Raw genomic sequence first — 72,089 nt, forward strand, 5'->3', positions numbered from 1 at the left:
CACCAAGAGACTTGAAAAATCGGCACTCGGCGCTAATTGCTAATCCAAACATGCTCCGATGAGGAACAAACTTTGCGAGCATGTGGGGGGGACCCACCCCCACATGCTTGCAAAGTTTGGTCACCATCGGGTATGATGGCATGGTGAAGAGTAGGATTTTGCATGGCCTCTCAAGCACCAAGAGACTTGAAAAATCATCACTAGGCGCTAATTGCTAACCCAAACATGCTCCGATGGGGACCAAACTTTGAGCATGCGGGGGCAGGTCCCCTTCACATGCTCGACTAATTTTGATCACCATCGGAGCATGTTTGGGTACGATGGTATGGGAAAGAGCGGGATTTTCCATGGGCTCTCAAGCACCAAGAGACTTGAAAAATGATCACTGGGGACTAATTTCTAACCCAAACATGCTCCGATGGGGACCGAGCCTTGCGAGCATGTGGGGGCGGGTCCCCCCCACATGCTCACAAATTTTGGTCACCCATCGGAGCATGTTTGGGTATGATGGTATGGAGAAGAGTGGGATTTTCCATGGCCTCTCAAGCACCAACAGACTTGAAAAATCCGCACTGGGAGGTAATTGCTAACCCAAACATGCTTCGATGTGGACCAAAACTTGCGAGCATGTGGGGGTGGGTCCCATCCACATGCTCGCAAATTTTGGTCACCATTGGAGCATGTTTTTGGGTACGATGGTATGGGCAAGGGCAGGTTTCCCATGGCCTCTCAAGCACTAAGAGACTTGAAAAATCCGCACTAGGGGCTAATTTCTAATCCAAACATGCTCTGATGTGGTGACCAAACTTTGTGAGCATGTGGGGGATCATCCCCCCCACATGCTTGCAAATTTTGATCACCCTTTCCCTCTCTCTATGTCTTGCTACTGTAAGACATCTCTGTTTATAAACCCAAAATCTGTAATCGACAATGGCCCATGCCTACCACTCTGCGTGTGTAAGATCCTCTGCTGCTGTAAGGACACACTGCTCATGTGAAGTAGCACTGCTGTCCCCAGCACCATCACCCGAGGTGCCACTAGGACCAACACCATCCACATGCTCGTGTGCTGTGAGCTGGCTCTCCTTAAGGACTCTCTCGTATGCATTAAACTCGTGTGCACTCCACTCAATCTATGGAGGCACCTCAGGCTCTTGATCCCTATCATCGGCGGTGTCGAGTCCTAAGTTAGTAGTTGAGGTAAAATCAAGTGGCCTGTCAATCCTAGCATCTACTCGAGTGAAGCCTGGGTGAAGATCGTTAATGCCCAAAAATTTATATGTCGCTAGGTCGATGTGTGCTCCGCAAAGAGGGACATGCCAAGAAGCATAGTAGCTCGTGGGTGATGCAAGACAAATGGAAAAAATGTCCACATCCCAGAGCATATCCACCCCAGTACTGTCAATGTCCTTGAGGGCATAGAGCGCAGCATGCGTTATGGAGGAATGGTGGTGTATCTTGAGGGAGAGGTCGTTGAAAAACCTCTATAATAAACAGGCCATAGATATAGAGGCAAGTAAGGCACTGTCATGTCTGAAGATCTACGGAACTCCTCAACATGCAGTATCAACTACTCTGCCCTATGCTGTGCAATCCGCTCCATAATCATGTGCTGCTCTACCTAGCTCTCTAGAACTTTGTACCTCAGTCCGAGCCTACTCAAGAAGTAAAGCATACAAATAATTTATTAGTCTTTCTAATTAGGTATTAATTTTTAAAGAAATTTATAACTTTAGGCCTTAATTATAACTCTTTTACGTACAAGAGATACTGCTGGATGTCAAACTCTCTCGCATGGCGTGCCTCTGCAGTGGTTACCTCTACTATCCACAATGCAGCTCTAAGGCGGTCAATCTCCACTCTCGCCTCTATCAACTCCTGAGTGAGTCTCTCACTGGTAGGTGTGGGACCCTACATGACACAATCAACCATGCTGATTTTAAAAATATAGAAAAGTACATATAAACATGTAAGCAAATGACTATGAAAAAACTTAAGAAGTAATAAATATGTGTAAATACCTCGACATTTGTCGGTATTGATCGTGAAAACAAGTGCACCATGTGCTGGATGCTCTCCGTGTGGTACTCCATATGTCGATACCCACTGGATGCCAAGTGCCTCGATCGTTGACAAAGGCACAAACGTAGGATCTGTAGCAGCTACACGAAGGGCTGGTGGTGCAGAGACTGCCTACCCCTTGGTCCTCAAGACGACCACGGCTAGCCATGCCACCAGGCCGATGGCTAGTGTAATCCAACTCCTCTCCTAACACAAACTCTGCATATAATTGCTTGCAAAGTATATGGGAATCTAGCGGTTGTTCGGCATCCTCCCATATGCGGCAACATATTGACTATAGATATGTGCCGCCATACGAGGATGTGAACACCACGAAATAGTAAGGGGCTTCTCTCCCAGGCCGCATCCCATGTCTATCAAGGAAAAGGTCTAAGTAGGCTCCATCCCTAATCGGACCAAGATCACAATCCTGACGATATGTCAGGCCATATGACACACAAGTAGTGAGATGGTGGGCTATCCACTCATCTATATAAACAATATCATGAAGGCTATGAAGGGATGATAGCATCGCCTCCAAGTAGGACATGATATGTAATGTAGACGATGTGTCTCTAGTAGTCCTATGGATAGCCGCTAGATCGTGGTCTATCTTCGGCGATGAGGTCCACAATAGATGAGTTGCCTAGTGGTCCTCTTCGCGTGACTCCATGCTAGAACCTAAGCCTAGTGGTCCTCCTCACGTGACTCCATGCTAGAACCTAAGCCTAACACAAACGGGTAGGTCAATGTGAAAGGTCCAATGCTTAGTGCTAAGTAGCACTAATGAAGCTATAAAATAATATTAAACAAGCCCACTAATTGCTAATCCAAATCAAGAGAGCAAGGAGAGTGAAAACAACATGTGAGAATGAGGTGAAAAAAAGAACTTTCCGGTTTTATAACCGCAATTGAGGTTCGGTGGCAAGCATTTTAGGGTTTGCAAGATCAACACTCCGGATGTACACACGATTTTAGGGTTAGTGAGACAAACGGCCAAGATATGCGTTTGATTTTAGGGTTGGTGGCGATCGACTGCGATTTGAATTGAGTATCTCGTTTGAGATAGATGGACGGCTTAGATATTGAGTGAGTACCACAATTGTTAATCCCATTTTGAATTAACAAGTATGCTCCTCCAATTGAGGACATTAATAAGTGTCATTCAAAGGCACTATAAAAGTTGTACATTATGAGGTATTGGCCACCCAAGGTCTTAGTTAAGTAAGTTTTGGGTGCCCAAGTGTGAATTAGGGTGTATATAAGGCATTTTCTTATATTGAATAGACACAATCTCCCTTTGTGCTATTAAGAGCTCTTCTTTGTGCCTTGAGAGAGATTGAGAGAGAGCATTCTAGCACTTGTGCCTCTTCTATGCTTATATGTTGCATGCTTGTGTTGGAGAGTGAGAGAGTGATTGCCTTATGTTATGGTGCGAGTGACTCTACGGTGACAACATGGAGGTGGAGCTTAGAGGATTGGAACTTCTCAAGTTAGCTTTGGAGGCCTCAAGGGTCTCAAGTTCATAGCATTGGTAAGTGCCCTACGATAGTTGTGTTCTATTGCTCTTCCCTTAGGTGAATGCATTGAGTTCCCTCTTGGAGGTGTGGTAGCCCATAACATTTTTGGCACTGCTGCTTGCGGGGAAACACCTTTATTTCTTCCATCCTCTTGGAGTTTAAGCTCCCATTACATAAGATTCATGATTGCCTTTACATTCTGGTAGTGTATTGTGTAGGAAATGAATGGATAAGATTTGTGTGGAAGTGAAAAATCATGAGAAATTGGTTGTAAAGATGCAGGGGAGAAGAGAGCTTGAGCTCTTGCAAGCACACACCTTCACAAAACCCTAATAGAGAACACACAAGGTGAGAGGCTGAAAATCTTCTTCTTCTTCACTCAACACTCAACACACCATATACAAAGATAAGAGTACACACATATGAAAGGTACTAAACCAAATACATAATAGGGTTCTCTATAGTGTGAACCCAAATAAATGAGCTGGCGCTATAACTATGCCAATCTCTAGAATGGCTGTCACACAGCCTGTCATCCCACTGGCCGCATATCACCCATGATCTCACCAACCATGCCAGTGGTGTAAGTGTGGGGCCTATCCCCCAGGGGTCATCAGTGTCCACCGCCTCACTAGATGAGCTTGATATCTCAACAGAAAGAAGCGCCCCTTTGCTTAGAATAGTATCACCTTCATCACCCATGGTGCATGCTTATGTATACTTACCTTATGCATAAGGTAAGGGCACTTACCTTATACATAGAGATTCTTTTTGAGCTCTATACATAAGGTAGATCCCCTATAGAGGGCATGAGTATCACCTTCATCACCTATGGTGCATACTTACCTTATGCATAGGGTAAGGGTACTTACCTTATGCATAGGGTAAGGGTACTTACTTTTTGTATAAGATAAGGGCACTTACCTTATGCATAGAGATCTTTTTTGAGCTCTATACATAAGGTAAAGCCCTTACATAAATTCATAGAAGGCTACTAAATGCATAAGAGCCCTTATGCTCTTACCTTATTCATATAACTCTCACTACAAGAGATCTACCCATTACCAACATTTTAAAGAGAGTTATTTTTAGGCAAGGGATCTTACGGGCCTCGACATATACATCGGTATAACCATCACTATATATATATATCAGTACCTCCTTTGGTATTATGTTGATATTTATGTCAATAATTAAGTGGATATTTACATCAAAATTACATCAGTATTTGCCAAATGGAAAGACAAAAGTTCGGTGCTTGCCTTAAAAATTAAATAACCTAATCAGTTCCAATATCATCAGACATGAAAGAGATTAGTTCTAAGTAGGATTTAGAGAGAGGCATAGAATGTGTCTCTTCCAAGATTTTAAATCATTTAAAAGCACTCTTGGCCACATGCAAACAGAACCCAAGAAGAGAATAATGTGTTTAGGGATGAAATGCATGCTCACACAATTTTGGAAGATAGACATCCACTTTAATAAAATGTGCTCATTATTTGTTGACATGTACAGCTGGGAACTACCTCTTTATCTTAATTAGGCCTATGCACTTAGAGTAACCTTCTATGGGATATAAACCTCTACTGGATTCAATTTTCACATAATGTGATTGAATAAAGATTATAAAAAATAGAGTGAATTCATGAATATTCATCTTGTACAAGATCCATAAGTCCAAAAATATTAATTTCTAATGCTATCCCCATATCTCCTATATCTTCCAACATAGGATTAAAAGGTGACTCATGATTAGCATCTATAGAGAAGAACTTAAGGATGTACTAGATGTAGATTCAATAGATAATGATGAGGTAGTATCTTCTTCCATAACAATAGTGGCATCATGAGCATCTCTTTGATTTTTCTCCAAGTTATTGAGGACAATATTTTCTTTTTCTTCCATTTTTCCTGAATTATATTCGAATATTTGTTTGCTTTGAGGTTCAACTTGTATTATGTACCACTAATTTGATTTTGATAAACTGGTTGGAAGATCACCTATTATGTATACATCTTATCATAGAAGTAGTATTGATATTTCTAGTCAGCTATAAGAATAAAAACACTTTTGGTGTATTTCTTTAGAAAAACTATTACCTACACACATTGTTCTAGTAGCACAAATGTATCACAAATGTATTAACAATGTATCACAAAAAAATTACCCGCACACATTATTGTGGTAGCACAAATGTATCATGAATGTATTACCAATGTATCACAAAAACTATTACCCACACACATTATTGTGGTAGTGTGACATGAAAAATTGATATCTTTCATTTTCAATTTTGTACATATTTTAATGGTTTCTCAATGGTAATAAGGTGGAAGCTTGTCCAAGAAGATTGCAGCGCGCCCACAATGGATTAAAGGTGTGGTGATGTGGCGGCTACCTTGATAACAGCATTCTATCTTCAAATATAATGGTTTTACTTGTTTTAGGATGCACACATTGTAAATGCCACAAGTATGCTTAATAAATATCAATGAATGAAGCCTCCTCAATTGAGCATTTTTGTAAGATTCCTCCCCCAGCCTTAGAGGTATACAGGAGTAAGAATCTCCCTTTCTGATCTTATAATTATTCTCTCTCTAAAATAAAAGAAAGATTCTGTTTAAAAAAGGAAGAACCTTTTTCCTGAATACTTCTCAAGAGTCCCACCTGTTTTAAGGATTCAGAACAACGAGTTCAGAAGTGAGAATCGATGTTTTGGATATCAAGGTTTTGGTCTCGAGTACGGCCCAAAAGAAGTTCTTTATCTCTTGGGAAGTATAAGAAGTTATCTCCCAGATATTGTGGACCAAAGAAAGTAGGTGATTTAACTTACGAACTTCTTTTATCTCCTCATCTCAAAGTTCTTAATGCCTTCTATAGAAAATTGTGCCAAACCCAAATCATGGAAAGACGGTAAAACTTCAGTGGCAAGCTACCGTTGGCTTCTAAGTTACGCTAGCTCCTTCCTTTATATAAGTCGTAACTTTTACTTGTCGCCTCACAGTAATCTTACTCCCATCGATCTCCTTTCTTCCTAATCTCCTTCATGGCTTGGCAACAAGAATTAGTTTTATCCATAATGATTCCTCACCTTCAAGACGCAAGTGAGTCTGTGAAGAAGGATTTTTTAGAACAGTATGAGCGCTCACTTTTCCCTCACTTGGGAACTTCTGTAGCGCAGACCAAATGGCGGACCTATCAAGACATAACTAGGGTAACACCCTGGGGTCAGCAGCACTTTCGCAACAATGTCCGCTTGGCCATGGTTATTGAAGCCTTGGGTTTGGGTCCCCGATACTACTGCGTCATGAGATCAAGACATCCTGGGTTTTCTGAGCGGGTCTTCTTACTGGCGTGTTTTCTTCCTCATGAGAAGATATGCCTTTACCCCGTTTTTGGCTTGCCTCTCAGAGGTCCTTTTGTTAGAACACCTCATACCACTGAGATAGGCGCAGCAATAACCCACAGAATCATTCCCATAGATGAGTTACCTTATACTTGTGCATCTATGGGAATGATTCGAGTTACCTTTTCCTTGGTACCCGGGACAAAATCTAACCAAAATCTAAAGCATGCTATGCCAACTCCCTACTATTATCCCCAATGTAATGGTTTAGTAGAAAAAACTAATGGACTGCTTTGTGGATATTTGTCTAAGCTAGTGGATACTATGAAGAGAGTGGTTTGTGCATTTGCCAGAGGTCCTATGGGCCTATAGGACAACTCACAAACTCTCTCTTGGTTTCACACCTTTTCAGTTAGTTTATGGAATGGAGGATATTTTGCCAATAGAATTGGAAATCACAAGCCTTCGCGCACATCTTTTGCACGCTTGAATAATGAAGAAGAAACACATGCCCAATGCGTAGTACAACTGGAGACCTTGGATGAGAGGCGACTTTAGGCACTTCAAAATTTGGAGGTTGCACAACAACGGTGCAAGGCAAGGCATGACACTCTCACGAAGAAGAAACCAGAACTCAAGCAAGGAAACTTAGTCATGCGGTATGATGGCCGTGTGGAGAAACGGCTAGATAAGAAGCTTCTTCGACGCTAGGAAGGCCCCTTCAGGGGATAAAGAAAATTTTCAAAAATAACACCTATCTTCTAGAGGATGCAAGTGGCCAAGAGGTTCCCGGACATGCCAATGAGTACTGGCTAAAGATATTTTACCCTCGCGCACCATGGCCAGCAGACCCCCAAGACAAGAATGGAGGATCTACTAGGGGGGGAAAGATGTGACATGAAAAATTGATGGTTTCTCAATGGTAATAAGGTGGAAGCTTGTCCAAGAAGATTGCGGCGCCCACAATGGAATAATGACGTGGTGATGTGGCGGCTTGGCGGCTACCGTGATAACAGCATTCTATCTTCAAATATAATGGTTTTACTTGTTTTAGGATGCACACATTGTAAATGCCACAAGTATGCTTGATAAATACTTTGGTATGGTAGATAGGCTAGTGATGTGGAAAATAAAAGTGGGCCTTCATGCTACTCACATGGATTTTAATTGTATTATTAATATAGTATTCACCATAAGGCTACAAGTTGGGCAGTGTGGAAGGCATGAGGAGGAGTGTGTGTAGGTGCATAATTGTTTGGGAAAGATTCTTCTAGAATGCCTACATGGAAGAGGGGAATTCCACCATGTGTAAGTGGGATCTCCACCTACGTGCGACTTAGACTTGGCTATTATCTCATCACACTTTCAAAGTAAAAAAGTCTTCAATTTAATAATCAATAGAAGACTTAGCCTAAGAGGACAATTGATGGTGACATCTACCCTTATATCACGAAGGGTTGAAGATTTTTATGTTGTAATTTGTAACAATGAAAGAGAGGGTGATTCTCCACCTATAAAAGGATCCCTCCTCTCCCTTTCAAATCAATGAATGAAGCCTCCTCAATTGAGCATTTTGTGTCACTGCCATTCTCTTATCTTCAAACCCTTATTCAAACACTCTCTTTACATGTGAATGTCTCATTTAGCATTAGCTCCTCATGCTTAACCCAATTTTGGACCTCTTTGATGATTCATGATAAGTGGGATAAGGAGTTATTATCTTGGTGGGCTTGTGACTTCTCAAGGTAGCCCTTGCCTTATTGCCGCCCTCCTCCTTTGGAGGTACCAATGGTTTTAGTAGTAATGAGCATGTGGAAAGACTTTAGGGACCATAGGTAAATCTTTACGATTGTCCACTGAGCAATGTTAACCCTTACCCTCCAGCTTGAATCATGAAGGAGATGAAAGGCAAGAGGCTATGTGAAAATTGAGGTTTCATGCAAAGAGAGGGAAGTGCAGCTTTTGTGGTCTAACACCCAAATTTCAATCAGCAATTACTCATCACTCGGGTATTGGTTTCTAAAATCGATCACATGGCTAGGAAGCTCTTTATATGATCTTTCTACTCATGTAACTAATTTCTTAATGCTTTACTTCATTGATGATTAGAATTTCTCCCAAAGTTGCTAACTTTTAGGCGAATTTTGGCAGTTTTATAGTCTTGTAGTAAAATGCTCATAACTTTTCGCTCGGTTACCCGTTTTTGAAAGTTTTTATATAGATGTAAATCTCTCTTCAAGATCTACGTACTTATGTAATCCTCTTTTGTACAGTCTATATGGATGTAAAACTACAATTCTCTGTGTATCTCTACTTTTGGCCATTATTTCTTCTTAATAATGATTAATTCCTCTTTATCTCTTATCAAAAAGCAAATCCATGTATCTTATCCTCTTGTAAGTGATTACTGTATTCTTTTACTTTAAGATGTTCCGTCCAAATCGTCCAATTTGAACAGATGAACCTTACCAACATTCCCTGTATGTTTCCGTTCACATAATCCGGAGTCGGAAGATTTTCTTCCACATAACAAAGAATTGCCCTCTTGTTTAGAGCTGCAAGACAGGCAGAAATTCTTGCTTCTCCTGAGCCTTTCATCTTTCCTTCCATGAATTATGTTCTCACCTTTGATTTGTTTATCTTTATCTTAACCTAAGGAGGGAAAGGGAGGTGAGGAGGCTGTGAGGTTTCATACAAGTGTGTTTTAATTCTAAGAAGTGGCCGAAGTCAAAACCCCAACTTTGTGTCATAGTAGCACAAATGCATCAAGAGGATTTGTCTATAATTTTGTTGAATCTATAGCAAAGAACCCGCTTTTATTCTCACTATTGCATTTGGACCATTGTATATTACTTTGATCCAGTTGACATTAAAAATGAACATATCAAAACATCTGAATCTGAATTTTATGGTCATGTAAGATTTCACAATAATCAAGATTGGATACAATAATATTTGTATCGCCTAGTACTTGCTTGACTCTCTTTAAGAAAGCCATTACTCTAGAATCAAAAGCTGTTTTTCTCTTATCTATGTGCTCCACACAAAAGAGATGACCAATGTGACTATAAAGCTTACAATTTATGATACTACAATAAAATTTTTAGCAAAAGAACAATCAACTATAATACAACAAAAGTGAATCAAATGGATCATCTATATACTTTAAGTTACTTAGATGCTAGTCACATCCTTTTACAAGATCTCTCTCTCTAATTCTTTCACCGTTATTTCTTGCTTGCCTAAGAATATCATCTAACCATTTGAGTGGCATATGAATGGGGACAAGAGAAAGATTTGGTGGGCATAGAAGGTGCCTTGCTTGCCTAAGAGTATCATCTAACCATTTGAGTGGCATATAAGAGCAAGCTCCGATGGGTTGAGAAGGTTCCTATGTTTTCTCATTAAGACTTCTAGAGTTTGATCTTTCCGCATGTGTGTCTTTATATCTATGAATAAACTTGTCCATTTGAAGAGATTCAAATAGAAAACTTGTTGATATTTTGTCATAAGGAGTCATCCATCTTGTGAGTGATCCCATTTCCTTGTGGCACCTCTCTAACTACTCACTTGCCATCTTTATTGTGCCAAAGTTGAGGCATATGCAGACTTGTTTGGCTGTTAATAGATAACATACTTCCTCACATACACAAGAGAAAGAAGAGGATAAAGGTGCATGCAAGGGTCGAATTCTGTGAATGGCACTCTATAAGGATTAACTCCCCAGTGTTAGGCCGCTAGGGGCTCACTCCACACTTTCCTTGTGGTGTCACCACATAAAGAGAGATCCAAGGCTAGGTAATGAGCAAGAGAGAAAGAGCTATGGAGAGCTCAATCTCTACCTCATGCCAATCGTATGCAAATAAGACATGATAAGAGAAGAGAAGGGAGAGCACTACCATTTCTACTCACATACACCAATAATCTAAGCAAGCAAGGCACCACACAATAAGCAAGCAACCATCAACTCAAAAGAGAGAGTGAGAGAAGGCAAGAGTCAATTAAGACAAATTGGATTGCCCTTTTCATATTTCATGAAATTTCTTATATACATGAGCTCATATTTACAATGTTTGCCTGCCCAATTACAAATGGGAGACCAAAACTGGTCTTCCTAGTTTAACTAGCTCTATGTACATCAATTCCTTATGACCGGAACTACACAAGTCGTAAGCTCGGTCATCCCATGTCTCTTTTACAATAAGCGCTTAGCGCGGTTACAAAAGATGAGTTACAAAAAGGCATAGTAGCCTAATGAAAGGTCATGTTAATCGGAGTGGTTAACATACCCCCTCCTGATAGTAGGTCGATCCTCAAAACTGGTCGAAGAAGCTACCTGTAGTAGATGGAATAAGTGCAGATGATCAAGGGGTAGGAGTGGGAGGGGCACGATGAAAGACTCGGTAATTGGTCCAAAAGGTGGTCTCCATCATGTCTTCAGAAGTCTAGAGCCTCCAAGCTGGCATCCACATGATGCGCACATAGTAGCCGAATAGTTGCTTGAGAGTTGGCCCTTTGTTGATGTTAAAGGCGAGTCCTTGGGCTCCTTCTTCAAAGTAATGGTCCTAGGTGGAAAACAAAGTGATGATGCAGTTAAAGAAGCGGATCGTTGGCAATCCCTGCAGGGTAAGGGACTTGGTTGTAGCGGTTTCATGAAAACGCTTGACCATGGATTCTTCAGTGCATGGATGTTGCACGAATGTGGGAGCGAACCGTGGGAAGTTGAACTACTACAACTTTGGGTTCTTCTATTGTTTTTCATGGAACATCTTCCAGGCCCACTATCATCGAATGGGATGGTAATCAGGGTTGATCCTCAGTGCAGGGCGCGCATTGTAGTAAACTTCCCGTATGAAGGGCTTGTTGAGGAAGGGCCGCATGGCCAGGCTAGCTGCTCGCTACATGAGATCGAACGTGATGCGATGAGCAGTGGTGGGCGGGTGGCCAGTGGTGGTAAAACCGTCGCAGATTTGGGGTGGGTGGTCGCACTGCCAGGTGTTGTGCTTCGCATCGAGGTATGGGCAAAGGGAATGGACATCAAGGCGGTCGGTGATGTGGTGATTTTGGAGTTGTTGACCGAGCAAGATGGCGATGGCCTGCTCGATCTCCATGCAGTCCAGAGGATCATGCCAATTCAACAAAGGGTTCGACTTCCTTATGCTTAGATGGTGGTGGTGGCAGGAACTCTCCTTCTTCAACAAGTGATGGGTTGGTGGGTTACATAGCCGTCGATTGGGGTGGAGGGGGTGTCGATGATGAAGGGTGTGTGCGGCAAGGCTAGCATTGAGAAAAGGTGGGGGCTTTGCGGATGTGGAGGATATATCCTCGAATGCTGTGTGCATTCCTAAGTTAAGGGATAGTGAAGGTGGTGAGGGGGGTGTGGGTAATGAGGGTGGAGTGGGAAAGTGAAGGTGGTGAGGGGGGTGTGGGTAATGGGGGTGGAGTGGGAAAGTGAAGGGGGGGAGAAGAAGGTGGTGCAACAAAAAAAAAGAGAGTAGAGGTGCCTGAGGGGGGTGGTAAGGGTGGGGGTTGTACTTGGGGAGGTGCAGATGATGAGCCTGAGGGGGGAGGAGGGGGTGGTGGTGAAGAAGGTCATTGGGGTGGAGGATTCAAACTGCCTTGCCCATCATTGCCGTCATCCTTGTCGTCTAGTTGTCGTCTAGGGTAGGGCCATCTTCAGCGCGACAGCCTGAGGACCGTGAGCATAGACAAAGTTGCCAGCAATGGTGGTCTTGGCTTTGAAAAGATGCAGGGGAGAAGAGAGCTTGAGCTCTTGCAAGCACACACACACACTCACAAAACCCTAAAAGAGAACACACAAGGTGAGAGGCTGAAAATCTTCTTCTGCTTCACACAACACTCGACACACCATTTACTAAGATAAGAGTACACACGATATGAAAAGGTACTCAACCAAATACATACTAGGGTTCTCTATAGTGTGAACCCAACTAAATGAGCTGGCGCTATAACTATGCCAGTCTCTAGAATGGCTGTCACATAGCCTGTCATCCCACTGGCCACATATCACCTATAATCACACCAACCATGCTAGTGGTGTAAGTGTGGGGCCTATCCCCATTAGTGTCCATTGCCTCACTAGATGACCTCGATATCTCAACACTCCCCCTCGAGCTCAACTCCATCTCATGTACACCAAGCGAAGCCCTGAATCTATGGAGCTTCTCTGTACCCAATGCTTTGGTGAAGATGTCAGCGACATGATCCTGTGTGCTGACATAAACAAGGTCAACGTCCTCTGCCAAAACCTTCTCTCTGACAAAATGGTAGTGGACCTCTATATGCTTCGTGCGAGCATGAAAAAACTGTATACTGCTAATGTTGTCACAGAAAATGACAACTTGTCTATCCACCACTGATAGACCCAAATCTGCAAGTAGCTTTCTCAACCAAGCTACCTCACATGCTGCCATAGCAGCACCTGTGTACTCGGCCTTTGTGTACTGGATAGAGCAACCGTAGGCTCCTTCTTGCTGCTCCAAGTCATAGCAGCACTCCCCAAAGAAAACATGAAGCCACTAGTAGATCTTCTATCTGAGATACTACCAGCCCAATCAGCATTTGTGTACCCATGTACACATATGTCTGTCCTAGTTTCATAAAATAGTCCACAATGCAAAGTAGACCTCACATACCTCAGTATGTGTCTCAATGCATCCAAATGCGGCTTCCGAGGAACCTGCATAAACTGACTCACCAACCCAACAGCATAGCTCAAATCTAGCCTGGTGATCATCATGTAGATCAAGCTTCCTACTATGCACCTATACATAGTAGGATCCTCCAAAATCTCTCTTGAATCTGCACTCAGCTTGCCATTCTGATCCAATGGCACTGAGATAGGCTTACAGCCTGTCATACTATTCTCGGACAACATGTCCAAGCCATACTATCTCTGCAGTAATCCAATACCATGTAGTGACCTAATCACCTCAATGCCCAAGAAATATCTGAGCTCCCCCAAATCCTTCATCTCAAACTTATGTCTAAGCAAGATCTTTACATTAAAGATCTCTGCATCATGGTCCCCCGTAATGATCAGGTCATCTACATAGATGACAACAAGCACAACCCCTCTATCACTATGTCTCACATACAGCGAGAAATCTGCATTGGCTACATGAAAGCCAATAGTGATAAGATATTCAGAAATCTTGTTAGACCATGCTCTTGGTGCTTGTTTTAAGCCATATAAGGCTTTCTTCAACCTCCAAACATGCTCGGGGTGACTCACATACTCATAACTAGGTGGCTGCAACATATACACCTCTTCCTGCAAATCCCCATACAAGAATGCATTCTTTACATCCATCTGATGTAAAGACCATTGCTTTGACACAGCCACTACTATCACAGCTCTCACTATTGCCATCTTGGCAGCTGGGCTGAAAGTTTCCTCATAATCAATGCCATATGTCTGTGCATATCCTTTGGCTACCAATCTAGCCTTGTACCTGCTTATGCTTCCATCACTGTTATGTTTTACTTTGTACACCCACTTGCATCCAATGGCTTTCTTGCCTTCAGGAAATTGCACCCAGGCTCTGATACCATGAAAAGATGCAGGGGAGAAGAGAGCTTGAGCTCTTGCAAGCGCGCGCGCACACACACACACACACACACACACACACACACACACACACACACACACACACACACACACAAAATCCTAAAAGAGAACACACAAGGTGAGAGGCTGAAAATCTTCTTCTTTTTCACACAACACTCAACACACCATATACTAAGATAAGAGTACACATGATATGAAAAGGTACTCAACCAAATACATACTAGGGTTCTCTATAGTGTGAACCCAACTGAATGAGCTGAAGCTATAACTATGCTAGTCTCTAGACAGGCTGTCACACAGCCTGTCTCATCCCACTGGCCGCATATCACCCATGATCTCACCAACCATGCCAGTGGTGTAAGTGTGGGGCCTATCCCCCAGGCGGGTCATCAGTGTCAACCGCCTCACTAGATGAGCTCGATATCTCAACAGGCTTCACTATACTCACATGGAAAGGCAATGTGTCTATCATCAAACTAGCATATGCCAGTGGCCTCCATGACTTGAAGATGAAGAAAGCAGTGGTGCTAGAGGTTAAGTAAGCCAAGCACTATAAGTAGGGTGGTAGAGGATCATGTAGGAGGGAGAGGTAAGCGTCTTGGACGACGTGCCAGCCTATAGTGCTGCCGAGGTATTACAGTGCCTGGCTAGTGATGAGGGGGAGGTATGGGTAGGGACATACACCATCCATGGTAAAGAGAGGTCAAGAAGATCTCTACGGGGTGGGTGGTCGGAAGGGAAGCTGTAGCAAGGAGGAGGATCCAGGCTATGAGGGTGGCTTGAATAGGGTGAATAGGGAGCTCAAAAAAATCATGGGGGTGTTGGAAGGAGAGAAACCCCTCGAAGAAAAAATGGGGAAGGAGGCTGAGGCTATATAATAGGGGGAACTTAGTTAGAGCATAGGAATACTATTGGCGGGAGAGTGGCTCATCAACATAAATATCATGTTGCAGAAGGTTAAGGCGGATGGTGCAGAATTGGAGATCAAGTAGTTTGGTAAGGGTTTTGTGGGGGGAATGCCAAAACTGGGAGCTCAGTGGTGGTCTCCATGAGCACATCCACCTTGTGGTCGAGTGTGCTGGAGGAAGAAGCCGATGAAGTGGATGGAGGTTGGGCTTTCAGGGCCTCATCATCTCCAAGCTGCTCTTGCAAGGAATGGATGGTAGCCTCTGTGTGACGTCCCGACGATGATTTGCAAAATCTGTGGTAGTGCGGGCTAGGGCATCCTCCACCACTGTCTGGGCCCGACTTGTGGCCTCTTAATGCTTAATTGTTATAAGCTCTCTATGAGCTCTCTTGGCCACTGCATGAGCCTAGTGGACCTGTTTGCTACAGCTCAGTGATGCATGAAATGGCAGTCCCAATTGCTTGATCTGTTAGTCGAACTTCTACATCTCTAAAAACTGTAAGTTTGTTTGGTATAGATCCTCAAACACAGCAGGCATTTGGTCCTTAGGTAGGAGCATTTCACACTGGGAGACCTAGGATGCTTCTTGTTGCCTGTATAAACAATCTGTTATCATCTGCGTAATGAGCTCTCGTGCGCCATGTGTGAAAATCCAAGGGCTAAGTTTGGAGTATCTCCGTGGGCCGCATGGATGCTCTCTGCATAAGCTTGGCTAAGATTAAAGCTTCCAAAGCATGCCTAATGAGAGTGTTGATGGTATTTTGTGCATCACTCGCAAGAGCCTGCCTCCGCATAAGAGGGCATCTCCTGGCTGAGTCGATGTCTCATAGAGGCTTCTATTTAGGAACTCTAGGGTGTGCCTCTCCACTTCCTCAGTGACCTTCTTGTTGGTGGCTTTAGTGGTGGCTATACAACGAGCTCTTCTTGTGTGGGCTTGGGGCTTGGGGCTTGGGGGTGGCTGAGCTGGATCTGTGACCCCCCAAAAAAACGGGCACTGCAACATCCCTCACCAGGCTCCCATCTTCCGGTGAGCTGCCTCCCAAAACACCGCTCGGAGGAGATGATTATGACAAGGTGTCACCACACCCTATATATGGCACTTCAACTTCCCATGCTTCCACTTATGGGATAATCCAAGGCACATTCTAGCCATAGATCACAAGCTCAAAATCGCCAACCTTCCAACACCTTCTACTTCTATTAACTCTTGTGGGAGTGGTTGGTCTCGAAGCTCGCAAGGATATACTTGAGCATCATGCGTAGGTCTCTAGTTTGAGACAGACGAGCATGGTTCAAGGTAGGCAGTAGGAGGATCAGCTTCCAACTGAGCTTGGTACTCACGAATTAACTCTTGGGCGGCAAGGAGTCTTTCTTTTTCCTCACAATAGGTTTTGGATATTCCATAAGCTTTTTGGGTAGTCTATGATTGTCAACGGGTTCTTGGGCTCCGGTGGCAGCACGTAGCATATCTTCTTCTCCAGATGAAGAAGTCGAAGGATGAGTTATTGTGCGAGAGTTAGAACTACTTTTGATAATCACTCGGCTTTCTCCCTTTCCAACCTTTGTGGCTTTCTTTCGTGAAGCGGCGAGTTACTTGTGCTTGTTCAAGGGCTCTTGCTTGACCTTGATTTTGTGAGGTTGATGCCTCTGCTGCAGCATGTGCCACAACCCTTTTCCTATTTTATAGCTTAGTCACTGCATTGAGAGGGACTGCTTGAATGGAACCATCTCTAACACTCAACATGTTAAGGCTGGTGCTAGGATTAGCTTCATGAGTCTTTCCAGAGGATCCTGGTCTCAGCAAGATAATCTTTGTAAAAGGTGATCGATACCACACCCTACACACAATGGAGTTAGGAGCGAGATATCTTGTAGGAGAACTCTCCATACCCTTTCGATTGGGATACTCAACCACTCGATGAAGTCCCCACAATCATAGCACTATATAGGTGGTCTTTTATTTGTCCGGTTCATGTCCCTAGCCCAAGGTATGGAGGCTGCTAAGTACACAGGGTACATTTGATTGCCCTCTATAACATAGTGACTTAGGATTTGTGAAGGTGAGCTTGTTGGCTCTTGGGTTTCATAAGTAAGGATCTCCCCCTCATTTCCATCCTCGAAGAGTTCTGTCAGGGTTACCGGACAAATTGGTGTGCGACTCTCGGTGACGAGGGGATTGAGGTGGGAGGACTGGGGGTGGTAAGGGAATTTGTGGTCTTTGGGCCACTTCTTTGGCTAGGTTGAGGTGCATTATGATGCACTGGAGTTGGCAAAGCCAACGGTTGCGTGGGGTTGGTGAGCAGTGTTTGAGAGGCAAGGCTCGAACTGCCTTGTGGTGGTAGCAGTTGGAGATTTCATGATTGTCCCATTTTACATAGTATATACAATAGAGGCTTGGTCGGGGTCTCAAATGAGGGCACTCAGTGCCAGTATGGTTTTCTTGACAAGTCGAGCACCAAATGAGTTCCCTTCTAGGATAGAGATGTGGATGGCTCCCTTGGTCCCAGCCTTGGTTGGTTCTCCATTGTTGGATCATTTGTTGCATTAGGGCAGTGGCCAATTTCTCGATGGTTTGTCCAGACATAGACTCTTTTGCCTTATCATTAGGCTTTGTGCTGGTCTTGAAGGAGGCTTCTGATGCGCCTTCGTGGAATTGTCGGGAACGTGTTCCCTCCTTGAAGTTATCCTCAAGCTTCAAAGCACTCCTATAACATTGTTCAAAGGAAGCGTGGTCTAAGGCAAACAAGGAGTTATGTAGGGGAATGTCATCGAGTCCCTCTAGAAATCTCCTAATTAACCTCTCATCCAAGAATTTATCTCCGGCATTACAACGTGAGTGGAGATATATAACTCTATGGATGTAGTCCCTAATGGTTTCACTCTCATTTTGTTTAACGTTATCCAGTTGTTCGACAGGACTCCATCGGGTACCTTGACAAGAATACCCCACTTTGATAGCTTCTTTTAAAGATTCAAAGGAACCATTGGCTAGCTTTGCTATCCAAGGTAAGGCCAAAAGAAGTTATCTTAATCTGGTCATCTATGTGGATAAATGCTTTGCAAATCTGATTAAACATCTCCAGGTGAGTAATGGGGTCACCTATTCTATCAAATTTTGTGATCAATTTAGAGATGTTCACTGGTTTGATTTGTTCGTGTCTAGGTTGAATAGGTGCAGGGGTAGCGATGATGCCTGCCAACTGCCCGCTCCCTATTTCCATGGCTAATCTTAACATTTCAGGTGGTGTCAGCCGCCCTATCATGGCCGGTGGTTGGGGAATGGGTTGTAGAGGAGCGGGTCTAGGTAGATAATAGACTATCGAAGGTCTCTGCCCTCTCGGAAGATAGGATACTTATTCTTAACTGTCAACAGCAGCTGATTGAGACCTTTGTAGTCCACACAGAGTCTTAGCATTCCATCTTTCGTTTTCTGAAAGAGAACTGGTGCACCCCAAGGTGAAACACTAAGTCTTAAAAACCTTTGTTCCAACAGTTGTCTAAGCTGTTCCTTGAGTTTGCTGGCTTCAAGAACTGGCATTTTGTACGTGCACAAGGCTACTGGCTGAGCTCCGGGTTTCAATTTTATCACATGATCTACTTCCCGAATTGGAGGCATCTCTCTGTTAGCTCTGTTGGGAATAAATCATCATAATCACTTAACCATTCAGGTTCTTTAGCTTTTAACTTTGAGTCTATTGGATTCATTTTGACAAGATAAATGCGTTGCTTCTTTCTAAGTCCTTTTAGTAGCTTAGAAGCTTTTACTAACTGCAGACTTGGGGATCCTGAACTTTCGGTTCCTTGAACCTTGTTTCCGTGAAGGTCACGAAAGGAAATGGTTCCATTATGACAGTGAATGTCAACTTGATTTTTGTGGAGCTAATCCATTCCAAGGATCCCGTCAAAAACTCCCAAAGGTATAACTCCGAACTAACAGTCAGTTAAATTCCCATCTAGATTGAACTGAATACGATGTGTCTCAAGGTGAGTGAAAAGAATCTTCCCACTTGCCAATTCAACTTGCATAGGTTTCCCAGATTTCTGATCTAAGGCTAGCTTACGCAAGCATCTAGGGGAAATGAAAGAATGAGTACTGCTTGAATCAATCAAAAGCTTAAAAGGCTTACCCTGATACTCAGCTGGAGTACACATGATGGAGAATTGGCGATTTGTCCCTTGGTTTTCAATTGTAGCATAAATCTGTCCTCTTTCCTATTCCACTACTTTTGCAATTGTGACTGCTCTGGCTATTACAGTCTGAGGCGGAACTCTTTGTCTTTGGTTGCCCCAATTCTGCGAAGGAGTTCTGAGGCTACTCTGGACAGAGGCAGACGACTGAGCTGGAGTTCTCCTGGGAATTCCTTGATTTGGGCGAGATGGACCTTGATTTGACTGATAGGAAGGGGTTGGTCTTTGCACTCTCGGTCCTTGACTTCCCTGTCCCCTTGACATGGTAGGAGTCAGGCAGTCTTTTAACTCTGGTGACCAAAACCCTGGCATCCAAAACACCGGTTCTCGCTTCTGAGCTCATCTCTCTGAATCCTTGAAAGAGGTGGGGCTCCTGAGAAAGTGTTATGTGGGAAGGGTCTTCCTTCACTTCGGAGTCTTCTAGTATCTTGATTCTGATTTGGGCCTTGCTGCCTCTTTGGGGGCAAAAAATTTGAAATACTTCCTGGGGTTTTGAATCTATTAAAATTAGAGGGTGCAGGCTTTGGCGGGACCTTAACAACAAAGGCTTTGGCAAAGTTCTTTGCCATTCTTACTGCTTCCGCCACCATTGAGATAGGTTTGGCATTCTTTACTAAGGTGTCCAATGGCTCGTTCATTCCTCGAATGAACCTAGCCACCATCAGCTGCTCTTCATCCAACTGAGGGGAATATTTGAGGAGAAGGACAAAAGCTTGATGGTACTCCGGCTATCCTGCTTTAGTTCCAAGAACTCATTCATTTTAGTTTCAAGAAAGCTCGGAGGACAAAACCTCTTTCTGAGGTAAGCTTTAAGATCGGTCCACCAGGTCTGGGTATTTCGGTCGAGATGGTTAGTCTCGCAGTGATTCCTTCAAGTGACCTTGGCCGTTTCCACAATCTTTAACTTGGCGAGAGCCATCTTGCTTCTCTCATTGTAGCCAGTTACATCAAAGTATTCCTCCATTTTTCTTTCACTGAGTATTTACTTATTCATTTACCAATATTCATGGGATTTAAACAAAGGATTAAAGAGAACTCTTGTTTTGATATAAAAGTTTTGTATGCATCTATTTATGCATAAAATCCAACTTCTAAAGAAATAACACTTTTATATAAAAGAAAAATCCTTTTATGCATCTATTTATGCATAAAAATCAATATTAGTGAAAGTAACACTTTTACAATAAAAATTTTCTTTTATGCATCATTTTATGCATAAAAATCAATATTAATGAAAGTAACACTTTTATAATAAAAATATTCTTTTATGCATCTATTTATGCATAAAAATCAATATTGATGAAAGTAACACTTTTATAATAAAAAAATTCTTTTATGCATTTATTTATGCATAAAAATCAATATTGATGAAAGTAACACTTTTATAATAAAAAAATATTCTTTTATGCATCTATTTATGCATAAATTTCAACTTCTAAAGAAATAACGCTTTTATATAAAAGAAAAATTCTTTTATGCATCTATTTATGCATAAAAATCAATATTAGTGAAAGTAACACTTTTACAATAAAAATTTTCTTTTATGCATCATTTTATGCATAAAAATCAATATTGATGAAAGTAACACTTTTATAATAAAAATATTTTTTTATGCATCTATTTATGCATAAAAATCAATATTGATGAAAGTAACACTTTTATAATAAAAAATATTCTTTTATGCATCCATTTATGCATAAAAATCAATATTGATGAAAGTAACACTTTTATAATAAAAATATATTCTTTTATGCATCTATTTATGCATAAAAATCAATATTGATGAAAGTAACACTTTTATAATAAAAATATTCTTTTATGCATCTTTTTATGCATAAAAATCAATATTAGTGAAAGTAACAATTTTACAATAAAAATTTTCTTTTATGCATCTATTTATGCATAAAAATCAATATTGATAAAAGTAACACTTTTATAATAAAAATATTCTTTTATGCATAAAAATCAATATTGATGAAAGTAACACTTTTATAATAAAAATATCCTTTTATGCATCTATTTATGCATTAAAATCCCTTTTGATGAAAGTAACACTTTTGTAAAAAAAAAAACCAATATGCATCTTTCTACGCATATAATTTATATCTAAAAGAAATAACACTTTTATAATAAAAATATTTTTACTATGAATTTTTCTATGCCTAGAATGAAAATAAAACTTTTAGAATACACAAATGGTGGGGATTACTCTTTTTGAATGATAAAACATAAAACTTATTTCACCAATTTTTAGAAAATTTTGCCATAACCTCCTTTGTATGGCTGACCATTTTTCAAATTTTCCTATCTTAAAATTACTTAAAAATTATCCCCAAATGGTTTTAAGCACTCTAAACTAATCAAATTTCACTTTTAAAAAAGAAACAATATGAAAAGTTGAATTCCAACTATTAGATCACTTAACTAGGATAAAGAAGGGCTGATTTTAAGAATGAGAGAGAGGGAAAGCCTTTCCAACAAGGCATAGCATCGATTTATCATTTCAAACAAAACAAAAATTAGAAAACCATTAAAAGAGTAAAGAAAAATATAAGATTTCTAACTTACATGAATTTTGGGAGCTTTCCTTTGGCTTGATGGTTTGAGGGATCTACTCTTGTTTGCAACAAGAGTAGAGGGATCTACTCTTGATGGTTTGAGGGATCTACTCTTGTTTGCAACAAGAGTGGCCACCAAATCTTTAGAAGAGGGAATGGTCAAAAACTAGTGAATTATTAAGAAATTCACAGTTCTTGGCTCTTAGGAGGAGTAGAGTAACAGTGCATAAAACACTATTAAGCTTCAACAAATGGGGAGGCTTCTATTTATAGGAAAAAGTGAGCTTCTAACCAAGCAAACTGATTCTAGAATTTTCCAAATCAGTTTGGTCAATTTTTGACCATTTTTAGGTCAGTTTAGCTTACTTTTTGGAGCTAGACTTGAATTAGGAGAGAGGAGAGATGAAATATCTCAATTTTTGATAATTTAAAACTCCACCACACATGTGAAATAGGCGCCTCCTTCGTGAGGGGGGAATTCCAATTGTGAGGTGTCAAAAATCCATTTTTTAAGTATTTCCTTTGGTCCTTGGTCCTTAGTCCACTCTTCATCTTATTTGAGTATTTACTCATTTTTGGGGAGGATTTTCTTTATTTCTTCTATTTATCTTCTCCACACATTTGGATGAATTTGATTGGCCCCCCAAAACCTTAATTTAAAATTTTTAAAAAATCTAGACCCCTAGGAAAAGGCCTCTTGAACAGATTATACTTGATTTCTAATGCACCTTCTAAAAATCTTTTTGAACTTTTGTTTTGGGGGAACTTATTTTAATAAGAAGAGATATTTTCCATCCAAAAATATTCAAAATATAAATAACCTCTCTCTAAAACATTTTCTCTCTCTATGCCAAAACAGGTAGAAACAAGATCTTTTTTATTTGTGAAGAGGGATTTGATTACAGGGGAAGATGCTGGACATCTTGAGAGGCTGGGAAGGAATCTTACATTCTCTCCCACTTGAAAAATGCGAGATGTCCTCATCTCGCAAAACTGGGGGTAATCCCGTAACAGTTCGGCTTCTTTCTCCCGGGTGGCATCTTCAAAAGGATAGAACTTCCATTTGACAAATAATTCTCTCAGAATTCTGTTCCTGAGAACCTTTTCTCGAACATCAAGGATTTCTTCAGGTTGGAGTTCCATCTGCCCTTGTGTAAGATCGCAGACCCCACTGTGCAACGAATTTTGGGGTGCTAGCAGCGGAAGTAGCAGTTCTTGCATGGGGCAGGGTCCCACACTCGGGGCCTGGCCCACGGATATCTGGACAAGAGACTAATCCATCGGTTTTCCCAAAACCGAACCCAAAAAACTTCCTTTGTCTGGAAAGCACAGGCGATTTCTAACGTAGTCAAAAGCCTTAACTAACTGAACTGATCTGACTGAACTCATAAGTTCCATAGTGAGATCAAGGGACAGATTGCACTTGGATCATAGAGACTAATGCTTTTTTCCTCATCGAGAGGCACAGCCGTTGATCCTTTTTTCATAGAACAATTTTATTGTCCGGGATTTACTTCATCTATCGAACTAAACAGAAATTGAGTCTCGATTTACGGATCCATCAGTCCAGCCAGTCCCATGGGTTAGCCAACCGCCCAACCACTGTAGTGATGGGATCCAATTAGGAATTTGATTAGGTTTTGTCCCGGGTACCAGGGAAAAGAGTTTCCAGGCTCCCTAGTCAGATTTTCAAGCAAATTTAACTCCAGTCACACCACTTACACACCCAATATGAAATTGCTTTTTTCCTAGATTCAAATGTATTTAATTCAGTCATTTAATGAAATCATAGTGTTACTGATCATAAACTTCCAAGTATCCGATTGAATCTTAATTTCCAATCATTCCTCATCGGAGTATCTATGGCATCATTGGCAACCAGAACGCTCACCACCTATTCACTCAAGGGCCTTTTCTATAGTTCCTAGCTCATAGTACCCGACAGATAATCACTTATAAAAATCAAGATGGAATCCTCGTTGAAGATCAGCAAGATCAACCAACAGATCCATATAAGAGAGCTATGGACTCATCAGTTGAGGACCAGCAAGGTCAATCAACTAGATCCATACTCGGTTTCAGAAAACAACTCTTACTCCTTGTTCCAATATCTTCCACGACGCACGTGTGGGTATCTTTGGCGACCCAAAGCCCGAGCACCGTATGGTCAGCACCCTCTAGGATCCTTTGCAGGTCACCTAGCGCTTCACTCATAGGCCGCTTCCTTGGTCCCTCATCCACCGTACCGAAAGCTCACCATTTAAATCGAACCAAGGCTGGTCAAGACCTCGGCCGACCTTGCTACACGAGACGTCCTCCGTTGACTCTCTGTCAGCTGTTGCAACTTTATCAGGTAGGTCTCCACGACCACATTCTCAAGACAGTCAAAATGCTTCCCCAGCATTCTTGACATAAAAAAGTCATTCACAAACAGTTCACAATTACAGTTTCTATAATAAACTCTCGTCTTTCCACATTATCCCTCATCAGACCACATTACTTATTTCACATTCCATTCATATGTATACTCATTCTCATCCAATCACATCATTTTCCATCTCATCACCACCACAGATTCATTCACATCACATATCATATATTCACATCCCAATTCGCATGTCATCACATCTCATCCATTCACTCATATCGACGACACATCATTTCACATACACATTCGCATTCATTATTCTACATACACATCCACATTCGTACATCCAAATCATACATCCAATTCCACATCCGCATTCATACATCCATATCCACATCCGCATTCATACATCCATATCCACATCCACATCCATACATCCATTTCCACATCCACATCCACATGCATACATCCATTTTCACATCCACATCCACATTCCATATCTACATCTATACATCCACATCCATGCCCACATCCATACATCCTCATTCACATTCACATCCCATACATCCATATCCACATTCTACATTCATATGTCCATATCCACATTCCACATTCATACATCCACATCTATATTCACATTCATACATCCACATCCACATTCCATGTCTACATCTATACATCCACATCAATGCCCACATCCATACATCCACATTCACATTCACATCCCATACATCCATATCCACATTCTACATTCATATATCCACATCCACATTCCACATTCATACATCCACATCCACATTCACATTCATACATCCACATCCACATTCCATATCTACATCTATACATCCATATCGATGCCCACATCTATACATCCACATCCATGCCCACATCCATACATCCACATTCACATTCATCTGATTCCTATCACATCTTATCACATCTTATCACATCTATTTATAGAATGTAGGAGAATTCTAATTTTTTGATATAAAGATTCTTTACGCATCTAATTAGGTATAAAGACAACTTTAGTAGGAATAACACTTTTATAAAAATCCTTTTATACATCTATTTAGGCATAAGTTCAATTTTAAGGAAAATAACACTTTCGAATTAAAAATAAACCTTTCATGCATTTTACTATGCATAAATTCCATTTTAATGAGAATAACACTTTTAAAATAAAAATAAATCTTTTATGTGTCTATCTATGCATAAATTCAATTTCAATGAAAATAATATCTTCGAAATAAAAATAAATCCTTTTATGCATCTATCTATGCATAAATTCAATTTCAATGAAAATAATACTTTCGAAAATAAAAATAAATCCTTTTATGCATCTATCTATGCATAAATTCAATTTCAATGAAAATAATACTTTCGAAATAAAAATAAATCCTTTTATGCATCTATCTATGCATAAATTCAATTTCAATGAAAATAATACTTTCGAAAATAAAAATAAATCCTTTTATACATCTATTTAGGCATAAGTTCAATTTCAATGAAAATAATACTTTTTAAAATAAAAATAAATCCTTTTATGCATCTATCAATGCATAAATTCAAACATTATAAGAATAACTCTTTTGTAATAAAAATAAAATTCTTTATGCATCTATTTATGCATAAAATCAAAATTGATGAAAATAACACTTTTGGATTAAAATAAGTTCTTTATGCATCTTTCCATGCATAAATCCAATTTAGTAGGAATTATACTTTTAGAATAAAAGAATTTCTCTTATGCATCTAATTTATGCATAAAATCCATTTATGATGAAAATCACACTTTTAATATAAAAATATATCTTTTATGCATACTTTTATGCATAGAATCAATAATGATAAAAGTAACACTTTTATAATAAAAAAATATTCTTTTATGCATACTTTTATGCATATAATTCAATAATGATAAAAGTAACACTTTTTTAATAAAAAAATATATTCTTTTATGCATACTTTTATGCATAGAATTCAATAATGATAAAAGTAATACTTTTCTAATAAAAAAATATAATCTTTTATGCATAGAATTCAATAATGATAAAAGTAACACTTTTATAAAAAAAATATTCTTATATGCAAAAAAATCCATTTTGATGAAAGTAACACTTTCATAATAAAAGAAAATTATTTCTTTATGCATAAAAGTCTATTTTGATGAAAGTAATACTTTCATAATAAAAAGATTATTCTTTTATGCATAAAAAAATAATAATAATCAATATGCATCTTCTATGCATGAAAAAGACACTTTTAGAGTATAGAAATAATAGGGAATACTCTTTTAGCATAATAAAAGATAATACTTATTTCCAAAAAAATTCACCATAACCTCCTTTGTATGGCTGACCATTTTTTAAATTTTCCTACTTAATTTGTCTTAAAAATTAACTCTAATTGATTTAAAGTAATCTAGACTAATCAAAATTCACTTATAAAAGAGAAAACATTATAAAAAGTTTAATTTCAATAATTATCACTTAACTAGGATAAAGAAGGGTTGATTCTAAGAAGAGAGAGGGGAAAAGCCTTCCGATCAAGGCATAGCGTCCATTTATCACTTCAAACAATCATAAGAATTAGGAAAGCATAAAAATCACTAAAGAAAATTACAAGATCTCTACTTACATAATTTCTTGGAGCTTTCCTTTGGCTTGATGGTGATGGTTTGAGGGTTGTACTCTTGTATGTAACAAGAGTGGCCACCGATCTTTGGAAGAGGAAAATGTCAAAAAACTAGTGAATTATTAATAAATTCACAGTTCTTGGCTTGGGAGGAGTAGAGTAACAGTGCATAAACACTATTATTTTTCAACAAAAGGGGAGGCTTCTATTTATAGGAAAAATTGAGCTCCTAACCAAACAAACTGATTCTAGAATTTTCCAAATCAGTTTGGTCAATTTTTGACCATTTTTAGGTCAATTGAGCTAACTTTTTGGAACTAGACTTGAATTAGGAGAGAGGAGAGATGAAATATCTCAAATTTTGAAGATTTAAAACTCAATTGCACATGTGAAGTAGGTGCCTCATTCATGAGGGGGAAATCCCCATTGTGAGGTGTCAAAAATCTATTTTTTTAGCTTTCCTTTGGTCCTTAGTCCACTCTTCATCTTATGTGAGTATTTACTCATTTTTTGGGGGTGACTTTCTTTATTTCTTCTATTTATCTTCTTCATAAATTTGGATGAATTTGATTGGCCCTTCAAAACCTTAATTTGAAATTTTTCAAAAATCTGGACCCCTAGGATAAGGCCTCTTAAATAAATTATACTTAATTTCTAATGCACCTTCTGAAAATCTTTTTGAACTTCTATTTTGGGGGAACTTATTTTAATAAGAAGAGATATTTTTCTATCCAAAAATATTCAAAATCTGAATATTCTCTCTCTAGAATATTTTCTCTCTCTAGGCCAAAAGAGGTAGAAACAAGATCTTTTATATTTCTGAAGAGAGAATTGATCACAGGGGAAGATGCTGGACATCTTGAGAGGCTGGGGAGGAATCTTACACCTTGGGTTGAAGAAGTTAAGATTTCATCATCAAGCACATGATTCGGGCTTGGTACATACTTTTTAAGAAGGCTGACATGAAATACATTATGTACTTTGAGATGTGAGGAGGCAGAAGAAGCTCGTAGGCTAAGTCACCTACTTTCTTTGTAATCAGAGATGGCCCACAATATCTGGGGGATAACTTCTTGTACTTCCCAAGAGATAGAGAACTTCTTTTGGGGCGTACTCAAATGAAGACCATATCTGCTTCTTCGAATTCTCTGTCTGTCCTATTCTTATCTGCATACTGCTTCTGTCTATCCTAGGCAGCTTTTATATCTTTGCAAATCGAGTGCATCTGCTGCTCCATGTCGTCAAGCATCTGTCTGGACATCTCGACCCTAATCAATGGGTCGGCAGACCAAGTTAATGGAGTTAAGCAATCTTGTCCATACAAAGATTTGAAAGGGCTCATCCCAATACTTTGGTGATAAGAAGCATTGTAGGCAATTTCGACTAGGTGCAGATAGCTTAGCCACTTCTTGGGTTCCCTACCACATCATGACCACCGAAGTATATCTTTGATTACTTGGTTTACCCTTTCTGTTTGACCATCGGTCTCTCCGGGTGGTAAGCTGTGCTGAGATCCAAGAAAGTTCCTATTGCTTCAAAAAATGTAGTCCAGAATCTTGGCGTGAATTTGGGATCTCGATCACTTGCTATTCTTCTGGGTAGGCCATGCAATCTGAAGATTTCCTTGAGAAACACTCTGGCCACATCCACTGCAATAGTGTAGGTTTCTTTCACTGGAATCAGATGGGTAACTTTGGTTAGTCTATCAACTACCATGAAGATGGAGTTGTAACCTGATTGCACTGCAGGTAATCCAGTAATAAAATCCATACTGATGCATTCCCACTTCATCTTGGGGATGTCTAATGGATGTAACTTTCCATGCATTTTTACTCTCTCGGCCTTGACTTTTTGATAGGTCAGACATTGACGTACATGATTAAGCACATCCTTTTTCAGACCAGGCTAAAAGAAGCTATTCTTCACAGACATGTAGGTTTTGATGAAACCTAGATGTCCAATAAGGCTATCATGGGCTTCATTCCGAATTTGACCCTTAGTTCCCTCATCATTGGGAATGCATAGCCTACAATTATAACACATAATTTCATCATCCAGGCTGTACCCTTGAACCCTGTTCAACTCCTGTGGAGTTGAACCGGGGGTGGAGTTTTTCTTTCTTGCATAAGTAGGAGAGAAATAGGGCCAAAGAATCTATTCTGCATGATCTTCTCTCTTGCTTCAATAATCAAAGGACTTGATGCTACAGTAAAATTGCAAGCAAGGAGGCTTTTTTGCCGAGGGCATCTGCTACCACATTTTCTTTGCCTGGGTAGTACTTGATTTCAAAATCAAATTCGTGCAGGGTCTGCATCCACCTTCTTTGGCACATGTTGAGATCCTTCTAAGTGAAGATCCACTTTAGGCTCTGATGATCTGTCATCAAAGTGAATCTTTGACCCAGTAGGTAATGTCTCCACAACTTTAGGGAATAAACTACTGAAAGTAGTTGCAGGTCGTGGATAGCATAATTCCTCTCATAGGCCACTGCATGACCTTCCTACATAAGTGTACCTCCCAGGAGGGCAAAACCATTGGCATCAGTTACTACCTCAAAGGGTACTACAGAGAAATCTGGCAGCTTCAGAATGGGATTGGTTACCAAGGCGGTCTTGAGCTTATCAAAAGCACTTTGGCACCTAGCAGACCATTGAAACGGAATATTCTTCTTGAGAAGATTTGTCAGGGGGGAAGCTATGAGAGCATACTTTGGTATAAAAATTCTATACCAACCAATCAATCCCAAGAATGCTTTGGCTTCTTTCACTGTGTCTTTGGTTCAGGCCAATCTATGACTACTTAGACTTTTACGGAATCTAGAGAAATTCCATCTTTTGATACCAGAAAGCCCAAGTATTCAACATGGTCGGCAGAGAAAGTGCATTTGCTCTTTTTTGCAAAGAGTTGGTGCTTCCTTAGAATCTCAAGAACTTTTCTGACATGAGCTTCATGGCCAGCTGCATTCTTTGAGTAAATCAGAATATCATCAAAGAAAACAAGAACAAAATCATCTAAGTATTCTCTCTGAGAATGTCCTGCATTAAGCGATTGAATGTAGCTGGGGCATTTGTCAATCCAAACGGCATAAAAGTGAATTCATAATGCCCATACCGAGTATTGATGGCTATCTTCGGGATATCTTGCTCATTTATCCTGTTCTGATAATATCCTTATTTAAGATCTATCTTTGTGAAGATATAGGCTCCATTTAGCCTCTCCATTTAGCATGTCTAGAAGCTCATCAATTCTAGGGATAGGATACTTATTCTTATTTGTCAGCTGATTGAGATCTTTGTAGTCCACACAGAGTCTTAGCGTTCCATCTATCTTTTTCTTAAAGAGAACCAGTGCACCCCAAGGTGAAACACTGGGTCTTACAAACCTTTGTTCCAACAGTTGTCTAAGCTATTCATTGAGTTCAATGGCTTCAGGAACTGGCATTTTGTACATGCGCAAGGCTAGTGGCTGATCTCCGGGGGTCAATTCTATCACATGATCTACTTCCCGAATTGGAGGCATCTCTGTTAGTGTAAGATCCCTGTTCCCACCGAGCAACGGATTCGGGGTACTGGCAGCGGAAGTAGCGCTTCTCGCGCGGGACAGGGGTCTCACACTCGGGGCCTCGCCCACGGATATCCGGATAAGAGACTAATCCGTCGGTTGTTCCAAAACCGAACCCGGAAAAACTTTCTTAACCGGAAGTACGGGCGATTCCACCAGGATAACTTTTTACTCTAACGTAGTCAAGATCATTTCTGATCGAGATGATCCAATTACATCTATAAGATACTTAGTCAGTTCAAGGAAGAAACTTGCACTTGGATCATTGGGATCAACGCTTTTTTCCCCATTCAAGAGGCACAGCCGTTGATTCCTATCCATAGAACAGTTACTGTCCGGGATTTTTTTTTTTCTATCGTAAAAACAAAAGTTTGAGTCTCGGTTTACGGATCCATCAGTCCAGCCTAACCCCATCCGATCCCATGGGTTAGCCAACCGCCCAACCACTGTAGTGATGGGATCCAATTAAAAATTTGGTTAGGTTTTGTCCCGGGTACCAGGGAAAAGAGTTCCAAGGCCCCCTAGCCGGAGGTTCATGCAAAATAAAACTAGTCACACCACTCACACACCCAATATGAAATTGCCTTTTTCAATCAGATTCAACCAGTTTAAAACAATCCTTTAATAAAACCATAGTATCACTGATCACAATCTTCCAATTTATCCCATTGATTCTTAATTTTCCATCATTCCTTCATCAGAGTATATATGGCATCATTGGCAACTAGAACGCTCAGGGGCCGTTTCGATAGTTCCTAGCCTTTAATAATTTTCCATCATTCCTTCATCAGAGTATATATGGCATCATTGGTAACTAGAACGCTCAGGAGCCGTTTCGATAGTTCCTAGCCCATAATACTTGGCAATATAATCACTTAACAAGATGGACTCTCGTTGAAGATCAGCAAGATCAACCAACAGATCCATATAAGGAGCCATGGACTCATCCATTGAAGACCAGCAAGGTCAATCAACCAGATCCATGCTCGATTTCAGAAAACAACTCCAACTCTGTTCCAATATCTTCCTCGACGCACGCGTGGGTATCCTAGGCAACCCAGAGCCCGAGCACCGTATGGTCAGCACCCTCTAGGATCCTTCGCAGGTAACCTAGCGCTTCACGCATAGGCCGCTTCCTTGGCCCCTCATCCACCGTACCGGAAGCTCACCATTTTAATCGCACCGAGGCTGGTCAAGACCTCGGCCGACCTTGCTACGCGAGACGTCCTTCATTGACTCCCCGTCAGCAGTTGCAACTTTACCATCACGACTTTAATCACAAGACGGTCAAAATGCTCCCCCCAGCATTCTTGACATAAAACAATCATTTACAAACAGCATTTACAAACAGTATTTACAAACAGTATTTTACAACAGTTTACAACACAATTTCTATTTTAACTTTCATTTTTCCACATTATCCTTTATCAATCTACATTACTTATTCCATATTCCATTTATATGTATACTCATCCCATCACATCATTTCTATCTCATCACTTCAGATTCCCTCACATCGCATATCGTATATTCACATCCATACATCCACATCTATATGCGTACATTCACATCTACATGCATACATCTACATCTCTATGCATACATCCACATCCACGTTCACATTCACCTCCATACATCTACATCTACATGTATACATCCACATCTCCATTCACATCTACATCTATACATCTACATCTACATGCATCCATCCACCTCCACATCCACATCTACATCTATACATCTACATCTACATGCATACATCCATATCTCCATTCCCATCTACATCTATACATCTACATCTACATGCATCCATCTACCTCCACATCCACATCTACATCTATACATCTACATCTACATGTATACATCCACCTCCACATCCACATCCGTATCTATACATCTACATCTACATGTATACATCCACATCCACATCTATACATCTACATCTACATGCATACATCCACATCTCCATTCACATCTACATCTATACATCTACATCTACATGCAAACATCCACATCTCCATGCATGATAAAATTCTTTTAATTAATCTAGGATGATAGATCCTAGAATATGGTAGAAAGTCCTCTTTTTATGCTTTGAATGAATTTATTTTATGCGTAATTTCTATAAAAATTTTGCCATAGCTCCGCTACTATGACTGATAAATCTCAATTTTTTTCTAAGGGATAAAGCTCTTTATTAAAGAAATAATTAGAATGGTCTCTAATTGGATCATCAATCCATAATGGTCTCTAATTGGATCATTAAGAAAACAATTAGAATGGTCTCTAATTGGATCATCAATCCATAATGGTCTCTAATTGGATCATTAAGAAAATAATTAGAATGGTCTCTAATTGGATCATCAATCCATAATGGCCTCTAATTGGATCATTAAGAAAACAATTAGAATGGTCTCTAATTGGATCATCAATCCATAATGGTCTCTAATTGGATCATTAAGAAAACAATTAGAATGGTCTCTAATTGGATCATCAATCCATAATGGTCTCTAATTGGATCATTAAGAAAACAATTAGAATGGTCTCTAATTGGGTCATCAATCCATAATGGATTGAATCATCAATGTGCATAAACTAAAAGCATAGCAAAAAGCCATTAATTTGGCCTCAAGAATAGCTTAATCTTGGATTAAGGAAAAGCTTTATGAAAAGCTTCATTTGGATTGAGAATGGGTCATGAGTATGACCATTTCTTGAGTGAGAGAGAGAAATTATAAAAACCATTAGAATTTAAATATAAGTGGAAATTAACTTCTATAGCATTTATTAAATTATGTAACTCTTCACTACTATTCACCAATTAACTTCATTAGTATTTAAAAAAAACTATACCAATTAAACTTCTCAAGCTTGAGAGGGGTTGAGAAGAGAGAATCATTGAGAAATCATAGAAAAGATCAAAATTCAATATACTTACCTTATGATTTGCTTGATTCTTTATTCACGGTAGAGGCCCCCAACCAATCAATTGGTTTAGTATGTTGATGGAGCCACCAATGGAGATTGAAGAAGGAGAGAGGTATCAAAAACTAGTGAATTATTAAAGAATTCACAGTTCTTGGCTTAGGTAGAGTAGAGTAACAAGGCATAAGACACTATATATTTTAGCTTAGGTGGAGTAGAGTAACAAAGCATAAGACTCTATCTAATTTGGCTTAGGTGGAGTAGAGTAACAAAGCATAAGACTCTATCTAATTTGGCTTAGGTGGAGTAGAGTAACAAAGCATAAGAGACTATATATTTTGGCTTAGGTGGAGTAGAGTAACAAAGCATAAGAGACTATATATTTTGGCTTAGGTGGAGTAGAGTAACAAAGCATAAGACTCTATCTAATTTGGCTTAGGTGGAGTAGAGTAAAAAAGCATAAGAGACTATGTTTTTTTTTTTTCAACAAGGGGAGGCTTCTATTTATAGGAAAATTTGAGCTCCTAACCAAACAAACTGATTCTAGAATTTTCCAAGTCAGTTTGGTCACTTTTTGACCATTTTTAGGTCAATTAAGCTAACTTTTTGGAACTAGACTTGAATGAGGAGAGAGGAGAGATGAAATATCTCAATTTTTATGAGTTTAAAACTCATTCAAGCATGTGAAATATGCACCTCCTTTAAAGAATTCCCCTTCCTTACATATGTGTCAAAATTGTATTGCTCATAGTTCTTTACTAATAAACCTTGTACATTTTCAACTCTTCATCTTATGTGAAATATGCACCTCCTTTAAAGAACTCCTCTTCCTTACACATGTGTCATAGTTTTTTTACTAATAAGCCTTGTACATTTTCAACTCTTCATCTTATGTGAAATATGCACCTCCTTTAAAGAACTCCCCTTCCTTACATATGTATATATTTACTAATAAACCTTGTACATTTTCAACTCTTCATCTTATGTGAAATATGCACCTCCTTTAAAGAACTCCCTTTCCTTACATATGTGTTTATTTACTAATAACCCTTGTACATTTTCAACTCTTCATCTTGTGTGAGCATTTACTCCTTTTTGGGTATTTTCTTTTTACAATTTGGATTTATCTCCTCCCTACACATGGATTGATGCTATTGGCCCATAGAAACCTTAATTGGACCATAGTCTAAAGATTTCTGAAAATCTAGACCCTTATGCTAAGGTTCTTTATACCTATTTCCAATTAATTCTAATTGCACATTGGAAAATTCTTTTTAAATTTCTGCTTCAGGGAAACTCATCTGAATTATAAGAGATATTTTTCTATCCAAAAATATTCAAAATCTGAATATTCTCTCTCTAGAATATTTTCTCTCTCTAGGTTAAAACAGCCACAAACAAGGTCTCTTATATTTTAGAAAAGGAATTAATTACAGGGGAATATACTAGACATCAAAAAGGGGTTGGGGGAGGAATCTTACATTCTACCCCACTTAAAAAACGCGAGATGTCCTCATCTCGCAACTTGGAATAATTTCGCAAGATGCACGAATATGAGACTTAGAGAAAAATTTTAATCACGATTAACCACCAAGAAGAGTCTTAAAGAGAACAAGATTCAAAATAAGAACAAGATTTAAACTTTATTCATTCACGGGACTTATACAGTAAAGATAGAAGAACTCTTTACACTTCCATAAGCCCGTCCATCATATGGTCACAAAAGCAGTCCTCACAAGCTGCACAAGTATAGGGTAACTCATCTATGGGAATGATTCTGCTGGTTATTGCCGCACCTATCTCAGTGGTATGAGGTGATCTAACAAAAGGACCTCTGAGAGGCAAGCCAAAAACGGGGTAAAGGCATATCTTCTCATGAGGAAGAAAACATGCCAGTAAGAAGACCCGCTCAGAAAACCCAAGATGCCTTGATCTCATGACACAGTAGTATCGGGGACCCAAACCCAAAGCTTCAATAACCATGGCCAAGCGGACATTGTTACGAAAGTGTTGCTGACCCCAGGGTGTTACCCTAGTTATGTTTTGATAGGTCCGCCATTTGGTCTGCGCTACAGAAGTTCCTAGGTGAGGAAAAAGTGAGCGCTCATACTGTTCTATAAAGTCTTTCTTCACAGACTCTCTTGCGTCTTGAAGGTGAGAAATCATCAGGGATAAAACTAATTCCTGTTGCCAAGCCATGAAGGAGATTAAGAAAGAAAGGAGATTGATGGGAGTAAGATTACTGTGAGCGACAAGTAAAAGTTACGACTTATATAAAGGAAGGAGCTAGCGTAGCCTAGAAGCCAACGGTAACTTGCCACTGAAGTTTTATCGTCTTTCCATGATTTGGTTTGACACATTTTTCTATAGAAGGCATTAAGAATTTTGAGATGAGGAGATAAAAGAAGCTTGTAGGCTAAGTCACCTACTTTCATTGAATTCAGATATAAGGATCACAATATCTGGGGATAACTTCTTATACTCCCCAAGAGGTAAAGAACTTCTTTTGGGCTGTACTCGAATGAAAACCAAAACCTTGGTATCCAAAACACCGATTCTCACTTCTAAACTCATTGTTCTAAATCCTTAAAACAGACGTGACTCCTGAGAAGTATTCTAGGAAAAGGGTCTTCCTTTTTTAAACAGAAATTTTCTTTTATTTTAGAGAGGAAATAATTATAAGATCCGAAAGGGAGATTCTTACTCCTATATACCTCGAAGGCTGGGGAGGAATCTTACATTCTACCCCACTTAAAAAGTGCGAGATGTCCTCATCTCGCAAGGTAGAGGACAGCTCTTATTCTTAAGATCCAATTTTATTCTGGGGTTCCTTATATTCTGGTCAACCCAACAGAACACTGGGATAATTATCCCTTATATAGAACTCATCATTAAATAACAATTCATTCAGATCATATCATTCATATCTTTAACATGATAAGGTCCATTAGACCGAAAAGTTTCCTTCGGAACATTCCTCCACGGAAATTCAGTTAAGCAAGTTCTCAATTTGACATCCTTTAACTTGATCTACCGGTCAAGTATTAACAGTAGCAATCTGACAGCACAACCCACTAATCTCATAGTGATTTGCTAAATTCGTTATCATCATTCTAGTTATGAATATCATCACAAGGACTCGTCCCATTCCCCCTCATTGTGGTTTCATTATATTTCAACTAATTTTTAAAAATCAACATTTTTCAATCAGCATTTTTAATCAGAATCCAAATCAATTCATTCATTCTCAAACAGAATTAAAAATCATATCAATCACATTCGAAATCATCATCTAGATAGCATTAACGCTTATAATTTCAAGTCTTAGATTTACTCGTATATACTGTCAGTAAAGAGCTGCAGTATACTCTCGGTATATACGCGTAGTCACGGCCCTTGGAATTATAAGGTAAATAATATCATGTCTACGCCTCAAGCAAGTCAGGGATTCTATATAATCGCGGTACTTCTATCTGGAGAACCAATTACCAAATTATGAATTTCAGTTTGAATATCAAATTGTATGAATTATATCACACAATTATAACCTTTTTGTGTTTCTTGATAAATTTTTGACATATTTGTCTTCTCAGTTGATCTTTATTAACCAAATGCTCTGATACCAACTGTAAGATCCCTGTTCCCACCGAGCAACGGATTCGGGGTACTGGCAGCGGAAGTAGCGCTTCTCGCGCGGGACAGGGGTCTCACACTCGGGGCCTCGCCCACGGATATCCGGATAAGAGACTAATCCGTCGGTTGTTCCAAAACCGAACCCGGAAAAACTTTCTTAACCGGAAGTACGGGCGATTCCACCAGGATAACTTTTTACTCTAACGTAGTCAAGATCATTTCTGATCGAGATGATCCAATTACATCTATAAGATACTTAGTCAGTTCAAGGAAGAAACTTGCACTTGGATCATTGGGATCAACGCTTTTTTCCCCATTCAAGAGGCACAGCCGTTGATTCCTATCCATAGAACAGTTACTGTCCGGGATTTTTTTTTTTCTATCGTAAAAACAAAAGTTTGAGTCTCGGTTTACGGATCCATCAGTCCAGCCTAACCCCATCCGATCCCATGGGTTAGCCAACCGCCCAACCACTGTAGTGATGGGATCCAATTAAAAATTTGGTTAGGTTTTGTCCCGGGTACCAGGGAAAAGAGTTCCAAGGCCCCCTAGCCGGAGGTTCATGCAAAATAAAACTAGTCACACCACTCACACACCCAATATGAAATTGCCTTTTTCAATCAGATTCAACCAGTTTAAAACAATCCTTTAATAAAACCATAGTATCACTGATCACAATCTTCCAATTTATCCCATTGATTCTTAATTTTCCATCATTCCTTCATCAGAGTATATATGGCATCATTGGCAACTAGAACGCTCAGGGGCCGTTTCGATAGTTCCTAGCCTTTAATAATTTTCCATCATTCCTTCATCAGAGTATATATGGCATCATTGGTAACTAGAACGCTCAGGAGCCGTTTCGATAGTTCCTAGCCCATAATACTTGGCAATATAATCACTTAACAAGATGGACTCTCGTTGAAGATCAGCAAGATCAACCAACAGATCCATATAAGGAGCCATGGACTCATCCATTGAAGACCAGCAAGGTCAATCAACCAGATCCATGCTCGATTTCAGAAAACAACTCCAACTCTGTTCCAATATCTTCCTCGACGCACGCGTGGGTATCCTAGGCAACCCAGAGCCCGAGCACCGTATGGTCAGCACCCTCTAGGATCCTTCGCAGGTAACCTAGCGCTTCACGCATAGGCCGCTTCCTTGGCCCCTCATCCACCGTACCGGAAGCTCACCATTTTAATCGCACCGAGGCTGGTCAAGACCTCGGCCGACCTTGCTACGCGAGACGTCCTTCATTGACTCCCCGTCAGCAGTTGCAACTTTACCATCACGACTTTAATCACAAGACGGTCAAAATGCTCCCCCCAGCATTCTTGACATAAAACAATCATTTACAAACAGCATTTACAAACAGTATTTACAAACAGTATTTTACAACAGTTTACAACACAATTTCTATTTTAACTTTCATTTTTCCACATTATCCTTTATCAATCTACATTACTTATTCCATATTCCATTTATATGTATACTCATCCCATCACATCATTTCTATCTCATCACTTCAGATTCCCTCACATCGCATATCGTATATTCACATCCATACATCCACATCTATATGCGTACATTCACATCTACATGCATACATCTACATCTCTATGCATACATCCACATCCACGTTCACATTCACCTCCATACATCTACATCTACATGTATACATCCACATCTCCATTCACATCTACATCTATACATCTACATCTACATGCATCCATCCACCTCCACATCCACATCTACATCTATACATCTACATCTACATGCATACATCCATATCTCCATTCCCATCTACATCTATACATCTACATCTACATGCATCCATCTACCTCCACATCCACATCTACATCTATACATCTACATCTACATGTATACATCCACCTCCACATCCACATCCGTATCTATACATCTACATCTACATGTATACATCCACATCCACATCTATACATCTACATCTACATGCATACATCCACATCTCCATTCACATCTACATCTATACATCTACATCTACATGCAAACATCCACATCTCCATGCATGATAAAATTCTTTTAATTAATCTAGGATGATAGATCCTAGAATATGGTAGAAAGTCCTCTTTTTATGCTTTGAATGAATTTATTTTATGCGTAATTTCTATAAAAATTTTGCCATAGCTCCGCTACTATGACTGATAAATCTCAATTTTTTTCTAAGGGATAAAGCTCTTTATTAAAGAAATAATTAGAATGGTCTCTAATTGGATCATCAATCCATAATGGTCTCTAATTGGATCATTAAGAAAACAATTAGAATGGTCTCTAATTGGATCATCAATCCATAATGGTCTCTAATTGGATCATTAAGAAAATAATTAGAATGGTCTCTAATTGGATCATCAATCCATAATGGCCTCTAATTGGATCATTAAGAAAACAATTAGAATGGTCTCTAATTGGATCATCAATCCATAATGGTCTCTAATTGGATCATTAAGAAAACAATTAGAATGGTCTCTAATTGGATCATCAATCCATAATGGTCTCTAATTGGATCATTAAGAAAACAATTAGAATGGTCTCTAATTGGGTCATCAATCCATAATGGATTGAATCATCAATGTGCATAAACTAAAAGCATAGCAAAAAGCCATTAATTTGGCCTCAAGAATAGCTTAATCTTGGATTAAGGAAAAGCTTTATGAAAAGCTTCATTTGGATTGAGAATGGGTCATGAGTATGACCATTTCTTGAGTGAGAGAGAGAAATTATAAAAACCATTAGAATTTAAATATAAGTGGAAATTAACTTCTATAGCATTTATTAAATTATGTAACTCTTCACTACTATTCACCAATTAACTTCATTAGTATTTAAAAAAAACTATACCAATTAAACTTCTCAAGCTTGAGAGGGGTTGAGAAGAGAGAATCATTGAGAAATCATAGAAAAGATCAAAATTCAATATACTTACCTTATGATTTGCTTGATTCTTTATTCACGGTAGAGGCCCCCAACCAATCAATTGGTTTAGTATGTTGATGGAGCCACCAATGGAGATTGAAGAAGGAGAGAGGTATCAAAAACTAGTGAATTATTAAAGAATTCACAGTTCTTGGCTTAGGTAGAGTAGAGTAACAAGGCATAAGACACTATATATTTTAGCTTAGGTGGAGTAGAGTAACAAAGCATAAGACTCTATCTAATTTGGCTTAGGTGGAGTAGAGTAACAAAGCATAAGACTCTATCTAATTTGGCTTAGGTGGAGTAGAGTAACAAAGCATAAGAGACTATATATTTTGGCTTAGGTGGAGTAGAGTAACAAAGCATAAGAGACTATATATTTTGGCTTAGGTGGAGTAGAGTAACAAAGCATAAGACTCTATCTAATTTGGCTTAGGTGGAGTAGAGTAAAAAAGCATAAGAGACTATGTTTTTTTTTTTTCAACAAGGGGAGGCTTCTATTTATAGGAAAATTTGAGCTCCTAACCAAACAAACTGATTCTAGAATTTTCCAAGTCAGTTTGGTCACTTTTTGACCATTTTTAGGTCAATTAAGCTAACTTTTTGGAACTAGACTTGAATGAGGAGAGAGGAGAGATGAAATATCTCAATTTTTATGAGTTTAAAACTCATTCAAGCATGTGAAATATGCACCTCCTTTAAAGAATTCCCCTTCCTTACATATGTGTCAAAATTGTATTGCTCATAGTTCTTTACTAATAAACCTTGTACATTTTCAACTCTTCATCTTATGTGAAATATGCACCTCCTTTAAAGAACTCCTCTTCCTTACACATGTGTCATAGTTTTTTTACTAATAAGCCTTGTACATTTTCAACTCTTCATCTTATGTGAAATATGCACCTCCTTTAAAGAACTCCCCTTCCTTACATATGTATATATTTACTAATAAACCTTGTACATTTTCAACTCTTCATCTTATGTGAAATATGCACCTCCTTTAAAGAACTCCCTTTCCTTACATATGTGTTTATTTACTAATAACCCTTGTACATTTTCAACTCTTCATCTTGTGTGAGCATTTACTCCTTTTTGGGTATTTTCTTTTTACAATTTGGATTTATCTCCTCCCTACACATGGATTGATGCTATTGGCCCATAGAAACCTTAATTGGACCATAGTCTAAAGATTTCTGAAAATCTAGACCCTTATGCTAAGGTTCTTTATACCTATTTCCAATTAATTCTAATTGCACATTGGAAAATTCTTTTTAAATTTCTGCTTCAGGGAAACTCATCTGAATTATAAGAGATATTTTTCTATCCAAAAATATTCAAAATCTGAATATTCTCTCTCTAGAATATTTTCTCTCTCTAGGTTAAAACAGCCACAAACAAGGTCTCTTATATTTTAGAAAAGGAATTGATTACAGGGGAATATACTAGACATCAAAAAGGGGTTGGGGGAGGAATCTTACAGTTAGCTCTGTTGGGAATAAATCATCATAATCACTTAACCATTCAGGTTTTTTAGCTTTTAACTTTGAGTCTATCGGATTCATTTTGACAAAATAAATGCGCTGCTTCTTTCTAAGTCCTTTTAGTAACTTAGAAGCTTTTACTAGCTGCAGACTTGGGGATCCTGAAGATTCGGTTCCTTGAACCTTGTTTCGGTGAAGGTCACGGAAGGAAATGGTTCCATTATGACAGTGAATGTCAGCTTGATTTTTTTGGAGCCAATCCATTCCAAGGATCCCGTCAAAAACTCCCAAAGGTATAACTCCGAACTGACAATCAGTTAAATTTCCATCTAGATTGAACTGAATACGATCTGTCTCAAGGTGAGTGAAAAGAATCTTCCCACTTGCCAATTCAACTTGCATAGGTTTCCCTGATTTCTGATCTAAGACTAGCTTACGCAAGCATCTAGGGGAAATGAAAGAATGAGTACTGCTTGAATCAATCAAAAGCTTAAAAAGCTTACCCTGATACTCAGCTGGAGTATGAATGACGGAGAATTGGCGATTTGTCCTTGGTTTTCAATTGCAGCATAAATCTGTCCTCTTTCCTCTTCCACTACTTCTATAATTGTGACTGCTCAGGCTGTTGTAGTATGAGGCGAAACTCTTTCTCTTTGGTTGCCCTAGTTCTAAGAAGGAGTTGTGAGGCTACTCTCTGGACAGAGGCAGACGGCTGAGCTGGAGTTCTCTTGGGATTTCCTTGATTTGGGCGAGATGGACCTTGATTTGACTGATAGGAAGGGGTTGGTCTTTGCACTCTTGGTCCTTGACTTCCCTGTCCCCTTGACATGGTAGGAGTCGGGCAGTCTTTCAGCTAGTGACCAAAACCCTGGCATCCAAAACACCGGTTCTCGCTTCTGAGCTCATCCCTCTGAATCCTTGAAAGAGGTGGGGCTCCTGAGAAAGTGTTATGTGGGAAGGGTCTTCCTTCACTTTGGAATCTTCCAGTATCCTGATTCTGATTTGGGCCTTGCTGCCTCTTTGGAGGTGGAAAATCGGAAATACTTCTCGGGGTTTGGAATCTTTTAAAATTAGAGGGTGCAAGCTTTGGCGGGACCTTAACAACAAAGGCTTTGGCAAAGTCCTTTGCCATTCTTACTGCTTTGGCCATTGAGACAGGTTTGGCATTCTTACTGCTTTGGCCATTGAGACAGGTTTGGCATTCTTTACTAAGGTTTCCAATGGCTCGTTCATTCCTCGACGAATGAACCTGGCCATCAGCTGCTCTTCATCCAACTGAGGGGAATATTTGAGGAGAAGGGCAAAAGCTTGATAGTACTCTTCAATTGTCCGGCTATCCTGCTTTAGTTCCAAGAACTCATTCATTTTAGTTTCAAGGAAGCCCAAGGACAAAACCTCTTTCTGAGGTAAGCTTTAAGATCAGTCCAGGTCTGGGTATTCCGATTGAGATGGTTAGTCTCGCAGTGATTCCTCGACGTGACCCTGGCCGTTTCCACAATCTTTAACCTGGCGAGAGCCATCTTGCTTCTCTCATTGTAGCTAGTTACATCAAAGTATTCCTCCATTGCCTCAATCCACTTTTCCGCTGCTTCACCTAACTGCTCCCCTTCACCCTTGAAGGGACCAGGTTGGGACCTGTGTGCAGGGCTTTTCGTCGAACATTCGGATCTAACTCTTCGTCATCCGGATCTAACTTTTCGAACATCTGGATCTAACTCTTCGTCAAATCGGTTAGAGGATCCGGTTGCCTTGCACGGGTTGCACGCCTCATAATTCTGACAAAACGAGATTTTTGGCAACTTAACTTTGACAACTGATTTATGATTATTTAATTTTTATGATTTATTCTTTAAACAGTTAATTATTCTTTATTCTTTAAACAGATAATTATTTCATCATACTTCATGAAACAAGATTAACCATATTCACAATCATGAAAATAATTTGAAATTTTTTTACAAAACATCATTTATTATTAAAAGTTTTCGATATATACATAGAGCATCACGGCTCCCCAAAAATCACTGTCTCAATCGTATATGCATAAAGAAGCGAAATTACGAAGGAGACATGCCATGGTACACACGATTCATTTTACAGAGAAAGCAAAATTGTGAAGGAGACATGCCATGGTACACACGATGCATTACAGAGAAAGCGAAATTGTGAAGGAGACATGCCATGGTACACACGATTCATTACAGAGAAAGAGGTGCTGTAGTTGTATCTCTAGGGATAAAGCGGCTAAGAAGCCTAAAAACTCGACATGAAGTTCTGAAATTCCTGGGTGAATGATCAAAGAGTTGTACATGCTGAAACAAGTCCTAGCCTTATCAGTATCATGGGGCTAAGGAAATATTTTGCCTAGGCCTCTGACGCTGACTGGTACTGACATTAATACATCATCCTTCACAAAACCACATATACCGACATCGCTCAAGAGGATCAGGAAAGTAAAGACTTTCAAAATGACGCGCGAGTCTCACTCTGCTCACTCGGGTCGTAGCAGAGTTGAGGAGGTGCTCAAATGCAAAGGCTATCATATCCTGACTCTGGGAGAGTTTAGGAATGCCAGATAGATTCGGGTTATCCATCTATAAATTCCAATTCAATTTATGAGTTTTCAATTTTTGAAGTTCCTTCAACATAATATTAACAAGTGAAAACATTATTTTCCAAATTTACTTTAAAATTTTTAAGCAATTTCTACTGCTGTTGCTGTAACGTAAATTTACAACAGCGCTCTGATACCAACTGTGAGATCCCACTGTCCCTTCTATGCACCGAATTCCCGGATGGTAGCAGTGGAAGTAACTTCTTCCTCTTGTGCGCGGGGCAGGGTTTCTCACTCGGGGCCTCGCCCTCGAATGTCCGGGTATGAGACTAAGCTGGTGGTTGGTCAGTCCGAAAACCGAAACCAGGAAAATTTTCCAAGCTCGAAAAACGAGGACGATTCCACCATTTATATTTTCTTAACGATTTTTTCTAATGAGGTCAAGATACTGAACTAACCTTTATCTGAATAAACCAGATAGAAGGGAAACTATTACAGACTTAACTTGAAGGGATCAACACTTTTTACCTAATTAAATCAGGCACAGCCGTTGATCTATTCATTTGAGAAGTCTTTAGGCTTCTAATTAACTACTCGAGTTCTAAGCGTAATCCTATTAATCAATTTTATTATTAAAACTCTACTGATTCCAGCCCCATCTGGCCCATGGGTTAGCCACCACCCAACCACTGGAATAGTAGAACCAGACAAGTACTCACCCACCCATAATTGAAAGCCTTTCTTAACTTTTGCTTTAGAATACAGATACTCACACACTTCTCTTTAAACTTTAATTTAAAAAACAATCCATTGACAAACAGTTACTGGTTACAGATGTCATAACTCAAAATTTCTATTCAATCCTTGATTCTCACAAAACAGTATCACTCTAGACTCTCCGTTGAGACTAGTGGGTCAGCAACAAGATCCAGTAACAGATTATAATAATTTTCTCGTCATCATTCATATATACATCTTCCACGACATACGCATGGGTGTCCTAAGCACCGCGAGCCCGTGCATCGCCTGGTCAGAACCCTCCAGGATCCTCCTTAGGTGTCCTGGCACTTCACTCAGGGGGACCGCTTCATCGGCTCTCCCCCATCGTACTACCAGAAGCACACCATATTACACCATTTAGGCAGGTTTTTGCCGCATGAGCCGTCCTTGAACACTCCCCGCCCGCCGCCGTTGTTGCAACCGAACTTCCCTTAGAAAAACACATATACCAAATGCTCCCTCCAGCATTCTGGCGTAAGACAGTCCTTTAAGAAAACAGGGTTTCTATGCAAGTTTTCAGTTTTGAATTTCTTTTGAATACAATGGGTATTTCTTAAATCTATATCCCAATACTTCTAGATAACAGGTCTGGATTCCCAAGTAGAATTCCTCGAATTCTATAATCTTGATCCTCTGATCAAAATCAAAGGTCTCAACTTAGTTTCAGATTCGGTGGGTGATTTGAGTGTAGATTACTCAACAGGTCACATCGTCTATTCTTGAAACTCACGAAGGAGTTATGTCTTGGTCATAGTTTGATTCAGGGGATTGAGTCTGGAAAGGTTCTCCCTGAACTATCTTTATCGAAGGGTGATATTTCAATTACTACTTTACTGAATTTCATTCATTGAGTATTTGCTTAACTGAATTCAAAACTAATCACGAATTCCTATGAGGGATAAATTAATCATTTAGCTAAAACTCCGACTTCGATAGGTTTTCTTAATTTTCTCATTACCATCCTAGAGAATATGAAACTGTATATTTTTCTTTCACAGAGTATTTACTTATTCATTTACCAATATTCATGGGATTTAAACAAAGGATTAAAGAGAACTCTTGTTTTGATATAAAAATTATGTATGCATCTATTTATGCATAAAATCCAACTTCTAAAGAAATAACACTTTTATATAAAAGAAAAATCCTTTTATGCATCTATTTATGCATAAAAATCAATATTAGTGAAAGTAACACTTTTACAATAAAAATTTTCTTTTATGCATAAAATTCAATATTGATGAAAGTAACACTTTTATAGTAAAAATATTCTTTTATGCATAAAAATCAATATTGATGAAAGTAACACTTTTATAATAAAAAATATTCTTTTATGCATCTATTTATGCATAAAAATCAATATTGATGAAAGTAACACTTTTATAATAAAAAAATATTCTTTTATGCATCTATTTATGCATAAAATCTAACTTCTAAAGAAATAACACTTTTATATAAAATAAAAATCCTTTTATGCATCTATTGATGCATAAAAAACAATATTAGTGAAGTAACACTTTTACAATAAAAATTTTCTTTTATGCATCATTTTATGCATAAAAATCATTATTGATGAAAGTAACACTTTTATAATAAAAAATATTCTTTTATGCATCTATTTATGCATAAAAATCAATATTGATGAAAGTAACACTTTTATAATAAAAAACATTCTTTTATGCATCTATTTATGCATAAAAATCAAGATTGATGAAAGTAACCCTTTTATAATAAAAAAATATTCTTTTATGTATCTATTTATGCATAAAAATCAATATTGATTAAAGTAACACTTTTATTATAAAAATATTCTTTTATGCATCTATTCATGCATAAAAATCAATATTAGTGAAAGTAACACTTTTACAATAAAAATTTTCTTTTATGCATCTATTTATGCATAAAAATCAATATTGATGAAAGTAACACTTTTAGTAACACTTTTTATGCATAAAGATCAATATTAATGAAAGTAACACTTTTATAATAGAAATATTCTTTTATGCATCTATTTATGCATAAAAATCCATTTTGATGAAAGTAACACTTTTGTAAAAAAAAAAACCAATATGCATCTTTCTATGCATATAATTTATATCTAAAAGAAACAACACTTTTATAATAAAAATATTTTTACTATGCATTTTTCTATGTCACCAATTTTTAGAAAATTTTTCCATAACCTCCTTTGTATGGCTGACCATTTTTCAAATTTTCCTATCTTAAAATTACTTAAAAATTATCCCCAAATGGTTTTAAGCACTCTAAACTAATCAAATTTCACTTTTAAAAAAGAAACAATATGAAAAGTTTAATGGGGCTCTTGAGAAAGTGTTCTGTCGGAAGGGTCTTCCTTCACTTGAGAATCTTCCAGTATCCTAATTCTGATTTGGGCCTTGCTGCCTCTTTGGGGGTGGAAAATTTGAAATACTTCTCGGGGTTTGGAATCTTTTAAAATTAGAGGGTGCAGGCTTTGGCGGGACCTTAACAACACAAGCTTTGGCAAAGTCCTTTGCCATTCTTACTGCTTCGGCCATTGAGACAGGTTTGGCATTCTTTACTAAGGTTTCCAATGGCTCGTTCATTCCTCGAATGAGCCTGGCCCCATTAGCTGCTCTTCATCCAACTGAGGGGAATATTTGAGGAGAAGAGCAAAAGCTTGATGGTACTCTTCAATTGTTCGGCTATCCTCCTTTAGTTCCAAGAACTCATTCATTTTAGTTTGAAGGAAGCCTAGAGGACAAAACCTCTTTCTGAGGAAAGCTTTAAGGTCGGTCTAGGTCTGAGTATCCCGATCGAGATGGTTAGTCTCGCAGTGATTCCTCCAAGCAATCCTGGCCGTTTCCACAATCTTTAACCTAGCGAGAGCCATCTTGCTTCTCTCATTGTAGCCAGTTACATCAAAGTATTCCTCCATTGCCTCAATCCACTTTTCCACTACTTCACCTAACTGCTCCCCTTCACCCTTGAAGGGACCAGGTTGGGATCTGTGCAAGGATTTTCGAACATCCGGATCTAACTCTTCGACATCGGTTAGAGGATCCGGTTGCCTTGCACGGACTGCGCGCCTCATGATTATGTGACAAAACGAGATTTTTGTCAACTTAACTTTGACAACATATTTATGATTATTTAATTTTTACAATTTATTCTTTAAACAGATAATTATTTCATCATACTTTATGAAACAAGATTAACCATATTCACAATCATGAAAACAATTTGGATTTTTTTTACAAAACATCATTTATTATCAAAAGTTTTCGATATATACATAGAGCATCACGGCTCCCCAAAAATCATGGTCTCAATCGTATATACATAGAGCATCACGGCTCCCCAAAAATCATGGTCTCAATCGTATATACATAAAGAAGCGAAATTACGAAGGAGACATGCCATGGTACACACGATTCATTACAGAGAAAGAGGTGCTGTAATTGTATCTCTAGGGATAAAGCGGCTAAGAAGCCTAAAAACTGGACATGAAGTTCTGAAGTTCCTGGGTGAATGATCAAAGAGTTGTACATGCTAAATAAGTCCTAGCCTTATCAGAATTATGGCTAAGGAAATATTTTGCCTGAGCCTCTGACGCGCTGGTGTACTGACATTAATACATCGTCCTCCCCACAGAACCACATATACCGTTGTTGCTCAAGAGGATCAGGAAAGTAAAGACTCAAAATGACACGCGAGTCTCACTCTGCTCACTCAGGTCATAGCAGAGTTGATGAGGTGCTCAAATGCAAAGGCTATCATATCCTGACTCTGGGAGAGTTCAGGAGAGTAAAGACTCTCAAAATGATGCGCGAGTCTCACTCTGCTCACTCAGGTCGTAGCAGAGTTGATGAGGTGCTCAAATGCAAAGGCTATCATATCCTGACTCTGGGAGAGTTCAGGAATTCCAGATAGATTCGGGGTATCCATCTATAAATTCCAATTCAATTTATGAGTTTTCAATTTTTGAAGTTCCTTCAACATAATATTAATAAGCGAGAATATTATTTCCCAAATTTACTTTAAAATTTTAAAGCAATTTCTACTACTGTTACGTAAATTTACAATAGTGGTCTGATACCAACTGTGAAATCCCACTGTCCCTTCTGCGCATCGAATTCTCAGATGATGGATGGTAGCAGCGGAAGTAACTTCCTCTTGCATGGGGCAAGGTTTCTCACTCAGGGCCTCGCCCTCGAATGTCCGGGCACGAGACTAAGCTGGTGGTCATTCCTGTTAGAATTTCATAGTGCTCATGCTAGATTAAAGATGTGGAGGAGAGAGAGACAAAATACAAGAAAATATCTTGCTTATTAAGTTGCTCAAAATACAACTAGGCTTCTTGCTCCATACAAAAATGCCTTCTAGCTCCACCTTTAAATAGGTGAGCTAGTGGACCATAAGTCCATTCACATACACACCCTTCTCCTCCCCTTTTACAAAACCTTAGGTGGTATTGGACATAGGTTGCCTTTATAACATTAGGCGTACAAGGTTAGGAATATAGGTGTGGTTACATTGAGATTTAAAACAATTTCTTAGTTGAGTTAGAGGCTGATACAAAGTTAGCCTCTGACTCTTTGCTAGGACATTTAGAAGTGATATGTCCCGTTTGTTTACACTTGTTACATTTCATTTTGTTGGGATATTTGATCCAACAATTATTTGCCAAATGATCCTCCTTTTTGCAATGGACACATCTTACTTTGATCACTTGATGTGACAAAGCTTGTTCGATATTCGATGAAGTTGTTGCATTTGAAGATTCAGCTCCTCCCTTTGGCCTCTTTTCTTCATCAAGACGACAAGATTGAATGACTCCTTCAAGGGTGGGATTAGGTATGTTCTTCAGGGTGGTGACTAAGGTGGGGTACACCTTCTTGACTGCTTTTAGTAGTAAAATAGCCACTGCATCATCTTCATCCATTCTCGCATTCACTGATGCAAGTTGAGCCATAAGGCCCTTCAAGTGAGAGATAAAGGCTCCAATGCCGTCTCCCTCTTTGAGTTCCAAGATGAAAAATTAAATTTTAAGTGAGATCTTGGAATTCTTACCCCACGAGCTCCATAGAGCTTATCAAGCTCATCCCATTCATGCTAAGGGCTGAGCTGCAAGCAAGAGAAGCATAGGAAGCGGTACCAGGGTAAGAGCTTCAACTACTCTTCCCTATTTGTGTTGGCGACTACACCCTTGTCGGGAGCTCTACGGGAGGCACCGGCACAAACGATCTCTAATTGAGGAGCTTTCTTTGCGGGAGTAAAGCTATAGGGCAACTATACTGTCCTATTGGACAACATTTATTGGGGCGAAAACGCATTTTGGACACGTCAGGACCTCCGTTTTTTAGAAAGCAGGCGATTTCGAGCACTACGGGTAAGTCATCGATTCTTTGCATAACTTTGTTTTAAGAGCTGCATGAAGACATATTGGCTGTGCAGACACTGTGTGTACTGAAAGGAGGTCAACAGTTGCCATTGGGTGTATGTATGCACATTGAGGTCACTGGTTGTGACATTTGAGTGTACTACAATACCGTTACAGAAAATACAGCAGTTTGTGCAGGACAAACCAGAGTGCTGTTTCTGGTAAATTTGTGTGTTTGGCAAGATGTCAAATGATGGCATAACCCATATTGTTGCTGAGAAGCTTGATAAGAACAACTTCCATGCTTGGAGGTTCAGGTTGACGAATTTCCTAATGGAAAAGGGTTACTACGACTACATAGAAGGTGAGCATGAAGAGGTACCGGAGATACTGGACATCAATCTGACTGCTGCAGATGTGAAAGAGTTCAAGGGGATTGGAACGGCGTTTAAGACGTCTATTCAGACTCGAGAAAACATTCCCAATTTTACAGATTTGGTGTCTATGCTGATTATAGAAGAGAAGAGCCTAGGAGAAGACTAACAGTCTTCACAAAACAAAAATAGTTCAGAGCAACAGACCTTCTACACAAGTTCAGGAAGAGGACGAGGTAGAGGAGGCCGTGGATGTGGTCAAGGAGGTGGCCGAACAGGTAATCAGAATTATGGCCAGCAGCACAACAACAACAACAGTCCCAGAATTCACAACAACAACAACAACAATAACACGTAGGTGGAAGAGGCCAATTTAGAGGCAGGGGGAGTCAAAGAGGTCGTTGAAATTGGCAAAGGCAGTATAATGATACACGTGGATGCTTTTATTGTGGTAAGCCTGGACATGTGCAAGCAGATTGTTATAAGAAGCAGGCTAATATGCAAAATGGAAAATTGCAGCAAAACAACTATGCATCCTCGAGCAGAAACAATGAGGATAATGAAAGGTTGTTTGTTATGCAGCATGTCGTTTTTAATGCCATGTCTGAAAATGTAGAAGCACCACATAAAGATGATGTATGGTACGTTGATTTAGGTGCTTCTTCGAACCACATGACAAGTCGTGGGGAGTAGTTCAAGGATATGAAAAACCTTGAAAGACCAAGTTTTGTGGAAACAGGGGATGACACTGCTCATCCAATTGCCCATGTTGGAGATGTGCCATTGTCTATGCAGGATGGCAAAGTGAAGTACCTTGCAGATGTACTTCATGTTCCGAACATAACAAAAGAATCTGGTTTTAGTTGGCTAGATGATTGAGCAGGGTTTGCAGGTTTGATTTAACCCTGATGGTTGTTATGTTGAAGACTTTAAAGATAAGTGTAGGTTGGTTGCAAAAGGCAACAGAGTGGGCATAATGTTTACGTTGAATGTAAACATGCCTGAAGTGAGTGCTGCGATGTTTGCAAATGGTTCAGGAATTGCTGCAGACATAGACATTTGGCAAAAAGAATTGGACATGTGAATGTACAGAGAATGAAGTCTATACAGACTAAAGGAATTGTGACAAGGCTGCCAAAGTTTAAAGTTGAAGGTATGCAGAAAATATGTGAAGCATGCCAATTTGGAAAGCAAACAAAGCATGTATTTTCACGTAACAAAAATGTGAGCAGAAATGTACTAGATGTTTTGCATTTAGATGTATGGGGTCCTACAAAGACCATGTCTATGGGAGACTGCAGGTATTATGTGACATTTATTGATGACCACACAAGGAAAGTGTGGGTATACTTCATGAAGGAGAAGAGTGAGGTGTTCATTCACTTTCTCAGAATTTCAGAGTTATGGTTGAAAAGCAAACAGGGAAATATGTAAAGTGCCTAAGGTCAAATGGAGGGGGAGAGTACTTCTCCAATGAGTTCTCTGAATTTTTGAAGAAAAATGGTATTCGGAGACAGTTTACATGCAGATACACTCCGCAGCAAAATGGAGTTGGTGAGCAGAAAAATAGGCACATTGCTAAGATTGTGCGAGCATTGATGGAAGAGAAGAATATGCCGCATAGCTATTGGGCTGAGGCTGTTTCTACAGCAGTTTACATCATGAACAGGACTCCAACTGTGCAGCCATACATGATGTAACACTAGAGGAGAGGTTTACTGGCAGAAAACCTGATTTGTCTCATCTAAAAGTTTTTGGATGCATTGCATATGTGCATGTGCCAGATGAGCTGAGAACTAAGCTGGATCCAAAAGCTGAAAAATGTGTGTTTATTGGATATTCCCTTGAGCAAAAGGGATACAAGTGTTATAACCCTACTAGACGTGATTTGAAGGTAAGTAGGGATGTTGTTTTTTGATGAGATGAGCAGCTAGTATGCTGCTGAAAAAGAAGCTGTTGGGGCTGATGTGAGTGGAAATGTGGTAGCACAAAATGCAAGTCAGCAATCACAGTCTTTGAGTAGACCAGGAGAGTCCTCATCTAGTGGTTCATGTTGGTAGACCATGGAGTGGCAGGCTACATCATAATACCAGTCCTGCAAATGTGATTAGTACATCACGTAAAGGAAAAGAGAAAGTGGTTGAGCCCCTTAGTATGCATGATATTTCTGTAGGGCGTTCTCATGTTGATGGAGAGTCTAGTGGCTCTCAGAGATGAGCCTTGATGAGGAGCTTGGGATCCCAACTATGAGAACACCTGGTGTAAAGAAGGCTATGGAAGCTATGAATGCAAAGCTATGAAGATCTGGGAGAGTGAAGAACCCTGTGCAGAGGTTTACCTATGATGGTTAAGTGGCACATCACTATGCATATCACTATGCATACATGGCAAAATTTGTACAGGTTATAGAGCCCACATGCATTGATGAAGCTGTTGGAAATGTGTGTTGGGAGAAAGCTATGGATGAGGAGATGGATGCACTATATGGAAATGAGACATGGGATTTAGTGCAATTGCTTGAAGGCAAGAAAGCCATTGGATGCAAGTGGGTGTACAAAGTAAAACAGAACAGTGATGAAAGCATAAGTAGGTACAAGGCTAGATTGGTAGCCAAAGGATATGCGTAGACATATGGCATTGATTATGAGAAAATTTTCAGCCCAGTTCCCAAGATGGCAATAGTGAGAGTTGTGATAGCAATGGCTGTGTCAAAGCAATGGTCTTTACATCAAATGGATGTGTAAAGAATGCATTCTTGCATGGGGATTTGCAGGAAGAAGTGTATATGTTGCAACCACCTGGTTATGAGGATGTGTCACCCCGAGCATGTTTGCAAGTTGAAGAAAGCCTTGTATGGCTTAAAACAAGCACCAAGAGCATGGTCTGACAAGATTTTTGAATATCTTGTCACTATTGGCTTTCATGTAGCCAATGCAGATTTCTCGTTGTATATGAGACACAGTCATAGAGGGGTTGTGCTTGTTGTCATCTGTGTAAATGACTTGATCATTACGGGGGGGACCATGATGTAGAGATCTTTGATGTAAAGATCTTGCTTAGACAGAAGTTTGAGATGAAGGATCTGGGGGAGCTCAGATATTTCTTGGGCATTGAGGTAATTAGGTCACCACATGATGGTATTGGATTACTGCAGAGATAGTATGGCTTGGACATGTTGTCCAAGTATGGTATGACAGGCTGTAAGCCTATTTTAGTGCCATTGGATCAGAATGGCAAGTTGAGTGCAGATACAGGAGAGATTTTGGAGGATCCTACTATGTATAGGAGCATAGTAAGAAGCTTGATCTACATGATGATCACCAGGCTAGATTTGAGTTATGCTGTTGGGTTGGTGAGTCAGTTTATACAGGTTCCTCGGAAGCCACATTTGGATGCATTGAGACGCATATTGAGGTATGTGAGGTCTACTTTGCATTGTAGACTATTTTATGAAACTGGGAGACAGAGATATGTGTACATGGGTACACAGATGCTGATTGGGCTGGTAGTATCTCAGATAGAAGATCTACTAGTGGCTTCATGTTTTCTTTGGGGAGTGCTGCTGTGACTTGGAGCAGCAAGAAGCAGCCTACGGTTGCTCTATCCAGTACAGAGGCCGAGTACATAGGTGCTGCTATGGCAGCATGTGAGGTGGCTTGGTTGAGAAAGCTACTTGCAGATTTGGGTCTATCAGTGGTGGATAGACAAGTTGTCATTTTCTGTGACAACATTAGCAATATACAGTTGGCCAGGAACCCAATTTTTCATGCTTGTACGAAGCATATAGAGGTCCACTACCATTTTGTCAGAGAGAAGATCTTGGCAAGAGATGTTGACCTTGTTTATGTCAGCACACAGGATCAGGTAGCTGACATCTTCACCAAAGCATTGGGTATAGAGAAGCTCCGGAGATTCGGGGCTTCGCTTGGTGTACATGAGATGGAGTTGAGCTCGAGGAGGAGTGTTGAGATATCGAGCTCATCTAGTGAGGCGGTGGACACTGATGACCCGCCTGGGGGATAGGCCCCACACTTACACCACCACTGGCATGGTTGGTGAGATCATGGGTGATATGCGGCCAGTGGGATGACAGGCTGTGTGACAGCCATTCTAGCATAGTTATAGCGCCAGCTCTGTGTACTCTTATCTTTGTATATGGTGTGTTGAGTGTTGAGTGAAGAAGAAGAAGATTTTCAGCCTCTCACCTTGTGTGTTCTCTATTAGGGTTTTGTGAGTGTGTGTGCTTGCAAGAGCTCAAGCTCTCTTCTCCACTACATCTTTTCACTTCCATGGACCACCTATTTCTTTATAATAGGCGTAATGGACTTTTCATGAACACCATGGCACCATGTGGTTCCGAATCTTCTAGTTGATGTGCTATGCTTCATGGCAAAAAGGGTAATCCTAGAACCATGCTTGCATTAACGCCACTCAAGCCTATGTGGGGGGGAGAGGGGGGGGGCTTCAAGAAGAAGCAAAAATGGGGGATGAGTTTCAGTTGGAAGCTTTTCAATGAGGGTGAGCCTTTCCAATCCGAACCCTAAAATCCAGCCCAAAATTCGGTCTAAATTCTAATCCAATCCGTTCCATTCTGAAGCTGAGCTTAAGCGTCCACATTGGATGTGTGCATCATCTCAAGTTAGAGTTGGTAGATTGTAAAGAGGTTCCATTTTCTATCGCTTTTTAAGGACGATAACTAGCCTTTAAATTTTCCAAGGATTCCTCTCATATAGCTTTTGGGAAGAGAGAAAGGATGTAGGTGTGAAAAATGCATTATATTTTTATTTTTTAAATATGGTATGAAGGCATCTAGGCAACTGAGTTTTGTGCATGGCATTGATCTTGGCGCCAAGCTCTCCTTTTTGTGTACTTTCTTTGATCTTATGTTAATGTGGTGCATTGACATTAGAGTCTTGCATTTCAATGTTGTGTTCAATGGGCTGAAAATTTTGAAATTCTAAAATTGTTCCTAGTTCACTACTAGTCATGTTGCTAACTGCACCCTGCACACTGCTTTAAATTTATAATGGGGAATGCTCTTTGGAAATTCTAGTCATGTTGCTAATTGCTCACTGCACACACACTACAAACTGCTTTAAATTTCTAATGGGGAATGCTCTCTAGAATTGATTCTAGAAATGTCTCAATTCATTGTAGTTACATTGCTAGTTGTGCTGCTATTTTGCTACTACATAATAAAATAACACTGCATTGCTACTACACAGTGAAATAGTAGTGCATTTAGCAACAACAAAACAAGTAGTGTAACTAGCAGCAAAATGTGACTAAAAGTGCAATCCCAAGCTACCCACATTATTTTGATTTTAAATCTTATTGTTATGCCCTCAATTAGAAGGACTATAAGAGGTTTATCTAATTTTAACTTTAGGGAAAAAGTTTTATCTAATTTTAATGCTTTATACTCATAACTTTAGGGAAATAGTTTTATATAATTTTAATGCTTTATATTGATAACTTTAGGGAAATAGTTTTTGTTCTTGATCAAAAGTTACGAGGGTTAATACCTTCAAAAATAAGTGTCAAAATATATGTCAAGAATAGCACAAGAATAATAATCCATATAAGCATGAAAAATAAGGCATGCCTTTGCATAAATTATGTTAAAATAATATTATCAAGTTTGCATGGGAAAAACAACTATATAAAGTAATACTGGTTTACCTAGGGAACCCCAAGCACCAACTCTCTAAGAAAGCCCCAAGATGAGGATGGAGATGTAACTTAAGGATGTGGAGGTGTGCAAAGTGGAGGAGGTGGTTGTTGGCAAGATGTAGGAAGCTAGTATGGAAGAATATGTGAGGGGGATAAATCTTAAAGAAAAGTTCTACATTGCTAGCCTAAAAGCTTCGAGACATGTGCTTACCCAAAATATTCAAGACATGATCCATATTGCTATCAAGGTGTTATTTTAGGTTAACTAGATACTCTCCTCTATACATGAGAGTGAAGAGTGTCATGTAGAGATACTATAAAAGTTGTAATATTTATGAGAAATATGGCCATACCCAAACTCAATTAGTTAAATTAGGAGTTTTGGGCACCCAAGTTTGAATAAGGGCTACTTGTGTATAGCATATTATTTTATAATGAATGGACACAATGCCCCTTTGTGCTAAACACATTCTATAGTTTTCTACTTGCTTTTTCCCCTTTGCTATGTGTGTGTGAGAGAGTGATTTAAGGGTAGATATTAGGTTTATCCCTTGTTCACATTCTTATCTATTCTTTGCTTATGTTCTTATCTTATTCTTTGTGTGAAAGAGAGTAGATAGTAAGAGAGGTATGAATCCTTGCAGGAATGTGAAACAAAGGTAAGCTCCCCAGTGACCATTGTTGTTTATTTGTTTACTATGCTCCATAAACTTTTTGGTGCTCTTTTATAGCTCTCTCAAAAACTCTAATATTCATAGACAAGAGTACAAACAAGCAACAAACGGTCATGGTTGGGAAACTTGCTTCCCATATTGACTCACTTGAAGCCATCCAAGCTTGACATGAAAGGCTCTGCCAGCCTCTCCTTCAACCTGAGTCTTTTCCTATTGAAGCCATCCAAGCTTGACAATGGTGGCTCTGCTAGCCTCTCTCCTTCAACCTCTAGCTTTCTCTCATCATAAAGAAAGCTATTTCACCTTCATCCCAAGGACTCACACACCTCTCACTATCTACTCTCTCACATGAGGAATAGAGAGAAAGATGAGATAAAGAGAAACCTAATCTCAAATCTCTCTCTCTCTCTCTCTCTCTCTCTCTCTCTCTCTCTCTCTCAACCTCTCTCACACACACACACACACACACACACACACACACACACCAAAGAGAAAAAAGCAAGGAATGAGGAGGCAGAAGCCCATGTAGAGATGGTGACAACACTAGTGCCACTCTCCCAATAGATTATGCTAACACAAATGAATAGAAGAGAACTAACGGGGAACCTACCCTAGCTAGAAGACTCCAGAGCACCTCTGTGTATGAGTGGGCATGGAGCACTCGTGAGAATGGAGAAGAGCCAAGGAGCCAAAACAATAGATCTATTATGATGATGACATTGCTCCAAAAATATACAGAGCCACATACTTTTGCTACCAAGGTGGTTGTATGTGTTAGCCCATAATCATGGAAAATCTTAATTTTCTACATGCCAAAGTGATAGAGGTGGAGTACACGAGGGTCGCATGAGAAGGCAAGACTTGAACATGCTCCACTTAGTAGGTTCCAAAAGGGTATAATCCTTTAAAGTATAGTGCAAGAACAAAGATAGAATTTACATTAATGGCATCAATGCATCGCTGACCCAAGTGAGAAAGGATGGGATGATTGGAAGCATAATAGCTTCCAAATGACTTTAATTTTTTTTAAAGTATTAGTGGCATCAATGCATCGGCTGACCCAACAAGTGAGAACGGATGGGATGATTGAAAGCATAACAACTTCCAAATGACTTTAATTTTTTTTGAAGTATTTGAGGGGTTTGACTATTGGTGGGTGTTGTGCCCCTTGTGCATTTCAGGTGATTAACAATCCCACAATTCATCTCTGATATATGTATAGTGGCCTCACCTATAGATTGTCTCGCATCATGAGCCTACATCATTAGTCAATGGTATTTCATGATAACAAACTTTTTCCATGGGTAGTACCAAGATAAGCGGAGAGGGATAAAAGGCTAGTTCATATGATAAAAGGGAGAGCTTGTTCATTCTGGTTTATCAATAGCCACCGCTGATTGTCTTGCCAAGTCAGCATAAGCCTCCAGCACCTCTAACCATCAACCAAAGAGCCACCAAAAAGCCTCTCTTGACCACAGTTGACAACTTAACACCATATTCGTGAGTTTGGGAATCTCCCAAGTCCCATTTTTGAAATACTAACTTAAGGTGGGACCCGATTAACATGTCTATAAGTTTCTCAAAACCCTATCATGTGACCTATCATTGGAAAGCGCTTGAAAAGAGGGATCTATTCAGCTTTAAAGCGCATAATTTGGAGTAATGGTGTTCAAGTTATGGCAAATCCAAAGTTTTGACCACGTGTCCCAAACTTATGGGAAATTCCCATATTCCCCAATATGATGTTACTTGCTTAGAGTGTGTATAGAGGAATGGTTTTTATGCATAATGTTTAAGCATAATGTCTTTATTCTTGCCTCCTTTTTTGTGTGTATTATAGTCTCTCCTTTTTTTGAGCCCAACTCTTGTCAACCACTTGAGGTAAGATCTTTTACATAGAGTAATTATTTTTATGCATAATGATTTTATGATTACCTCCTTTTATTGTTTTGTATTGTAGGTCTCTCCTTTTTTTAGCCCAACACTTCTCAACCACTTGAGATAACCCTTTTGCTATTTAGGATTTTCTTGTTTGTATCCTTAGATATTGTTAAAATTACAGCAATGTGATGAGCTATGGTGGATCAAAATCTAGAATCAACATCATTAACAAAGAGATTAGATGATAATTAAGATGTGATTAGTGAACAATTAACTAATAGCTTAATGTAGGCATGGATAATCAAAAACCAGCAAATTCTCATTAGGCCAATGCCTCAATTTATAGGGTTTACATCCAAGCATCTAATCCCACTGATTTCTCCTTGATTCACTCCACCTCTTTTGCTTGATTCTCTCCACCTCTCCTAGAGTATCTCCACACCTCTCCTAAATCTCCTCATGCTACCCTTTATTCTCTCCCAGTAATAGATACTTCTCACCTTTTCACAGGTTCTCTCACATTTATAGATTCTCTTTTATAGCCTCTAGCTACCAAGGGCTTGTTCCCGCACACACCCTATTCACTTATATATTTAAACACCTCCCCTCAAGTGAATACTCCTAGCACACTTGGAGCCTATACCAATTTTCCCTCTTACTTGATAGTCCATGACCAATCTCAAGTCCCTAAACTCATAGTCCTTGACACTCTCTCTCTCTATGTGCCCAAGGCTACTACAAGTGCCCGTGACCTTGACTAAAGTGCTCACACATACATCTACCACATGGACTACATCATAGGTGGCTTAGAGGTGGTTTTACTCTGTTGGGGTAGGTTACATTGGATTGTGGAGTCTCTCTCTCTCTCTCTCTCTCTCTCTCTCTCTCTCTCTCTCTCTCTGAGATTTTCACATGGCTCCTCACTTCTTGGAGCCTCACATCTTCTCGTGTCTTCAGTCTTCTTGTCATGGCAGCTTCTCTTCACATGTCCATGTCTTCCTCTTCTTTTAGTCTTCTTGTTGTGGCTTCTCTTCACGCATCCATGTCTTCCTTCAATGCTTCGTCTAGATCTTCTTCTCGGTGTGGATCCTCCTCTTGGAAAGAGATGTTCTTCTTCTTTCACGGCTGGGGCCATGAGCTTGTCTGTCAGTTCTTGCTCCATGTGAGCAACATATTTTAATGTATTGTTGATAGTTCTTTTGGGCTTTTGATGTTTATCTTGTGTCATTATGCAATGCAAACCCAAATCTATGCGGGAGGTCTTGCCTCTTGACTTATTTTGGACAAGGGTAGTGTCTGATCCCATTTTTACAATGATGTAATGTGCCCAATACATAATGCATATAGCATTAATTCTTATGCACATTCCCAAATGCAACTCTGGTTGCTGTGAATAACTTGAATTTGAGTGTGATTTGCAGGCATTAACCAAGGGGTAAATGCAAAATGATGATTACCACAAATTTATCAGCATAATTTTACCAGAAATTACATTAAATCAAGGGTAACCAATTTGTACGGAATGGTTGGAGTACCAAACCATCTTTGAATTGCAATCTGAAGTTATAGGGATCTATATCAGATACGTGATGGTTAATTTAAACCCTCAATTGCACCAAAATATAGTGATTAGCATTGATTAATCATTGATTAGCAAATTAATCCTCTATTTTGTGTGCAAAAAACAAAGTATACGAGGAGTCCAGATCTGAGGCCTTAGAGCTCAAATGAGCTCAAATGCTTTCAAGGCCATCAATAGCGATTAGTCTAGTAGAGGATTAAGCCAAGAAACACAAGATTTGACCAAACATTGAATGCTTAATCTTTGTTTTACCAAAGTCACCTTTACAGATTTGATGAAGAGCTTGGATCTCACTTTAGACTTGATCGACTCAAATTCTGTCTTCACCACCTTGTAGAGCACCCTTGAAAACCCCTAGGGCCAAGAGGAGTTAGACCCATTGCAACTGGAGAAGAAGAGATATCATTTTTCCTCAGAAAAAATTGGCGCCTGTGCAGATTAGCAAAAAACGTGAGCTTTTCTTGGCGGTTTGCTGCGCTGATTTGCTTGGCTGGAGCACAAGTGAGATAGCTATGTATGGCTACAAGGGTTTGAGCTGATGTTACTCCTAGAGGGAGATCAAGCCCCTCCACTGGCTGGGGGTACAGTGAGCTACTTGAAAATAACTAAAAAAGTGATTATTTCTTAATTATTTATTAATTCTAATTAGTTAGATAATGGGATCATAAATTTGATGGATTCTAGGCTAGGCTCTGATACCATGTTAAAATTATAGCAATGTGATGAGCTATGGTGAATCAAATGCTAGAATCAACATCATTAACAAAGAGATTAGAAGATAATTAAGACATGATTAGTGAGCAATCACTTGATAGCTTAATGTAGGCATGGATAATAAAAAACCAGCAAATTCTCATTAGGATAATGCCTCAATTCATAGGGTTTACATCCAAGCATCTAATCCCACTGATTTCTCCTTGATTCACTCCACCTCTTTTGCTTGATTCACTCCACCTCTTTTGCTTGATTCTCTCCACCTCTCCCAAAATATCTCCACGCCTCCTAAATCTCCTCATGTTACCCTTTATTCTCTCCTAGTAGATACTTCTCACCTTTTCACAGGTTCTCTCACATTTACAGATTCTCTTTTACAGCCTCTGTGGGGCCAAGGGCTTGTTCTCGCACACACCCTATTTACTTGTATACTTCAATAGATACTGGGGTTTAGGGTTAGTTATGTGAACAAGATCTATACATACATAAAGCATACTCTGTGCTCTATGTATGCATTTATATATACATGCATAGTCTATGCTCTATGCTCTATACATGCATGCATGAATATGCATAGTCTATGCTCTATGCTCTATACATGCATGCATATACATGCATAGTCTATGCATGTATACTCTATGCATGAATAAAGAGAGCATGCTTTATGCATGCTCCATGCTCTATGCATGCCTACAGTATGCATGCCCTATACATATTTACTCATAGGCTTATGCTTATGACTTAAAGTCTTTATGCATATATATGGTATGCATGCTCTATGCATATTGCTCATAGGCTTATGCACGGAGTACGCATGCATGCATATTGCTTTTATGCATAGAGTATACATGATCTATGCATAGTGCTCATAGCTGGCACATAGTATTATGTATAAGTCTATTGCATAGTCTTATGCATAGAGTCTATGACGCATAGTCTTATGCATAGTCTTATGCATAGAGTCTATGACGCATAGTCTTATGCATAGAGTCTATGACGCATAATCTATGCATAGTCTTATGCATAGAGTCTATGACGCATAATCTTATGCATAAGTCTATTGCATAGTCTTATGCATAGATTCTATGACGCATAGTATTATGTATAAGTCTATTGCATAGTCTATGACACATAATCTTATGCATAGGAGTTTTAAATATTTATGTCTATACATGGATAGATGCCAAACAACGCAACACAATGTTACACCTCTGTTACACATGAAGGACTAGATATCCCAACAACAATCTTTGTAAGTATATTGCCTCAAATTATATCTTATCTTTTAAGAAATAAAGACTACCTTATTCACAACATTGATTTATATAAAATCAATGTTTATTTGTTTATATGCCGATAGCTTGAAGTAGTGGACTGCCCTCCTACTACACATGATGAATATGATTTTGTATTACAATAGGGTTTGGAAGCTCTCTTTTTGAAAGGTTGTAGGGAGGATGGATTATTATTTTTGGAGGCCTTATTTGACAAGTATGGCAAGTAAGTACATTCCTAGAACCATAACCTCTGTGTTTTTTCTAAATTTCATTTCACTTGTGTTAGTTTTGTTGTGTTTTAGGGTCATGTTACTACCATAGGCTATAATTAAAAAGCAATGGAAATGTGAGAGTAGAGGCTGAAGCTGCAAGGAGTGCAACAACAATCAAAATGTTTACAAGTGTGCTTATGTTTTTAATAAAGATAATGATTGACAACCTCGATGCAACCGCAAGTCCCTAGACTTTTATTTTGTTGTCCTTTTATTTTGCCTATAATAATAAGGATTTTCTCTTTTTACCTATTGTTACCATAATTTGAGATGTACTTATTTAGTGATGATTAAGTAATAAAAACTATATTTGGCCTTGATCGTGTGTGCAAGATGTGTTATCTTTCATCTCGCAATGTCTATATGTGAACATGATTGTCTTCACCTTCACTTACACATGAAAAAGCAAGAAAATAGGGGCATAATGCTATGCATGCTCTATATATACACATAAAGAGAGCATGCATAATGTTATGCATGCTCTCTATGCATGTATAAAGAGCATGCATTCTCTCTTTATGCATATATAGCCACATTTTATGCTCAAAGTAACCATACATGAGAGCTCTATGCATAGCATGAAGCAAGAGGTATGCATGAGATCTGTTACATAGCATGAATGCTCTATGAATAGTAGGAGATATTTATGACATCTCATGCATATAAATAGCAAGAGGTATGCATGAAAGCTCTATGCATGAGAGATCTGTATGATGTTGATGACAGGTGTAAAAACCCCCTAGCATTTTGTCATTACTAGCATTAGCTTAGGCTAATGAGTTGTGGGATTTCGTTATTAAAAGATGTCATATCAAGAAGTGGTTACAAGAGGGCTTGTGGGGAGTTAGGATCTTGTGAAGGTTATGGAAGCCTAATAGTCACATGGGTATCCCAAGAGTCACATGGTTGGATGACTATATAAAGCCCCTCTTGTATGTAAATGGGAAGGGGAAAAAAATACAATGATGTTTTTCTTATGTCTTTTATTCTTGATCCATGTCTATCACTCCATGGCTATGTGTGTAGAAGCATGTATTTTCCACCATATTAGCAAGCCTATGGTAACACTTTGGCATAATTGGTGCTAGCGTCCTAGACCCTCTTTTCTAAACCTTGATATTTCTTGTAGCTTTCCCATTTCACTCCCCTAACTTCTCATTATAAGGAGGAAGATGTACAAAGAGGAAGTAAAGAAGATGCAATCCCAACCCATTCTTTAAAAACCTTTTGAATCTTGCAAGAGGCATAACTCTTCATAGAAGCATCGAATTGTTATTCTATAAAAAGCATAGTTGTAGATCTCAACCTAATCTACAACTTCTCTTCAGATGCCAAGTGAAAACTATGCCTCCATTTCTTGCTACTAGTTTTGTTGCAAGCAAGTACAATCAAAGGCACATAGTTTTGTAAATTTTTGCAAAACTTGGCATCACTGTAGAGGTCATAACTCTTCATTGAAGCAATAGATTGCCAATATTGTAAAATGCAAAGTTGTAGATCTCAACCTAATCTAAAACTTCTCTTCAAATGTCAAGTGAAAACTATGCCTCCCTTTGTTACTATTTTTGCTACAAGCAGGTACAGTAAAAAAAGTGCACAGTTCTACAAATGCCTGCAAAACTAGGCAGCATTGCAGAGGTCATAACTCTTTATAGAAGCATTAGATTGCTATGCTGTAAAAATAAAAGTTATAGACCTCAACCTAATCTATAACTTCTTTTTATCAATTAGTTTAAATTCAGCATAGCTTTTATTCTATAGTCTCTATAATCAACAGAGGCCATTATACAAATGCAATTGTGTTTATATTTATGGATTTTTAAATGCTTTTTGATGGGCATTTTCTCCCCTTCCACTTGACCTCTCAAGATGATTCAAGTATGATATCTTTGCAATGATTCTATCTCATTTCTTCATATTAAGGAGTAATACACCCATCCAACTCGGATAGCTGCCAATCAAAATGGGAAAAAGGAGAAAAACATGTATATTTTTGTGGAGAAACTATTATAACTTCAGAGCAAAAGAATGCTTTGTTTGATTCTCATATTGACCATGTAGAGTTGGTTGATGTTGATGACTACATCTACATACACAAAGAGGAAGAGGAGGAGAATTCTTGGATGCATCTACATTGTGCAGGACATTCCTCAATGTGATGAGGATGATGAGGTTGCTTACTTGGAGGTTGAGGATCCTAATAATAAGGGTCTAATAGTGATTACATGTGATGGATTTGTATATGATGTCATGATTTTTATCAGGTTGATGCATGTCAAGAAAGTCTGTCATGTAGGATATATTCTTTATGGTTGCTTTATGATACACATGTTGATGCACATGATGATGCTTTAATGACATTGATGTATATGTTTTCTTGAGGTTATGCCCAAAATGAGATGATGTGGCTAATGTAGATTTTGTTGCATAAAAATGGTGCTTTCTAAAATCTCCTAAGTTATTCACATGCTTTTCTCACAACATTAAAATGAAATTTTAAGTTAAGAATGAAATTTAAGTGATAAAGTGACGTTTGGAGCTAAGTTGCCTCTAAATCCAAGAAGGCATGGAGCTACTGCTACCTGTAAATCTAGTAAGATTTGGAGCCAGAGGAGAGGCCAAAGAGGTCCCTACAGATCTGCCTATAAGGTTAGTGAGGTTTGGAGCTTAGCTTCCTATAAATCCAAGAAGGTATAGAGCTAGCTTCCTGTAAATACAATAGAATATAAAAACCCAAAGAGGTATTGACTCACATGATAAGTGTTTAAAGAGTTGAGGATCCCATTGACATGGATCCAAAGATGATTTGTGATTATGTTATTACATGTTGTAATATGATTTGTTTATAATACTCATGATGCTAAGATTCCTCATAATAAGGGCCATGTGTTGTGTAATGATGATACCCATAAGGTTATGATATCTTAAATGATGCTGCTCTCATAATGATGCTTTGTTTGAAATCATGCCACAAGAAGATGGTCTTTTCATGATGCCACCACTGAGTTTGACTTTTAGGCTCTGACTTCTCTCTTGAGAGGTCCTTCTTCATGTACATGTTCCGTGATGATGACACCACCTAGTTTAACTTTTGGGATTTTACTTCCCTCTTGAGAGGTCCCTTCTTCATGTACATGTTCCACATGCTACGGATAGGGATCTTCTTCGACATGTTGGCTTTGATGATCAACTTATCTATGCCTATTATGGAATCCATCCTTCACCTTTATGGGAAACTTGGGGTGGACGACCTAATGGACATAGATGGTGAGTAATTGGCCAATTACAAATACATGATTTGTTGTATGTTGCCTTGAAAGATTGTTTTTAGGTAAGAAAAAATTGTATCAATTAAAGCATTAAAATAATATGGAATGAGAGCCAAAGGAGAGGCTAGAGAGGTCCCTACTGCATGTAAGTCCAAGAATACGACATGAGGGCCAGAGGAGAGACCTAGAGAGTTTCCTATCGAGTTGCTTGTGTAAGTCCAAGAATAAGGTATGAGGGCCAAAGGAGAGGCCCAGAGAGGTCCCTACCGAGTCACCCTATAAGTCCAAGAATATGACATGAGGGCCGGAGGAGAGGGCCGGAGGAGAGGCCAAGAATATGACATGAGGGCCGGAGGAGAGGCCCAAAGAGGTTCCTACCTACCAAGTCTCCAGTAAGTCCAAGAATAAGGTCCCCTACTACTGAGTCACCTATAAGTCCAAGCATAAGGCATGTGAGGCCCAATGAGGTCCCTATCGAGTCGCTTGTAAGTCTAGGAAAAATGGAAAGAAAACCAAAATGAAAATGTTAAAAGCATAAGAAAGTTATAGAGGAAAATGATGTAATGATTTCTAGAACTCAGTTACTTGTTGGGTGTTGTAATTTTAGGACCCAATGAAGGACTCACGTTATGGACAACCAGAGTGGAAGAAAACTTCCTAGACTCTCACAAACGGACTTCTGGAGATGAAGCTAACTTCCCAGACACATGGAGCAGAAGCAAGTGACTACATCTAATCACCTACATGGAGCAAGTGACTACATCTAATCACCTACATAGTTGGTTGATGTGGATGACTACATCCACATCCACAAAGAGGAAGAGGAGGCCAAAGTTGGTGGCCTAGTTTACCAAGCTTCACCAACACAGATGGTAGCACACTTGAGTGCCCATGGACAAGATTCTTCATCGACATATGCTTGTGGATTCTTCATTGGATTAGTGGAAATCTTCTTCCCACCATACCCTTGGTCTACCACCAGTTTTATGTGGTTCTACATTATTATATTGTATGACTTGAGATGGCTTGAATTATACCTTCTAGAGTAACCACTTATTCATAAATTTTTATGATGTACTTGGAATTGACAGGAGATAGTACATCCCTAATTAAATAAAGGGGAAGAGAGGTGTTGATAGGTGTAAACAGCCCCTAGCATTTTGGCATTAGCTTGGGTGTGAACACCCCTTCGCATTATTAGCATTAGCTTAGGCTAATGAGTTGTGGGATTTGGTTATTAAAAGATGTCATATCAAAAAGTGGTTACAAGAGAACGAGTGAGGATTTAGGGCCTTGTGGAGGTTATGGAAGCCCAATAGTCACATGGGTAAGGGTCATATGGTTGGATGGCTATATAAAACCCCTCTTGTATGCAAACTGGAAGGGGGGGAAAACACTATGATGTTTTGCTTGTGTCTTTATCTTGTTTTTATCTATGTCTCTTCCTCCATGCTCATTTGTACATGTGTACTCCATGGATATGTGTATAGAAGCATATGTTTTCCACCATGTTAGCAAGCCTATGCTAACATATGCATAATGAGAGCTCTCTATGCATGAACTCTATGCTTAGCATTGTACTTATTATACATAAGTCTATGCATTTCTCTCCTTTTGTTTTTTAATTATGCTATGCTATGAGAGCTCTCTATGTCTGATCTCTATGCATAATGAGATCTATGCATGAGAACTCTATGCATAACATGATGCATAATGAGAGCTATACATGCATAGAGCTCATGATGTGGCATTCTTACCTCATTTTCCTCTCATATATTTGTCATCATGTTTTAGTTTTTTTTTAATTGGAGGGCAGAATGGGAGAGAGAGAATCACATTTGTTTCCCTCCCATTTTGACCCTCCTCCATTTTTTTCCTAGATTTTTCTTATGCAACTATGTTGACAAGTTTATGTGCATGGCTATGCATGAGGCTATACATGAGGCTATGAACATGGCTATGCGCTATAGTTACATAACTCTAGCCATGTGCGAGAAATTTGAAACTCCAAATTTCCTTTGATGCAGCGTGGTATGGATGTGTCTATACATGCATTCTCTTATGGTGGTGAAAAGCTCAATAAAGTCAAGGATAGGGCAGAGAAGGAAGGAGCTCACTAAGCCTCAAGAGGAAAAGCTAAGGAAAGTGGAAGTGCCTGAAGTACTTTAAGTCTCACAACATCAGGGAAATCGAGTGATACAAACCATGAGAAGGCTCAAAAAATCTCAAGATCAGAGAGCCCCATGCTGCTTTTGAAAACGGCTTAAGAGCGGAGAGCCTTATGTTGTTGACGGCCCCATAGAGGTCAAAGAATCAAATCTTGTTGATGGCCTAGATAAAGTTTCAAAGCTAGTATTTAATTCTACGGATCTCATCCCTGAGCAAAAAGAACATTTGATAGCCTTGCCCAAGGAATTTTAAGATTTTTTTCAAGATATTATTTCCTAGAAATAACTAACATGAAGGTAATTCCTCAAAAAGTGGTGAAAAACACCATCCCTCTCCATGAAAGTGGTGAAAACTATTTAAATAAAGAGCCTACCACATGAATCCCAAGTATGGAAAAATGGTCAAAAAAGAGCTAAATAAGCTCATTGATATGGGATTTGTGTATGAAATTGAGCACACTAATTCACTAACAATAATCATTTCAAAAAGAACAAAAAGCTTAGAGTGTGCATTAACCTTAAAGTAGTTAATAACACCATAATTTGCATAATCACTGCCCCTCCTTGCCTTACACCAACCACATGATGTTGGAATGGAGTAAAATATTATAGCTACCTAGAGGGCTTCTTAGGTTACAACCAAGTGGTCAAATGATTGACCCTACACATTAATAAAAGATAACATTTGGTATAGAATGGGAACCTAAACTTATTGTATCATGCCATTAAACTTGACCAATGGCCTCACCACCTTCTAAGACTTTATGTGTATAGCCTTTAGGATCTTCTTTGAAAGATCTTGGAGATATTCATCAATGTCCTATGCATGCACTCAAAGTTAAGGATAGCATGCACTCAAAGTTAAGGATAGCATCTTGCACTCATGTTAACCTTTGAGTTGTAGACTCCACTGTATCTCGTTGAGCCTAAATGCCAATCTTGAGTTAAACACAATATCATCCTTAGATACATTGTCTCCAACAAGAATGGCCACCACAGATAAGAATAAGATTTACGTGATCTTGGAGTTACCACCAACCACCAATCAAGTACAAGGGGGTGTAGATCTTGGAGTTACCACCACCACCCATCAAGTACAAGGGGGTGTAGATTCATGGAACATGTAGACTATGAAAGAAAATTCATCTTCTTATATGCCATATATGCCAGACCCTTGTATAAGCTACCGAATATTATCTTTCACTAGACATATGAAACATATGAGAAACTAAATAAGACATTAACAAGTGTGCCCATCTTGAGATCCCTCAACTGTTGGGATCTAACTTTTCATGTATATATCGATGCTTTAGTATTCTCACTATTGGATGTATGTTCACATAATAGGATAACATGGATCTAATTTTTTCATGTACATGTCGATGCTTCTGTAATTCTCAGTATTGGATGCATGCTCACACAATAGGATAACATGGACTTTCCTATAACCTTTGGTATAGCCATCAACTCAATGATGCTGAAGATTGTAATTACACAACCAATTGAGAGAGATAAGGGTTAGCTATGATATATGTTATAAAAGTATAGACATTATCTCCTAACTACCAAGTTTATCTTCTTTTTATTGACCATCAAACACTACTTTATTAAACACCATGGGGCACATCACCAAATGGTCACTCCTTCTTTTAGAGTTTAATTTCATGATCATCACCATGCAAAAGGGGTACATGCATGTCCATGCCAACCATCTATCTAGAATTCCAAACTAAGAATCCCCTCTAAGAGTGGAAGATGATCTTTCTATTATTCCACATTGACCATGTATCACCAAACTGGGGTGAAGACATTTCTCACTTATTGGCCAATGGATTTCCAATTAGCTATCCCATCAAGAAGGATATATCCAGATACCTCATCAAGAAGGTGGCTCAATTGATAGGGAGGAATGCTTACACATGATAAAGGTTTAAGATGACATCATGAGGAAATACACTCATGAAGATGAATTTGTCATTGGATCTTGTGAGCAAGCCCATGATTTGGCGTCAGTGGAGACTTAAGAATAAAGCTCACTAAGTAATGATTAATGGTAATCATGAATCAAATGGACCACTACACTCACATAGATGATGCTCTCACATATATGTGTACTAAACAAGATTAAGACTAATCCTAGCAAACAAGGAAAGGAAACTTGGATTAAACTAATGCTAAAGCATAATCATATTTAAAACATTTCAACAAGAGCATAAAAAGGGTAAGATAAAGTTTTATAAAGTAATATAAAGCTATATTAATCATATTTAAAACACTTCAACAAGAGCATAACAAGGGTAAGAGAAAGTTTCATAAAGAAATATAAAGCTTCAACAAGAGCATAACAAGGGTAAGAGCAACGTTCATAAAGTAATATAAAGCTATATTAATCATATTTAAAACACTTCAACACAAGAGCATAATAAGGGTAAGAGCAAGTTTCATAAAGTAATCATAACAAGACCATAACAAGGGTAAGATAAAGCTATATTAATCATATTTAGTCATATAAAGCTATATTAATCATATCTAAAGAACTTCAACAAGATAATAACAAGGGTAAGAGAAAGTTTCATAAAGTAATATAAAGCTATATTAATCACTAAGAGATTACACATGAGATAAGCTCTCACATGCCCAAATATTAATCATATTTAGTCATATAAAGCTATATTAATCATATTTAGTCATATAAAGCTATATTAATCATATCTAAAGAACTTCAACAAGATAATAACAAGGGTAAGAGAAAGTTTCATAAAGTAATATAAAGCTATATTAATCACTAAGAGATTACACATGAGATAAGCTCTCACATGCCCAAATGAGTGTGCACAAGGTATATATATAGGCCACCTAGAAGGACTTCAACAAGGGTAAGAGAAAGTTTCATAAAGTAATATAAAGCTATATTAATCACTAAGAGATTACACATGAGATAAGCTCTCACATGCCCAAATGAGTGTGCACAAGCTATATATATAGGCCACCTAGAAGGAGAGATGATTACAATATCCTCCACCTTTCCTAAATCTATTCCACCTCCCCGATATCAATGTGAGGTGCCTAGGTTCAAGAGGGTTCCACCTCCCCTATATTAATGTGAAGTGCCTAGAATCAAGAGGTTCTGCTTAGAGTTTCATTGGGCACCTCTATTAAATATTGGCCCTAATAACCTTAGACATATGCAGCCTTCACTAAGACTCACACTAAGGATATATGGATGCTGGGTCACCCACAAATTTCAACAATCTCTCTTGATCAAGCATCCATACCACATAGGGTGTGCTTGACCAAGGATACATGAAGAAAAAATGACCGCTTTGCTAGAAATGAACACAAAGCATAACACCAATAGATGATCACAAAGGAATCTAATATCAAAAGAGATGGTCAATGAATTTGTGTTTACAAAGGTTGTACTCTTCTTTTTCACACACACAGTAGTGTGCTCATTTGGCCGTTGATTACGAACACTTTTAACTCATGGTCAAACATAAAAGATTTGGCAAAATTTTTATTTTGCTAAAATTTCCTTGATGATGAATGACTTTGTTGATGGAGTTCTTGATTTTGATGCAGAGTTTAAGACCCAAGTTGATGAATAACATGCCAATACAAAAATATGTTGAAATGCATGATAGTATTTGCTATTTCCTTGGGTAATGCATTGCATGCGAGTAATCTTTTAAAAGAGAATAAGGTTTAGTAAAACTTTTTAAATATATAAAGAAACCTTTTTATATATATAAAGAAACCTTTTCTTCTTTTTGTTTT

Source organism: Cibotium barometz, chromosome 8 (genome assembly GCF_041138505.1).
Source record: "Cibotium barometz isolate CiBa-2024 chromosome 8, ASM4113850v1, whole genome shotgun sequence".
NCBI lineage: Eukaryota > Viridiplantae > Streptophyta > Polypodiopsida > Cyatheales > Cibotiaceae > Cibotium > Cibotium barometz.